Here is a 72089-nt window from a genome sequence, read left to right as displayed (position 1 = left end):
CTCAAAGATGTGAGTCTACATACCAATCACCTGTTTAATAAGAACTGTACTGAAGTCAGCATTTGTCTCATTAGACAGTCACATATAAGCAAGTCTAACTCAATATTGAAGAAGAAGAAAAGCGTGCATGCGAAGTAATCTAGTGGGAATAATGGAGGCATTTTCTATCACTTAGTGCATGAAAGCACCTCTAGTCTTCAATTTCCCTCCGTTCATTGCTGAAGACATGGCTAAGCAAGACAGATATGTCAGGGAGTTTGAGTATATTACATTAACACATCACACCAGAAATATTCCTGAATGCACTCCATTCCTCCCTAGCTGCCATCAAAAATTTATCATGGAAGGTCATGAAAATCACTCTTTTTCTCTCTTTCAGGCTCATCTACAGTAGTTTTTCATTTTCGTCAAAAAGAACATGGCAGCACCCAAGGTGCACCACAGTATGTTGGACTTCTGTAAGCCTGCAGTGATTTCAGCTCGATGACAGAATCATAAATGGGACAGAAATCTGCCTGAGTACACTAATCAATTATACTGGTCTATCATCATAAAGAGAGAGCAGTTTATTACTTTATAAGACTAGGATTTCAGTGTGTGCTCCACAAGAGCTTAGAGTCAAGAAGAAATGGGACAGAATAATAAATTAAGGAAACAAAATTTACGAGCTATAAAAAAAACATGAATCTGTGGTTGTTGAATATCTGATTTTTTTGTGAGAAATTCCAAATTGAGCATTACCCAATTTTGCAACGGCTTTCCTGGTTTAAACATAATTTGAATCTATTTGGTTTCGGAATGACCTGATGAATAAAGTGCACTTTCCTCATTGATGCATATGGTAAGTCCAGCCTTTAGTTTTTACTTTCTATCCAAATTTGATTTACAGTAACAGTGCACATTAATAAACATTTCTGTGAATGTGCCAGATTGGCTATTACAACCAATTCACAACAACTGCGGTTATAGCGAGACTGTAGTCCTTGGGCAGGTTTTACAAACACTTACATTTATTCATTTAGCAGCTGCTTTTATTCAGAGCATTTCACAAATTAACAAAATCATAAGCAAAAGCACACAAAAGTGGAAAAATTGGTGTGAAACTCTTTTGAAGGTAATTGAAACAAGGCGTATCATACTGATGTGCACATTAATTGCAACATAAAGCATGTTCATTCAAGACTCAAGGAACTAAAAGAGCAGAACCACACAGTTTCTTTTATTTTTTGCTATGTGAAGAGAAAAATTGGACTGTCTGAAGTCTGCTAACAACCTGTCTGCTGTCAAAAAAGAGCATTTAGATAGGGAAACCCTCATCATGGAAGATTCCTGACAAGAATCAGTGAATTTGATTGAGATGTCCCAGAATAGTATATTTTGATTTTTAATGGAGTGACATTGATGGTATCTATTTGCCCTTGTCAAGCACTTTGACAGTTTGGTGGTACACTGACAGTAGGTGTAAATGTTGCACATGAGGACTGAAAACTGCTTAAACAACCTGTATGATCATAACAAACAAAGTGTTGCTGCCTTTGTAGTCAAATTGTTTCTGATATAACGGAAGGTTGGGAGTTTCAATTTCACAATGTGTATAGTGAAGGGTGGAATCCACCATAATACAAAGATATCTGACATCAGAAAAAAAAACCAAAAAAAAACATGCACACTTCTACCTATGAACCACCTATAAGTTTTTTTTTATTATTTTTTTATTTATGGCAAATTTGAACTTTCAGCAGCTATTACTCCAGTCTTTAATGTTGCATGATCCTTCAGAAATCATTCTAATATGATAATCTGGTGCTAAACAAAAACAAACATATTATTTAGGGCTGTCAATCATGAGTAATCGGTCGATTAATCTGACGAGTAAAATAGATAGATAATAGCAATACTGATGAGCAATGAGGCAATACTGATTAGCTCAAATAAAGTATCAAAAGCAAGTTATCATATAATTTTATTGAACAAAACTGTTAAAATACATAATGTATTACAAACAATAGAGCTAATGTACATTACGCACTATAACAAATGACTGCAGGGGGCCTGACGATTGTTTTTACAGTTTACTGCATGATCTAATCAAGTCAAATGTCCACTCAATCTTTAATATTTGGCCATTTCTTTACAACAGAAATGCTACAGCCACTGTAATTGCTTGAATATGTGGACATCAAAACGTGTAAACTTTTATTTGAAATTGAGATTAACAGTTAGCATATTGCGAAAGATATTGAGGTATTCTCTTGCATTTGCGTAGGTTTATAAATGATTTATCTTACAAATCTGATGAAATGGCAACAATATGCAGAGATAGAGTTTGAGACGCTCCACACGTGTTAATGACAACAGTTCATGTGGAGCAGTATTTACTGTGAGTGGAGCTGCTCTGAAACAGACATATTTAACCTACAGGCATGCAATAATTAAAAAGCATACGTGATGCAATCTGGGAAAACACATCGGATGTCATGCTGGGACGTTTTCAGGAAATTCGAAAAATAGGTTGAATATCTTTTTTTTTTTTCCTCAAAATTAGGTTTCAATTAAATTATTCTATAACACTTCGTCTATCATCTCTGAAAATATCTTGGAAAAATTATCTTGTTTAGTGCAGAAAAATAGCGATTTATTGCAGCAAGCAGAAATTACTGTGTCTTTCTCTTATGTAAAGAAAGCAATGTGGAGATGCGTACCACAAAAACAGTTAAACTATCAAAATAAAACATGTAACTTATTTAATAAAGGTCTATCAATGCACATACCCCGCCAGTCCTGTGTCAACTACGGCATGCCAGTTTTTTTTTTTTTTTTTTTAGTTTTTGTTTATTGGAGATGGCGGAGAGCAAGAGATTAACACAGTCTAAAGTAGCTGCTCATTTAAACGATTTTACTCATCCCAATCTGCTCAGTCTTGGTGATGTCAATGCCCTAAAATGGACTATTTCACATCCAGAAAGTGTAAGTGTAACCCGTCTCACTTTAAACCCGTTTTTCTCAAAATTCCATTCCTGAAAATCATAGCTATCAGCCAATTTAAGATAGCCATTTTTTGTTACGTTCAAGCTATGGACAAAATTGGAAAGGGCTTGAACCCAGCTTTCATATATGGTATCAAAACCTAAAAAAGGTCAAATTTCACCATGTGCTGGGTTTTCCTAGATCGCATCACATATATAAATCTGCATTGCGTATATTAAATTAAATCATACCGTTTATGAACTTACAATAGCATTATGCTTTATTATGATTTTTTCAAATGGATTTAATATATCATGCAGCCTTCGAAAACAATCTAATAATGGGTTTTTACAGATTCTTGTCTGTAGAATACGTCACGTCCGGTATTTTGCCAACACAGTATGTTTTTTTTTAAATGTAATACTTAAATTGAATCGAGGAGTCATGACAGCCCTAATATTATTATCATGGTTAAAAACAGCAGTGCTGCTTAATAAATAAATGTTTTTAATATCACTTTTGGTCAGATTAATGAGTCCATGCCGAATAAAAGTGGAAAAAAATAGACTTACAGACCCTTACAGAAACTTTTGAATGCTATAGTGTATGAACAGATTACCAAGTATCAAATTTCATTGGACTATGAATATTGTACTAACAGAGTTAACATGGATTCAGGATTGAACACAATTACATCAAATTCACACAGCTACAATTTCAGCCTCAAGATATGACATCTCTCAATATTGAAAAATCTGAGCAGAAATGAATGTAGCCATTCAATTGAAACTCAGTCAGAATGATAAAAGCAGTCAGAATGTGTAGAGGACGTGTTCAGATTAGGTTTCTAATTAGTTGTATAATTGACCATAACATATTAAAATTGAACATCAGCAAAATAATTGGATTTCCACTTCAACAATTACTGTTCCATGTTTAGAGCAGAGATCCCTTTTTCTGGGATATAATTTAACAGGACTGTGTAGAAACATGAGTTCACATTTCCACCAATACTTTTGTTATCCAGTAAAAGAGTTTTATCTGTAATACTACCAGTTCAGCAATAAATTACAGTACTTAAAAATTTCAATACGATAAATGTTATGAATACTGCTGAAACTCACTATAAACATTTGCATTTACTGGCAATCAAAAATTCAATCAGACTGCTTTCTAAAAGTACCAGATGAGACAGATTTGATATATCTGATAGTCATACCATGAATGCAAAAGGCTTGGCATCTATTTCCATTACACCATTCAATCCATTGATTTAGCGCATTTCACTGCAATTATAATTAAGATGGTATCATACATTTCCAGTCTGACTAATTTCATTGCATGTCTCCGCAGTGCTTCAAATCTTCAGATTTGATCCCCCTTATTATCCCGCAACACTATGGGTTTTGTCAGGCCTTTTCAACAACATAAGCCCTTTTTGTGTCTGGTCAAAGATAAAAAAAGACTGTTTAAATCAAATTGCCTTGCAGTTCTCTCTCTCTCTTTCTCTTCCATACATCAAATGGATGTGGCAAGCTTGACACCCCCTTCTTTGAGGTGTTAATAGTAAGCAGCCTCTGGTGAAAAGGAGAGAAATGAGCATTCACAGATGATGTGCAGAACGAAAACACTCTAGGTCACGCCAAAACACGCTGATTCGAACAGCATCGACAAGCAAATAGTGAACAGGATGTTGTACTGACAGAGTCTCATGCAGACGGTTTGCCTTTCAGGGAGTTATATGACATATGACAAAAAGCTTCAAGGAAGTGATTACACACGATTACAGCACAGCACTGTCTGGATGCTCCTGATGTTTTATTACATCTGTCTGTAGTAGCATACTTGAGAAAGTGAGTCTGGATTCAAATTTAAAACATGTCAATTTTAAAATTAGCCTTGTATATAACCATATACCTGCCAAAATATTATATCTATTATCTGTTGTATAAATTTGGTGTTAGTCACCAGTATTAAAATAGCAACATGACTAATTTAAAGAAATAGTTCACCCAAAAATGAAAGGAATTATTAATATGCATGCTAAAGATATTGCACTGAAAGTCACTTTGCATAATAGCATGTCTCGCAATGATGCTTATATCTCTGCTAACTTAAGTCCCCAGTGACTAGTAGTCTGTAGTACGCTGCTAATGCAAACTAATAATTCATGCTCAGACAGTGCATGTTTTCTGATAATATGCACAGTTGCATTATTAAGAACAATGGGTGTTTTCTTCCTCACTGACCAAGACAAATTTGCATGATTTTACCCTAGAGGGCAAACTGCCAAATGAATCTAAACATAAGCTTGCAGAATGCTTGTTAGGTATGTATTAGGGATATTTAAAATTGCATATTTAGGCGGTGAAATTCATTGTTTTACAACCATGAACAATGATGGTTTACAACGGTGTTCACTCAGCCGATTTATTAAAAAAATGCTGATTCGTTCAGGAACAAAAAACACCTACTATGTGTTGCTTGGAGATGGAATATTAGAGAACTGATCATTTTCCCTTCCACCATGTTTAAAGTTTAAAAGTTCGGAAACTCGAACATCTAAATAATCTCAGAGTTTCCCAGTAGTAAATATGACTTGAGATGTTGTTCATGTCCATTTTTCGATTAGGAAGCTTGTATTTACGATAATTCCGATAGCATATAAAGGCAGCATTTTTTTAAGGAACGCATGGCAAAAGTGGTTCCAGGCAGGTTCTGACTGCATTACACGTCCATATCACCAAATGATTTTGGTTATTTCAAAGATCCTTAAAGCCTAAAACAGCATAAGAACCAAAACCCACAAAGATACTGACCAAGCAAATAAATGAAGTAAAAAGATAAAAACAACAAATTATTTCCATGTTTTTGTCACAAAATTACGTTTTATTGTGTACATACTTGGGAAGCACATACTCTCTTTCTCCCCCTCTCTCTCCCTAACGCACACATATACATTATTACAGACACACACCCACAAAGAAACATGTTGTCAGCACTGCTCTGGTGATTTTTAGCAGTAAATTAATTTTACAACTTAAAAGCAACACAACATTCCTCACAAGTGAAGTAATAATGGCGCTGTTCTTGAAGAAGATAATCTTACAGAGATGCTGCTAAAATGGAGGTCTAAAATGACGTTTTAGAATTAGACAAAAACCTGAGGAATGTTTTGAAAAACAACATCTGAACAATATTTGAAGTGTGGTAACCATAGTATAAGTGGAATAATTGACTCCAGTCTGTTGAATTACTAGAAAATAATGCAAACCCAACACAAAATTGCTTTTTATGTACGGAAAGCACATACTCTCTTTCTCCCGCTTTCTCTCCATTACAAACGCAAACACATACAGCAAAAACACACACTTGCACAGAAACGTGTTATTAGTGCTGCTCTGGCTTTTTTAATTAGTAAAATAGTTTAGCAACTTAAAAGCTACATGTCATTTCCTACCCGATCTCATGAAATTGCGTATTAATACCACAAGTTTCTGTTTCTGTTTGGCGTATCATTTATACACAGAAATTGACTTTGGAATGCATATGATACACAATGGTTAGGATTAGGTGTATGAATGCATATTATTTGCACACCAAGAAATTGTGTATCACATGCTTGCCAAAACTGCATATTATATGCATGCCAAACACATGCGTATCATATGCACACCCATTTCTGCGTATAAACATCACGCCAAATAGAAACCTGTCATTTCTTACTAGTGATATAATACAGCACTGTTATTGAAGCAGATAAACTAGTTATTCGCTATTAGTAGAGATGTACTTCATGGCTGCATCAGCACCTAGGGTGTGCATTATTTTCTAATAACTCAACGGCCCGTTGTAACTTATTCCTTACTTAGCTTTAGCTTTCTATTTCGGCAAAGCATAAACGGTTAAAGTAACTGAGAATTAGTTCAGGAACAAAACACCAACTACTGAGTGTTGCTCAGAGATGCAGTAATAATACTGGTGATGTATTTATGTTGTAACTTTTATTTTTGTTGGTGGTGCAAAAACTAAACAAAAACTAAACAAAAGTAACTCAGAATATGGTGTCAAAAGGTGTTGTATAAAAGCAATATTGCAACTGTTTTTTTTGGGATATCAGCATGGCTGATTACTTAACTTTGATTAAAGTCCTACATAGATGATCAAATGAAAAGAATCCATAGCTGTTTATCCTCCACTATTACAGTGCAGTGCACCATGCATTTTTCCACAGCAACACCTTGACATCTTTATTAGATTTATAAGTAAAACATTCTTTTATTTCAAATCAAGCAGGTCTGTGAGCATAACTTCAGTCATATTTCTATAAATTCCTTCCTTTAAAAACATTAACATTTAAGGATCACAATCTGATTTAATCACATTGCCCTGAGGATCAAGGTTCCCGTTGGATATGGTTAAATCTGTATCAACATTTTCTCCAAAACTAACAAATATACAATATTTAAAAAACATCGAGCCTCCACACCGCCGGCTATTTACTCCTATTTCCATAATGCTGGAAATATAATGAAATCTGCTTTTGCAACATAGCCTATTTCATTCGTTGCATCAGGCTCTCTCATCTGCTGAGATGCTTCAAGGTCATTTCAAAACTGAATGAAGGAGCATTCGAAAAAGACAAACGGTTACCCATTACGTTAATCAGTTTGAGGAGATGTGGCGTGAGGCTCTGCCAGTTCTCTATTCATTTTCTCTGGTGTCCACTCAGAACATATGCTCATGCTCAGCACATCGAACAAACACTGTGTGTCAATAAAGGGGTAAGAGACCCCCTTAAGCAATGAATTAAGCTGTAAATTACTCCGGCCGAGGAAGCGGCCGATTCTGTTACACTTTAATGTGCACTGTCAGATGTACTTAAATACTGCTCAGCGTTGATGACCTCTCTCACACACACACAGACACACCGCTTTGAATGATTTTTGTCACTTTTTTCACTTGGGTTGATAAGAGACAGACTTGCACTATAAGCTTTGCTAGACCCTATTTTATTTATCTCTTCTAAAAATGTGCAATTAAACTGTCAACCCCTTTAAAAAATATGTAATTATGTGGTTTCTCTTCAAATCTGCTGAAAATAGCAGCTGATATATAATGAAGAGTTGTGTGATTATCATTATCGAAAAATAAAATGAAAACTGAATGATTAGTTTTTTTTTTTAATCAAGTAAAATAAAATGTAAATAAAATAAAATGCAACATTTACTAGGAGAAACTGAAATGGAACAAAGATACATTTTCATGATTTCCAGACTATCTTTACCAAAAAGAATGACTGTGAATTAATTACAGTTTTTGATACATTGTACTCTATATTATAAATATTCATATATGTGAATTATTATTATTTATTATTATTATTATTATTATTATTATTAGGTTGAAAATATTTTTTGCAGGTTTCTTTGATGAATAGCAAGTTTAGCTGTTAAAATACTGTTTTAAATATCATTAATAATAATAATAATAATAATACAAAATGTTTCCTGAACAGCAAATCAGCATATTATAATGTGACACTGAAGACTGTAATGATTGAATGTGACACTGTAAGTAATGATGCTGAAAATTTAGCTTTGAAATCACAGGAATGAATTAGATTTTAAAATATATTCAAATAGAAAACAGTTATTTTAAAAAATATTTAAAAAATTGTACTGTTTTGCTGTATTTTGGATCAAATAAACAAGCTTTGTTAAGCAGAAGAGAATTCTTCATTAAAAAAAAATAACATCAAACATCTTACTGTTCAAAAACTTTTTACTGGTAGTGTATATATAATATGAAATAGAAATAAAAAGCCTCAGTGTCACATGATCCTTCATAAATCTAAATATCATTAATATGCTAATTTGATGCAAGAAACATTTCTCATTATTATCAATGTTGAAAACCGTAGTGCTGCTTAATAAAAACTCTTTCTATTATATTGTCTATTATATTCTTATATTTTTACTAAAATATCATGAGCTTAGATATAATTTTTGTTATAATGCAAGTCTTTCCTGTCCCTTTTTATTATTGTAGGGCAACATTGCTGAACAATAGCATTTCTGTATTTTTTTAATAAAATCTTACTGACCTTAAACTTTTGAATGGTATTTTAATACAACAACAACAAAAAACAGAGCATAAAGAAGTTATTCAAAACCAATCCGAAATAAAAAAGAAAAAACACTTATCCGAATGCTTTCTATTCTAGTGAAATCACAAAATAAACTGCAACCACATACACAGTCACTGATGCAGTTTAAATTGGTTTAGTCTAAAAATGGTCAGTTTAAGCAGCATCCAAACTCCTGTTCTCACTCTTATTCCTCAGAGACACAGCAGCTTTTATTTAGCCCTGTTATGGCTTCTCATCACTTCAGCTACAGTGACATGTAAATGATGAACATGTCACTTCTCACACGTAAAAACTGGGTTCTAATTGGTTATACAAAGAAGATAGAGAGATAACTACAGACAGGTCACAGGGCAGACGGCACAGAGCAAAGCCCCAGAGAGAGCACAGCTTGTTGGGGGCAGGTGGCCGTTTGCAGACAGATGGAACATATGAAGATGCTGCGTTTCCGCAGGATGCTCAAAACATGTAAACAAACACCAGATCCAAGAGAACTCCTATACGCACGTCATCTGGGTTTTTTGTTACAGATGAATTTACACAATTTTTTTTAGATGTCATCGTTCAAGATGTATGTATCAATTACAGGATTTGTGGGTGTTGTATTTGGCAAGAAAGAGAACAGAGAGACCGTCTGACATGGACCATAGAACTCGGGTTCCCTGTTTCTCTCTTTTACTGTCTCTGACTGTCATTTCCTCTGGCTTGGAGGCAGCCAATTTCAGAAGCTGAAGTCAGCCATGCAATACAGTAAATATCAGAATCACAGTGTATACGGATTCAAGCATAATTTCATATCTGAAATCCATTAGCCACTCTCTCTGGTAAAATTAATCTTTCCCTCAAGCATGAAAAAAAAGAAAAACAGAGGAGGAAAAAAGTAAGCTCGGGCTGCAAAGTCTCATTCATAACAGGACTGACTGGCTGATAAAGAAAGTCAGCCTGATTTGGAGAATATAGACTGTTTTTGCTAGCGGATATTTTTGTGGAACGTTATTCCATTAGAGATTCCTGTCGAAGGGGATGGATGGAATTCCAGGGCCACATATCCACACGGTAATAACCGGACTCGGGAAACATTAGTCTTGAATCAGTCGGCTCTGATTCTCTGTGCACAGGAATGCAGGGTTGGGTGACGGAGTGTAACGTGACAGAGCAAAGAATGATAGACTGTCAAAGTCACGCTGAGCCCGTCTGCAGTAAAGCAACGGAGAAAAGTGTAGATTGATTAGACCAGCTGAGAAAAAAAACAGAGCTGACGGACGGGTTTGTTGAGCATTGTTCAGACGATCCACAGACATGCTAAATTAAACTTGTCATAGCTGACAGAAAGAAATTGTATTGAACTTAAAGGGACAGTTCACATATCATTATTTACTCGCCATCATATCATTCCAAATCTGTATGACTTTATTTATTTATTTTTTTATACAAAGAAGGTCACTGAGGTCCAGTGTTGTTCATTAAATGCAGATTTTATTTTTTTGGAGTCAGCTATGTCTTTAAATAAGTTTTACTAACTTACTAACGAAACTAAATAATGGTATGCATCAAACAAAAAGTAATGAGAGAATAAATTAATATCTAAAATTACAAATCGAGCTAACCGAGCACAGATCATCCATTAGCAGCCTCTGGCTCAGATATAACCCCGTGTTCAAATAATTTGTCATAAACGAATGTGATTAACAAACAGTGAGTTGTACTGTACTGTACAGTGGATGGAAAACAATATGACAACGAGAGAGCCACTTCTTATCGTTGGCAATTTACAATCAACATTACTGAAATACACATTTCTTATTTCATAAGTATATTTACCTGTGCTTGGCAGAAAATGCAGAGACTGGACCTTCTGGAATGTTAATTGAATATCCCTGTAATAAAGTAAACGTCAGCTCTAAATTAAAAGATAAGCATCGCCGGTTGCATTGGCACCTTTTCGAAAGTGTAGTCACGAACATAAATAATATTTAATTGATATTATACCTTAAATGAGAAGCTACAGACACATAATGATACAGCATTAGGGAGCAGAAACGTGCATTACTAAAGGTCGCCGTGACAATAGCAGTGATTAAACTCATCTGCGTCACCAGATGGCTTACTAAAATAGCCTCCATTATTGCTCACATGATGATAATTACAATTTCATTGAAATTATAACTTCTATATTTTATTACCGGATCCAAGAGCTGGATCATATTTGTGTTTAATTGTAGCATCCAGTGTCACTGAAACTACCTGCTAGATACTGTTGGACGCATTTGATGGCTTACTGAGGATATTATGGTCAAACTAAATTTCAGTTTAATGTGTAGGCTATTTGTATTGCTAAATCAGTTGCATCTCAACGGTGGACAGTGAAAGTAGTGCAAAACTAAACAGAATTAAAATCACAAAGTCACAAAAATACTACTTACAAGGATGCCGTAAGAAATATTGTCAGTGTTAGTTTTTGATATTTAACATTAACTAAATTTATAAAGCCTAATGTATATGGGTCATTCTATAATTAGGGGTACATTTAGAATTTGACAATGTGAAGAAAAAAGTTTTCTTTTTTCCCAAAAACCCAAACATGACCTTACATAGCTGCTTTGAAACAATCTATATTGTATAAAGTGCTATATAAATAAAGGTGATCCGTAGGAATATGTGCGTAAAATACCATCTATATTTGCTACTGCACCATGTTACCTTTACTGGGTAACACAGTTGACAGGTAACTTAGTTGACATTTTTAGTGTTTGGGCCTATACTCAACATGGAAGCCTCGAACTATGGAGCATATAATATGTTTAGAAATATATTTTCATAAACAAAACATACGTTTTAGTTAAATGATCTTGTTAAAATTTGCAGGAATAATACTTGTGTAACACTGTTGACAGTGACCGTCAGTTAATCCACTCTTGACATAGGTTTGCTAGTTTAACCAATATTAGGAGAAAGAGAGAGAACATAACTTTCTAGTGTTTCATCCATCTCATCCATGTTTCATCTAGAGGAAATATCATCATACTGTGTAAATTATGCGAGAATATGGGACAAACCATTCCTTGTTGAGGGGGTTTCTAGTGGGTGACTTAGTTGACTATGGTTTTTCACAAACAAATAAAACAAGTTATATCACAATAAACACTTATTATTTTTGAAGCGCACACCCAAATGTCTTGATAACCTAATCTAACTGAAGGCAAAACTATTAAATTAATTCATAATTTAGGTAATTTTCATGCTTAAATGCAGAGTAGAATGAGCAACTTCACAAAATCGGACAGCTGAATACCAAGGTTGTATGTGATATAAAATACAACACATAATACAACATGATCCATGTTACCTAATAGGCTTTATTCAGCAAAAAATATTTAAACAGAATGAAATAAAGATAGAAAAAATGGATAAATCATGTCACCCTAAATCCCACAAGTGGGAAAATCGTGGGATGGAAGAAGGCGTGAAAAATTAAAAGATTGCACCTTTCTTGTGCAATGAGATGTGACTCATTTTCAAGAGAACAGACACAAACATACATACCACATGCATCACTGAATTGGAGGTGGCAAGTGTTACTGACACGTCACGTCCTCATAATTAATTCCACCTGAATTATGATTCCAGCTATGAGTAATCAGCACTGATCGCAGAGCTCGCTGCACAAACACATTTCAGCCTATTACTACATTAAATAGGCTGTGTGGGTTGGTAACTCAGTTTAATGTAACCTGCCCACTTTGCATGGATGTGATGAGGAGAAAGGATTGAAGCTTGATGTTGTCACACAGGGAAGGTGTCACAAGGGTTATATTTAAGTAACTAGTCCAATTACACAAATGTGTGTATATATGTTGGTTTTAAACACCTTGTTCAAAACTCCAAACTAAAATATCAATTAACGCTATATAAGTGTGATAAAATCATCCCACTATTGGATTAATATGTATGTTTAATGAACTATATCTTTTTTTCCCCAAGGCAGTAAGGATGGGAATTTAGCTTTTTAGAAATTTAACCAAGGATATGAATGTAAGAGTGAGAGTATAGCATTCAAAAGTTCAGGCACTATCTATCTATCTATCTATCTATCTATCTATCTATCTATCTACTGATGATAATAAGAAATATTTCTTGAGCACAATAATTTCTGAAGGATCATGACAATGAAGACTGCAAATAACTGCTAGAAATGTATCTTTGCTCTCACAGGGAAAAAATCACCAATATTTAATATTACTCAATGCTTTAGATGTATTTTTCATTGTTAGTTCAACTAATGCTGTTTACTAGTGTTTACATATAAAATCTTATTGTCTTACAAAATTTCTTTCAAAAATGTATGTAAAACGTGTGACACATAGCCCCAGTCTCCCCTATATATTGCAATGTTAGCGATAACAAATATGCTTTCCCCATGACAGGAGGAATTAATAAACATTGGCTTTTACGGTGTGATCTCAGCTCAGTGTGACTTCAGTGTCTCCCTCTCTGCAGGATGCTTTCCAGCACACCCTCACTACCAGCCAGGGCCCTGTAAGAACTGGGATCCAGCCAGCAATTCAGGGACCCAAAACCAAGGCAAAAAGAAGTAAGGCATCAGTCAGTGTTTTGGACCGTCTCCCGAAAGGACAACATGTGGTGGAAAATCAATATACATTGTATAATTGTGGTTAATATGCCACTGTGTATTTCTAAGAAAATGATGCATAAATATTTCCTACCGGCTGTGAAGGTGTTTCTACATGATTGAACAAATGAGCACTATCACACGAGTAGACATGAGATATGGCTGTATATTGGCACTGCTGTGATTTGGCCATAGGTAATCACAGCGTGCCGATACACAGCCATATCTCACGTTTACAAGTGTAATATTGCATGTATACAACAGTTCGGCAGCACAAGTATGTAAATACATAAGAAACAACAACGGAGAGTCTTTAAAAATCCTCTTTTGTGCAGTACTACTTCCTTTCGCCACAGATTAAAAACTAAGATTGACAGCTGAACAGCTGAGCCCAAGCCTCCATTACTAATTCCAAAACATCACTTTAGAACTAGTAACGAAGGAATGTTGAGTTCCTTAAAGGAGAAGTCCAAGATGTCATCCAAGATGTTAATGTCTTTCTTTCTTCAGTCGTAAAGAAATTATGTATTTTGAGGAAAACATTTCAGCATTTTTCTCCATATAATGGATTGGTATGGTGCCCCGATTTTGAACTTGCAAAATGCAGTTTAAATGCGGCTTCAAATGATCACAAATGTGGTTGTAAACGATCCCAGCCGAGAAAGAAGGGTCTTATCTAGTGAAACGATGGGTTATTTTCATAAAAATAATACAATTTATATACTTTTTAATCTCAAACGCTCGTCTTGTCTTACTCTGCCTGGACTGTTTTTTTCTGGTTCATGACAGTTAGGGTATGTCGAAAACATGTTCTCCATCAACTTCAAAATCGTCCTATATCACTGTTTTACCTTTTTTGTTAAGGGTGTTTGATCTTCTTTGCATGTTCACTTTTTCAAAGACTGTGACGGTACTTCTGCAGTGATGTAGGGTGAAACTATTTTATAGGGAGAAAATACGATTGGAGTTTTTCGACATACCCTGTCTTGAACCAGAATACACAGAGTTCAGGGAGAATAAAACAAGACGAGCATTTGATTTCCTACATCTGATACTGCATATTCATGACAAACATTAGTTAACATTAGAAACATTAGTTTGAATGTCTGAGGAAAGCATTATCTTTGTTGTAACGTTAATATCCTTTTGTCTGTTAGGGGTGATTTCTGAAGACAGCTTTGCTCAGTGCATTTGTTAGCTGCAATTAAGCTGTTGTTAAAACAAAAAATAACTTCTGTTTCTTACCGCGTTTATTTGTCAGTCTAAAAGTGTTTACTGCCGACTTAAAAAAGTCTCTTGTCGCCATGGCAGAACAATGTAACTAAAATCACGATCAGGAACACAAACACCATTTCTCAATACTAAACACTTTTAAATACTACTATTTTTATATAAAATATTATTTATTGAATAATAACATTTAATAAATAACAACAACAGTCTAAGTTGCTAGTTGCTATAGGCAATTCCCAGATTGCACATGTACATCTGCAAGATGTCTGTTAAAGATCTCTTGATCTGGAAAGCATCTGCTGTGTACAAACGTCTGTAAGATGTCAGTTTTACATACATTCTAAATCATAAACATCTTAAAGACATCTAATAGACTTCTATTTGACATCTGATAGGAAACGTCCAATAGACGTATTGCAGATTAGCAAACTACGTAAAAAATAGATGTTGCAGATGTAAATGCAGATGTCAAATAGACATCTCCAAGATGTACGTGTGATATCAGGGTTCAAACGTATAGAGATATGCGCTCTGATTTACAGCATTTAATTTACATAAGGTGAGATTTTGCCAGAACTATTTGCTCTGGAACAAATAATAGTTTAATGAGACCAAAGACTACCCATTAGACTTGCACAAAACGAATTATATCTCATGTTTAAAGGGGTCATCGGAAGCCCATGATTCTTAAGGGTCTTAATGAGAAGTCTATAACATACTTTGATTAAAATTTCTCAGTGGTAGTGTAAAAAACACCTTTTACCTTGCTAAAACATGAACGGTCGCTGATGCCCTAGAGCTCACATGTCCAAAAACGTCAACACAAATTTTAAAATAGACGTCATCTTTACTTACAAACTGTGTATTTTAACTATAAACAAGTACATTCTCACCTAAAAACCTCTTAAAACTACATTCTGTGACACAAAAACTGTATTATTTATAAAATTACAGTGGATTTGGGCGTCTGCCATGACACTCACTGTAAGAAGTATCGCAAACAGAGTGATACAATTACAAATGGTGAAACGGCTGTTGGAGTTCTGTTGGACTCTTTTATCAGCAATCAGATATATATGCTGTATAACTACATTTATTATTATTATTTGGCTGGGTTTTTCTCTTTGTGTATTTGCAACAAGAAGCACGGATCATCTGGCCAACTAGTCAGAAAATCTAAATCAATTTTTTTTTACGTACATTTGGTTCTCGGCAAGGGTTCTCAGCATTTCGAGCCCTGTACACACACACACATCAGCACAAACGATAGCTTTATCACAACTATTAAAACACTTGAGATGGATAGAAAAAAATCACACTTGACCCGCTGTGTAGGCGGGGGGGGCGACATCTTATTAACGGATGATCCGTTATTAAGCATTCAGTCTGCTACGTTGCAAATAAGACTCGAGCCTGTAGAGCTCTTAAAGCCTGGGGTCAATAAACGGACTTTAATAAAGGACGAACCTTCTCCCCAGTATGCAGACCAGCTGGCATGTATATTTCAAGCAGGAGTGCACATCCTAAATTGGCCTAAAAGAAGGAAGGCTTTAATCAATGTCCTAAACTCCGAGCAGTGTGTGTCAAGATCTAAGAGTGAAATCCCGCTCGCACCATCACCCCGGAGCGTGTCAAACATCTTCTTCTCCAAAAGCTCTGAAAACAAGTAATAAGGTCTGTGATTGAGTCATTCATCCCTTTCAAAAAGAAATATTCAAACCCCTAAATAAAAAAAGAGCTCTGTTTCAACTCAGTAGTAAAGAAAGATGGAGAAACGCAATGCCTTTGGGCCATTTCAATTAATCTCTTGATTTAAAGAAGAGGCTGGAGGGAAGGAATAAAACTCTTTAGAGCTTTTTGGCCTGGCCTCTTATCAAAGTGCAGTTTGAATATTCCTACAAAAAAAAAGCAGACATATCAAATATGGACAGCAATACAGTCTCTTCTTAAAGGGTAGTTTTATTATGCTCTTCAGTTAAATACTTTCTAAAACAAAGATAAATAATGTCCTGGGTTGATTCTTCAGATTTCCTCAGCAATCTGAATGAACAGTGGGTCCACTTCATTATTTTAATTTTAGGAGGAAAAAGTTTAGTTTTCAAACCTGTGATAATTGATTTGTGAAAATACTCTTTTAAACTGGTTGTTTAAAACGAATGTGTAATGTTCAGTGCTTTTTTTGGAAGCAAAATTTAGTCATTTCAATATGAATTCATGCAACTGAGCATTTTGTGTTAGTTTTCAAGTTAAAGCATTAAATTCATGTAAAATACAACTATAAAAACCCAATCGAGTTTCATTTTTTTCCCCTTTTGTGCCCTGTGGTGAAGCAAAGATGGCAGATGTGAAACCACATTCTTCTGAGGTGGTCTTGCACCAGCTGAGCAACTGCCATTGAGATGAATAGGAATCAGTCCAGTCTGGGCCGCCCGCCTCTCTGGGGGATTTATAGAGGCTTCGGGGCACTTGACCACGAGCCCCATCTTAACTGCCTTCTGACTCAGGTCATTCTTTTCCTTCTAGTGTGCAGTTCAGTTGATGATTTCCAGTTCACGCGATCATGATCCTTAAATGGATCTGGAGAAGATGAAAAAGTGTATGTCAAATCCTCACTCCCTTCCTCAGGCAATGTCTTTTTTTATTCACTGAGAAACTTGGATGCTCAAAATCGCAGATGGGCTTCTTCACAAAAAAAAAAAAAAAAAAAAAAAAAAAAAAAAAAAGAATTGCATCTCTGATAGTGTAGGACATAAATACGTTTGAAATTGTAATACTTTTGAAATGTCACATTGATCTAGTGAGTTATTATTTAAGGTTTATAAAAAGAATGAAACAATAGAAATATAAGATCAATATAGAAAGAATCAAATGAAAAATACACAACAGGATACAATATGATCTTCCTGTCATCTGCAAAAAAAAACAATGTTTGAAACAAACTGACACATATTGGGGAAAAAGTGCTGGCCTTCAAATTCTTTAGAAGTGTTTTTCTGACAAGAGGAAGTAGCATATGGTGAGTCATTTTTATCCATATGTTGCATTTCAGATCAGCTATTGGTTTTGAGAGCAAGAGGTGTTCACAGTCGGTGGTGATATCATTTGTCCTTTGATCCTGCAACCCACCTCACCTGAATCCTACTGTACCTCAGTCTGGTGTGCCATCAAAGCTCCCTCTCAGTGATCAACATTTCATCAAAGCAAAACTCCTCCAAGTCCTGCCAGAACCAGGTGATACTCCATAAAGTTTATGTGACACTTATGAGGGACATTTATTATGAAATTTCAGACTTAAAATGTCTGTCATACCCAACTAATCAAACTAATGGATTTAAAGACCTTCATAAGGATGTATGAAATCATCAAACTAGATTTCGGCCAATGAGGAACACTATTCATGTAAAGATTTGATAAGTTGTTAAATAAGTTCTTAATTTTATGCAAAAATAGTGCAATTTTAGCATTTAGTAGCTGCTTTAAAGGAAAAGGGAATACTGGTATGAAACCAGAAGAGAAACACTCCTGTTATTGGTTGGGGAAAAAAAAAAAAAACTTGTGCATTTGGATTAGATAATTTACCATTCACAAAGGTCTTGACTGACAGGTGATCTGACGAATCCGCCGTTCTGTCCGATAAACAAATCAGACAAAAGAGTAGATCTGTAGCTGTTTTACAGCCAAGTCAAATTCATCAGTATACTACTGTAATTCATTCATTTTAATATACATTTCAGTAGATTTTATAATTTTATATTGATCATTTAAATTTATTTTATTTTTACTCTACATAGGTACTACTGATATTCAATTAAAACTTTATTTTAAACTTTATTTAAAACAATGCATGTACAACACTTAAAAATACAGTCTTAAACTGCTGGAACAGTGCATCTTCACCATTTCCCGTCTTAGGATGTTTTGCAGTGCATTATGTTGTATCCTCACAAAGAATCTATAGGCAACAGAAACAATGGAGAAAAAGACATGCAGCCAAAGAATACAAAGCCATCTGCAAAACCCAGGTGCTGCTCCAAAACGTGACCACCACCTTTGCTCACCATCCACTTTGTTAGTGACAGAAATGTCTTCTCTAAAAACAAGTAGAAGAAATGGCACACTTTTAAAAGGCAAACCCCACACAGAATACACAAACATCTCAAAACCATAGTTGTTCTCTTACCATGAACTATCAGTCTCAGAGTGGTTGGCATGCTCATGTCTATCTTGATGCTTCATTGCAGTTGCCTTTAAAACACAAACACAAAAAAATGCAGTAAATCTTAAATTCCATTAATAATTATAACAAACTAATTCTAAAACTAGAAAGGCAGCTAACAGTTAGCTAACAGTTACCTTACTTGCTGGTCTTAAAGGGATAGTTCGCCTATTTAAGACATGAAGTTGTATGCAATCCTTACCAGCACTATAGTGTATACACGCTGACCCACTCTGTGATCACCTCCCTGGTCAGAGTTCTGGCCGCTGGAAGTTTTTCAAGAAAGTAGTCCCGGTTAGTTTCCGGGGCCTCAAAACTGTGTGTTTTTATGTGAAAAAAGTATATGCGTTTCAAAGCTTGATTAATTTACATCACAAAAAACACTCCAGACAAAATTCATACCTCAGTTTTAATCGGCACTATGTTCTTTCCATTACCGTCAATCCGCGCTGCTGTCAACGTCAACAGTGCGCACGTTCCGATCAGCTGTTCCATAGTGTTTACACACTCGAATGACAACGACGTAAAAAGTAGAAAATTAACAATGGTGCGAACTTGTAAATTCCCAGGTTGTGACCACAAGAATGTGCCGGGATCACCGTTCAGATTCCATCGTTTTCTGTTTCGGATATGGCTATGAGACAGCTTTGGCTGGTTGCCATCGGCTATTCTGCGGGAGCTAAAATATCCAGCATCAAGGATTTTCGTGTGTGCAGTGCTCACTTCAGCGAAGACGATTACATCCCCAACCAAGGAGGAAAAAGCAAAAACGGATTTTAAAGAGTTCTGTTGTACCAGTACCATGGGTAAGCTCTATTTACTAACTTTATGTCGCATACAACAGGTTTATTTTGAAGCTAACGTCAGTTTTTAGGCTACACTGAGAATATGCTAACCGGGGCAATGATAGCATCGAAAACAATCGACTGTCTATGTGGTGAGAAAATCGGCAAATGTCTTTACTGATGAATTAAGTTGAATCTATATAACACAACAAAATATGATGCTTCGCTATTGCTGTTATTGTCTGTAACTATGCGGAACCTGTGTCGGTATCATCGTGTTTATAAGTGAAAATCTTTAAAATCCATTTTTTGCTTTTTCCTCCTTGGTTGGGGATGTAATCGTCTTCGCTGAAGTGAGCACTGCACACACGAAAATCCTTGATGCTGGATATTTTAGCTCCCGCAGAATAGCCGATGGCAACCAGCCAAAGCTGTCTCATAGCCATATCCGAAACAGAAAAACGATGGAATCTGAACGGTGATCCCGGCACATTCTTGTGGTCACAACCTGGGAATTTACAAGTTCGCACCATTGTTAATTTTCTACTTTTTACGTCGTTGTCATTCGAGTGTGTAAACACTATGGAACAGCTGATCGGAACGTGCGCACTGTTGACGTTGACAGCAGCGCGGATTGACGGTAATGGAAAGAACATAGTGCCGATTAAAACTGAGGTATGAATTTTGTCTGGAGTGTTTTTTGTGATGTAAATTAATCAAGCTTTGAAACGCATATACTTTTTTCACATAAAAACACACAGTTTTGAGGCCCCGGAAACTAACCGGGACTACTTTCTTGAAAAACTTCCAGCGGCCAGAACTCTGACCAGGGAGGTGATCACAGAGTGGGTCAGTGTGTATACACTATAGTGCTGGTAAGGATTGCATACAACTTCATGTCTTAAATAGGCGAACTATCCCTTTAATCTCTCGTAAATTGCATCGATACACAGTGTAGATGTTCTCTGGAACTCTTCCGCTCTTGCGGGTTCATCCCCGGGCAAACGCCGTGACGTTGCCCGCTGCTTCAGCATCTTCCTCGGACACGAGTGGCGCGGCGCAGCACGACTCGACAAAAGAAGACAATATAGAACACATTAAATATACAATCAACAGTGGATGCTTACAGTAAAGTAATGCCCCGGTATATTTCTGACTTACAGATGTACTCGAAGTACGCTGTGTCCGACATGAAGGACAAACGGATTTTCCAGTCATTACAAGCGATGCAACACATCCAGTGTAGTCCGTCCCAAGCTGTTGCGGCGTTGTACACAGTGTAGGGCAAATCGTGTCAATCCAAATATAATAAATGAGGGAAATAAAACGACATCAATAGAATGCCGCCAGTAAGGCCTTTACAGCAAATACAGTAGTATACAGCAATTTTAAAGTCTCTGTATTTGGGGTCTGACGTCACAGAAAATTCCCATAATGCAATGGTTAATACAGTTATTTACTGCAAAGGGAATTTGCAGTATTATGCTGGGTGATATACAGTTAATAACAGTGTATTAAAGAGCCACAAAATGGTATTTATTGGTTGAACTTCTTAAAAAAAGACACGATTTTAAAGGCGAGACCTTATTTTATACCAGCTTTGTCTTGTCTGTCGGCGACACTCAATCGGCATTTACGAATACCATAGGAACGAATAAGAAGTGCTGTAGTTGATTTCCACTGTTTCGCAAAAAGTCTGTGAATTCTCTTATAAAACAGCATTTTTTCAGTGTAAACTTTAAAAATAGTTAAATTCAAAAGTGTTTGTTTACTGTAAAACATGTTGAAGATTAACCGATAGGTTGTCAGTTCATTAAATGATAAGCTGTTTCCTCTAAAAAGCTGTTTATTCAGCATAGTGAAGCCTCTACTCCATTAACATCCATTCAAAGAAAATGGCCTGTGGTCTCCTTTCCCAAACCAATCTATGTTTGCTACTGTTCGCCATGTTACCTTTACTGGGTAACACAGCTGACAGGTAACTTAGTTGACATTTTTAGTGTTTTGGGCCTATACTTAACATAAAAACCTAGAACTACTGAGCATATGGTATGTTTAGAAATATATTTTCATAAAACCCATAAAAACCTAAGTCTTATTTAAACTGTCTTAAAATTTGCAGCAATGATACTTGTGTAACACTGTTGACAGTCAATTAATCCACTCTTGACACAGGTTTGCTAGTTTAAGCAATATTAGGGGAAAGAGATGGAACATAACTTCTAGTGTTTCATCCATGTGCTTCTAGAGGAAATATCATCAAACTGTGCAAATTATGTGAGAATGGAACAAGCCATTTCTTTTTGAGGGGGGGTTTCTAGTGGGTAGCTTAGTTGACACATATAAAACAAGTTATATCACAATAAACACTTATTATTTTTGAAAAGCACATCCAAATGTCTTGATAACCTAATCTAACTGAAGGCAAAACTATGAAATTAATTTATATTTGATGAAATTTTCATGCTTTAATGCAGAGTAGAATGAGCGACTTCACAAAATCGGGCAGCTGAATACCAGGGTTGTATGTGATATGAACATAATTTTTGAACAAAAGATATGGTTTTTTCAACATATAGTACTGTGATTGGGAAAAATATAATTGTCTACTAGAAAATTAAGCATCAGGGCTTTATATTGATGGAAATATATTAAAAATGTACTTCACGGACATGAGATGTACCCACAATTATAGATAAATAGATGTATATAAAACCAGCAGCACACTAGTAGCGCAGAAACTACTTCACGTTTAACCCTACCACTCATGTTATATGAGTGGTAATTTGATATGATGACTTAACTTCTGTGCATATGTGTTTCATTCCTACCTTTCTTGGTTTGGAGGCCTTCAGCTTGCATTATATAGAGTTAAGTGATCTCAAAGGTATATCTCAAAACGCTCTTATGTTGTTTCTGTGTGAGAGTGAGTGCAAATTCAAACTCATTAAAAGTTAAGTATACCAACACACCTCCTCTTTTATCTCCACCAAAGTACTCCCTGGTGGGATTAAGTGTGGATAGTAACATAGCAGGCTTAATAAAGATATAGAGTTTTATAATGAGTTTATCAAATTTTCTAGTAACATAATTTGTAAATTAAACAGAAACTGCTTGAATGCATCAGTGACCTGTCTCCAGTAGTCAAGCTCTGTCAAACACATTCAGAAAGACAGAAAAAAAAAATCTTGACAGATATCAGATTCTGTGAAAGTGACAGACTTCATATCCACCTTAACCTGCTGAAATATTGATTAACAATGGAGAATTATGAGAAAAAAATCTGCTGCAAAAATTCTACACAGACAAGTAATATTATGCATTGCTTTTATGGAGTATTACAATAAAATAAAACAGCTTTTGGAACATAATATCTATTCTGTGTTACCTAAATTGCAGTTTCTTTGTGTATTGTCAAGGTGTTTGGAATGTGGAAATTAACTACAAAATTTCAGGTCAAAATGGTGCAATTTCATGATACGTTGCAATCATACTTTCATTGTTATGGTTACACAAATAAGTATCATTATTTTTTATTGATAGTTTGCTTTTAACTTTGAGGGTTTATGCCTATGCTGGTTTAAAATGGTAATCTTGTTATAGTAACACATAAAAGGTGGCAATAATGTAAACCTACATCTAATAATGGAGAATACCATCTAAACAGCGATTTTCCACTGAGACTATTTGCACAAATTGGAAAATGAATAGATTTTGGTAATGTTATTTGGTGTTTGCTGTTTGGCGGAACAGTGCAATCATTTCAGTGACTGTTAAGAAGTAACTCAAGGTCAGTGTGAACAAAATGAGAAGGACATTCAATATCGCAGGATAACCAGCTTTCACTATGGCTGTCACAGTCTCAGGCTGCATGCTGAGGAAGTAACCAAAGCAATATGAACTTGAAACCTGTGCAAATGCAATATTTGTAAGTTCGGGAGGTACGACAGTCTGACCGTGACACCGGTGTCATATTCTTTATGGGTTTGTAATGTTTAAGAAAAATGTTTCACAAAAGCATTTCGCACAATGTGGGTGAAACCAGAAGAAACACACAGAGTCTAAAATAAAATAAAATAAAATAAACTCCCTAGTGGGATTAGGTGTGGATAGTAAAGTAGCAGACTTAAATTAGCAGCTCAAATGCAACAGTGAACTAATCCAATGGAATCATACCCATTCTAACATGTAAAAATTAAATTAAATTAAATTAAATTAAATTAAAAAAATTACACTAAAAAATTAAATTAAATTAAAAATTAAATTAAAAAATAATTAAATAATTAAATTAAATTTAAAATAAAATAAACTATGGCTAATAAAATAAAATAAAATAAATAATAAAATAAAAAACTCAGCATGTATATACAGTTTGAACGCACACTAATATAAGCAGAAAGGGAGAGGGAGACTAGCAAGAAACCTCTTCAAAGGAGGTAAACAAAAGTAGTTTTTGCAGAAAATTACAGCACTGTCCAGACCCCTTGCAGAGCTGAAGGGATGGAGGTTAATTGACTCCCAGAATAGCCACTGAGAGCTTGTGTATAGGTAGGCTCAGATCCAGGCTCCATCTGGACTCAGCCAGCTTTAGCAACGCTGCCTGTTACCAGGCTTCATTTGCTTCTTAAATAGGCCCTAGATGATGCTTCAGTATAAAAGTGGCCATGTTGGAGTGTAATATTGAAGTATCAGCTGTGCTATCAAACAGAAACAAATAACACCAAAATAGCACTCCCATCAAAAGGAAATCAGGCACTTACAGTACGTATATTACCATTTCCTCACGTCTTCTGTACCCATGAGAAAGAGAACATCTTGATCTCATCAAATTCGAATGAGGAACACAGAATGCAGATCAGGGCTTTCTGGCTGCATGTTTACTTTAGTTGCGAGCATCAAGGGTTTTTAATCCAATCCAATTCAATCCTATTGAAGGACATTCGATCCCTTGTGGAGAATGTGATGACAACTTTATCTCAATATAGTCATGTCACGTCATCCGTCATATAACAGGAACAATGCAAGAAGCTCTTTTGACATGTGAAATCGTTTTTCTCTCTATTAGGATATTTTGCACGGCCAAAAGGCCCATGTGTATCAGCTCTTACATTCAAAGGGATTTTATGATGTCAGGTGGACGACAATCATAAAAACAGGCTGCATTCCAAAGCTAAAACAAAAAATGCAGGTATACTCACGGTACTAGTGGAATGCAGATTAATAGAGTTATTGGTTATTCCACATGCAAATCTGCACATGCTTTACATTCCTGTAGTGATGCCAACAAACAGGATGAACAAAGTTATACAAATGACTCCATGGACACATGTCACTTATCAGAGTTAAATCAGATCTTTCATGCTGTGATCTGCCCTTTAATAGACAGGTTTGGCACAAGCACACTTAGGTTCAGAGAAAACAGAGTGTGAAAATTCATATCGAATCAATACAAATTCCATCAGAGAACTGAATTGAAGCCATTTTCTCAGCTGTTGGTGTAGTTACTGTGATGTTCTAAGGCAGTGTTTTAGCTTTCTTGTGAACTGAGAGAAAACGGGTCATTAATTATATGGAAATTCCCATTTAAAACTAATTCCTATTAGAAAGTAAAAACAACCCAGGACATGCGTTTCTAGACAGATTCACTGATGAAATGAAAAGTACCTGATGAGATTGATCAAACCTACAGTATTTTGATGAATTTTGCAAAGCTCAGATAAGAATGTCTGGTGAGTTATACTGCATGAAATTCCTCTTGGCGAATTAAAGTAAAATGTAATCTTACTCATCTTATTTCTCTTTTATTTTTTTTAATTATACACACACACACAGGTATTCCTATGGGGACATTATCTATCTTTTTCTTTAACGTGGATGGGTGAGACTTTTGGTTCATTATCTGCTATAGGGAAATAACAAGAAGAATAAGCATGTGCAGTAAATGGTAAAACTGTTTGCACTACAAAACCAAATAACATGCAAGACACCAATTTGCAATTTCAAGCAGCAAAACGAGCTGTTTTGTATAGCTAAAAATAGCTGAATGCAGATGAGATAGGAAGTCAGACCCATAAAATTTACAAATGGCCACACCCATTCATATGGGGAGAAAAAGGTGAATAGGCGTCATGTTTTTTCTGCTGTACAAACTGTATTTTCTATCCCTTAACCCTGACCCTACTAGCTCAATTTTCATACTATCCTATGGTCAGCCTGTGAGATCGCCAATACACAATATTATCATGCTAATTTATTTAATTAATTAGTTTATCGCCGGCAAATGAACCAACACCAGCATGAGGCTAAAAGCAGCCTAATGTTTTCAATATGACTTAATTTGTGTTTAACATTATAACAGTTGAATAGAAACATTGTAAGTTAATGCTTACATTTCCTTAGTTATTCAAAAAGCAGCTACAGAAAACTGAGAACATTTACATTATCAAAGAACATTATCACTGACTAGCCTAGCCTAGTCTAGGGCGAGTTTATTCACTTAAAAAAAAAAAAAAAAAACTCCTGGTACCATAAGTAAATACAATAGTATCATCACTGTATGATTAATAAATTTCTTACTCCTTATTTACACTGCACACGTCTGCGGCGCAAAGGGGGCCGTTCCTCCAAAAACGAGTTACTGTTCCCCCCTTTTCCATCCTCTCCCCTCCTTGCTGAAGGGAATCGATTTCAAAAGTAAAAGTAAAACCGCAAAAACAATGCGCGTAAGCGATTGCGCACTTTCGCGAACATTACCAACTACATGCAATTACAGATTGTATGCTTCTCACCCGAAACAACCCCTCCCACTCACGGTAATTTGTACCTTTGAGTTTATACCAGCCACCTCGCGGCAAGTTTCTGAAGTGCCCCAGAAGCAGCTCTGTGCACTTCATCGCTAAAGTTAGGCGCCTAGTCTATTTTTGATGGATAATAATAATAATTGTCTTGCTATCGTCAAAGGCCTCAGCAATAGGCGATATCTCTATCGTCGATACTATCATCTATCGGCACAACCCTAAACCCTACACCTTAATCCCTTCACACAAAACTTTCAGCACTTTTTTAGGTAGGGTTGCCCCCAATAGTTGACGAGAAGAGGCTTGGTCGACCAAAATGTTATTAGTCGCTTAGTTGCCGAAAAAAAGTTAAAAATCCACAGGAAGTGGCGAAGTCACGCAGTCCGTGACGGACAGATCGTTAACGGCTGCTCTATGTGGTAATACAGTACATCGGACGGGACATCCAAACGCTCACCTATCATTCATCGACCTCAATTATGGCTTTTCATCTAAAAGATGTATGTAGTAACAACTTTACATGGCAGCTCAATCTAATGTTTACCTAGAAAAATGTGCCCTATTCAAGTGTCTGTGCTGAGTGTTGAAGCTGAAAAGTTGTGCGCTCACTGCATGACAGATGGAGGTGCCGGTGTGGTCACTTGCTCTTAAAATACTTTTTTTGGTCATACAGATAAGAATAATATATCTTTCGAAACTGTAAAGATGTTTATTTGTGTGCACACAGAATAACAATGAAACATTGCACTTTTGTAAAATTATCAAATCAAACAGGATGCTCTCTCTGCCTCTGTGAACTTGAGCGCCAAACTCCAAAACTCTGTGTACACTTGCCTTACAGACATGAAAAATATATCTATATAGAGTGAAACGTCTACTCTTAAATGAACCAATTCAAATAGAAAACAAATATTCTCAGAATTTGTAATCCGTATGAAACACGCATACAGGCGCATCCACTACTGTGGAGATGACGAGTCAGTGTTGCCGACTTCATTTCTTAACCCGAAAACAAAGGAAGCACTGGTTTATCAATTTTATTAAAATGTTAATGCAGTCTCCTTGCTGTTTTTCCCTGACACATTCATAATTTTTATATCTGCCGGTGCACTGTGGCAAGTTTTGTTTTTGTGTTTGTGTGTGAGAGCTTGAGTGCTTTTAGGGCTATGTAGGCAATTAAAGACTTGTCATTTTAATTTATATGGTTTATTAATAAACATGTGACTAATAGTCGACTAATGCTTAAAATGAACGACTATTAGTCGACCAGAAAAATCTTTAGTAAAGGGCAGCCCTATTATGCAAAATACACTTTTATAAGGTGTTTGAACACTGATGTGTGTCCACCTTGTGTGTAAAAACAACCAGCCTATAATAGTCAAAATCCACCCACTCCTTTTTTCATAATCCCAATAAATCAGAAGCAGCGTTTCATTTCCCCCTACTGTGACATCAATGTCACGATCTGCCCTATTCGCATTGACCCCACCCTAATTGAACCACACATAATGAGCTATGTTTATATTGTCATTATAGCTCCTGTTTGCATACTGCCTGCACTACATAAACATTTTGTTTTTGTATGTACAAGTAATAGTCTCTAAAAGACTCTCGACATTGAGCCATGGAGAAAACTGCGGATAAATTTAATTTATGGAAGGAAATGAGCTGAAGAGTCATATATTTGTGCAAACCGTTTTATGCTGGACTGCTTCGTAAACAAGGGTCTGTTCAACACAGGATTTGCACAGAAGCTGATTCTGAAAGATGGGTCAATACCAGCTGTTCATGCTCAAACATCATATCCAGAACAAGTAAGAATCACTTCATATTTTCTAAATGTTTCCAAATCACGTTTCCAGATATGCTTGCTAGCATGCTGGACAGCAAATGTGGGTAAAATTACTAGACGGTCTGAAGCAAATCTCCGCCCTCTTCTGAAAAGGGGCGGAATCAGCAGCTCATTTGCATTTAAAGGTACATACATAAAAATAACATGAAACGACACTTGACATGCTGTAATAAAAGAACTGTGGGATATTTTGAGCTGAAACTTTCACTGGGGATGCCAGAGATTTACATTACATATTGTACAAAGGGGCATAATAATATATTCATAGTTTCGCCAATTCAGTTATTCAAATTATTCAGTTATGGGTATTCCATCAGCCTAACATCTCATAATGCAGTACAATCTGGCTTTTTATTTATTTTTACAGGAATATTTTACATCACACCACATCAGCACCTGCAGAGAAAAGCCCTCAGATTTGCAGACTGTCGACTAATGGCACTGTTTGATTAATTTGCATCTCATTTAAATTCTGCTTCTTGCCATTAAAGCTCCTCAAGAGCTTGCCTGTGTTAGATTGTCCTTGAATGACTTGTAATGATGTCAGGTCTTTTCTTAGGATCTAAACAGAAGAAGTAGGAAGTAATTAATTATAAAGTGTTCTGCTTATCTGTATCCTCAGCACATTTCTTGTTACAAAATAAGCTAGATTATCATTTATGCAAATGTTTACTGTATGTGCATGTATGTTTGGGGTCCCAGACGCCCCTACAATGTTTGTGTAAAATCATAATAGTAATTTTAATTAAAAACCCACTAGGCAGATATAATTAAAGATTTAAGTCTGTTTTATGTATTTCTGAGCTATTAAAGCAGTCTTGGAGTCTCTCAGTCTTCAAACAAAACATGGGGCTCTTAACACCAGACAGCTGAATTTATTCATATACATTGCAGTGAAGATCAGTGAGGATCGTATGAAATTTTCATATATACAGGAAAGACCCCTGCAGTCAAAGCTAACATGAGTGAGCTCAGGACTTTCAAAAAACTTTTTGCTGAATCTAAGCACTAAATCCTGTCAGAATGAATTGCTTCTGAATATACTGATGGCACTCTTTGTGTTTGGAGATTGTTCGAGAGTGAAGCAGTAATGAACTGAAGTTATGACTGGAGAATATTTCCTGCAACATCCTGAAGTGCCTCTCAAACTGTCTTGATATGCTGCAAGTTCTCAAAGTCTTTCTCCACATCATAAGTGTGCTTTCACTGCAGACAGTAGATTTCATCATCTGCTCTATCTTGCTTTTCATGAAACCGCTGCACTCATCAAATCTGAATGATGCTAACATAGTTTGAAGAGCCCAAACATCACTATATAAGGTCTGTTTACCACCAAAATATAATAAATGAAATGAAATGGTGACTATAGAGGAGTTGAACTCTATTCTCCCACTTGACATCTTGTTTTGCTGTCAGAAACACTCCATATGACAACAGAAGCAGGCAAGGCTAATCTTGTTAAAAGCAAAAGGTGTTGAGTAGCCATACTATCAAACAGTAAATTCACAAACATAGCCTTGAGTTTGAACTAGATACGCAAGCAATGCTTATATAATTTTAAACAGACATTTTAACAACATCTGTTTGTGATAGCTGAGATCTTCTTAAAGGGGTCATCGGATGCCCATTTTCCACAAGTTGATATGATTCTTTAGGGTCTTAATGAAAAGTCTCTAATATACTTTGATTAAAAATTCTCAATGGTTTTGTAAAACAACACCCCTTTTACCTTGTCAAAATGAGCTCTGCAAAAATCATCTCATTCTAAGGGGTTGTTCCTTTAAATGCAAATGAGCTCTGCTCACCCCGCCCCTCTCCACTCTCTGTGGAATGACGTTCGTTTACTTTTACTCGCGCCACGCCGCATCCAGTGTAGACAGCATCAATAATTATAATGGGTTCTACTGTATTTTGACGCGCCGCGCCGCTCGCGTCGGGTGTAGACACGATGTAAGTTCACACACACACTTACGCTACAGTAAGTCATTTTAGTTTGAAAATGTGCATTCCGTGTTGGAATATCTGCTCTTGTTTTTGTCTGTGTGATTCTGCCCACTCACAGTTTACCCAATAATATATCGACAGCTTGGGTTGCCAGTTTGCAGAAAACAAAACATACTGCAGTCATGGAAGCGAGCAAACAAACTAATAAGCTCTATGCTCAGAGTCATATTAAAGCGCAGATAAATCAACTTATCAGTTTACAGTGCAAGGCTTGTTGCCTTCCACTGTCAGTTGTGCGTGTTGCATGTCCTCAATCTGACAACCTGTGTGAGCGTCGTGTCTGAGGAGGAGGGTGGAAGGAGAAACATTATTTCGAATTTAGACTGTAGTACCGATTTCAAACATTAATTGTCATTATTACATTAAAATGATAGTAAACAACAAACGTGTGTTTTCACAGAGGCAACATGAAGTCCAATAATCAGCAACAGTATGGAAAAAAAAAACATTATAAATATATATATATATATAGGATAGTTCACCCAAATATGAAAATCTAAATTTTGTTTTCTTTGCACACAAAAAGTATTCTCATAACTTCATAAAATTAATGTTGAACCACTAATCTATGTCTATGTAGGCCGACCCTCTCAGAATACGTCAAAAATATATTAATTTGTGTTCTGAAGATGAACAAATGTCTTATGGGTTAGGAAAGACATAGGGGATGAGTAATTAATTTTTGGTTGAACTGTCCCTTTAATGACCATTGTGTTCAAAATTGTCCTCAGAAAATATTTCCTCAGTGCAACAACAACTAAGAACCACAAGAAAAATGTCAAAGAAAGCCAGGTGGAATGTAAAAGTACATCATGATCAAAATTAACTCAACCGATTATTTTTGTTTGCTTGCCATCATTATACACATAAATGCAGCTCACCGCTATCGAACATGTCACGAACTGACAACATAAAACTAGCCTTCTTGCATATGTCTGTTTTTAATGAGTCTTGATTGCTGTACAGTCTGACATTAATGGCAACTGAGATCCCACAGTGTGACATGGCTTACAGCTGGGATCATGTACAGTCTGACAAGCAGCAATTGTAAAGGACTGTTATGAATCATAAAATTGCATTTTTTTAATGGTTGGATCTGAACTATAGTAAATGAGAAAATACTGCTAATAGCACAAATTAACAGAATGCAAGCTTTTTCCATTTCCAAGAATCTAAGAAGCAAAAATCATGGTTGGATAAACATCTATAATTGTGAACTGGAGACTACAGCAAAAGCTATAAAACAAATGTTAAACTTCTGCATTAACATGGGAGATGGAAGAAAATGGTTCAATTGAACTAACTGACCCTTTGCAAAACCGTAGTTACTGTTGCTATGTCCGACAAACAATGCTGCTGTCACACTACACATCATGTTCTAAAGCACTGAAAAAAACATTGCGGAACAAAGAGGAAACTGACAACATGCCAACAGACAAGACAGAGCAAGTTACTTCTGGTATGAAACAAGGTCTCAGTTTTAAATTGCTGTCATTTTTTTAAGAAATTCAAACAATAAATACCGTTTTGTGGCTCTTTAATGTGTTGTGACAGATCACTGTATTGCCTTATTAGATCAATGGCACGGGAACCGATTGTCTTTTTTTCTTTACTTAAAGGATTAGTTCACTTCCAGAACAACAATTTACAGATGATTTACTCACCCCCTTGTCATACAAGATGTTCATGTCTTTCTGTCTTCAGTCGTGAAGAAATTATGGTTTTTGAGGAAAGCATTTCAGGATTTTTCTCCTTATAATGGACTTCATTGGTGCCCCGATTTTAAACTTTCAAAATGTAGTTTAAATGCAGCTTCAAAGGGCTCTAAATGATCCCAGCCGAGGAAGAAGGGTCCTATCTAGCGAAAAGATCTATCATTTCTTTGTAAAATAAAAAATTGTATACTTTTTAAGCACAAAAGCTCGTGTAGCACAGGCTCTGGGATGTGCGTCCACGACACTACGTACTATTGAATCACATCAAAAGGTCACACGGAATGTAGGCAGAACTACAGACCCAGTGTTTACAAAGCGAACACGCAAAGACTATGGAAGTGCAAGTAAATCAAACACTGTTTACAACCAAAAAGGTACAAGGATTTTGGACGATTCTGAAGTTGTAGGAGAAAATAGAGTTTTTCACCATACTCTACCTTTTTGAGCCAGAGTACACAGACGAAGAACTTTGACGTGATTTGTAGTGTCGTGGATGTGCATCCCAGAGCCTGTGCTAAATAAGCTTTTGTGCTTAAAAAGTATAACTTTTTTTTTTTTTCTTACCGAAAAAAATGACCGATCGTTTCGCTAGATAAGACCCTTCTTCCTCGGCTGGATCGTTTAGAGTCCTTTGAAGCTGCATTTAAACTACATTTTGGAAGTTCAAAATCGGGGCACCATATCAGTCCATTATATGGAGAAAAATCCTGAAATGCTTTCCTCAAAAACCATAATTTCTTCACGACTGAAGAAAGAGAGACATGAACATCTTGGATGACAAGGGGGTGAGTAAATTATTTGTAAATTGTTGTACTGGAAGTGGACTTCTAATTTAACTACAGTTTTTTTTTTTTTTTTTTTTTTTTTTTTTTTTTTTATCTGTTGGTTTGTTTGTATATATAATTTAATGCTAAGATAATACAGCACAAATTAATTTTAAAAAGTCATTACAGTCTATGAAATACCAGAGGGTCCTTAACTTTTTAGTCTTTTTAATCAACTTTCTTAACTTTTTACAGGCTGTAATTATTTATTTCGAATTAACGAGACACGTCAGGTTACGAGCTCAATCTGTTTGTACAGTATCCCTCGGGAACATCAGGTTCTATTGAGATGTCGAGCTAACGCACGAGTTTGACAGCTTCGTTCCTGCATGCAAATTTAGTACAGGGCACCCTGAGACCTGTGATCTTGTTGTTCGTGTAATAGTGGTGGTGATTTCAGTAGAAGCAATCATTACTACAAAAGGTGCTTCAGCTTGCATGTCAAGTGAAGAGCTTCTTGTGTTCCTGTATCATTATTATTGAAAGGTTTTCATTGACATTTCAGGTGTCGAGGCTGCAAGAATTGCCATCTTGTCAGTCCATCACAGAATGCAAACTGTTTCTGACAGACTCACACTGCACCACTAGATCGACAGCAAGCCAAGGCCAAACGCTAGCGCACAGCATGGACGCTCACACAGCACAGGCACACAGATTCAAGAAAACCAAAGCCGGAAAATAGATTCGAAAACAGCTTGGTCCCTCTTTCTAGGGCAGATGGTTTCTCTTTTAAGTGTCGTAATCACATTAGACCGCTTGTGGACTGCATCGTCTGTCATTCTGCATGTAAAAACAACACACTTTCATAAGAAAACGTCACTTGAGCTACTTTGACAGTATACTGCAGTAACTGCAACACCAAATCATCACTCTAGTGCTGTAATGTGTAGTTTCAGAGGATTCCGTTACTTTCCAAAGATCAAACATTTACAGTTAAAATGAATATTGTCTCATGATTTCCATGATTTCGCTATTAATGTTTGTTTTATAGACAACCCTGTTGGAAAAAAATACAATAATTGCACATAAAATTGCTTTGTATGGGGAAAGAAGAGAACTACACATGTTCCTGCAATACATTACTCTTTTTATTTGGATAAAATATGTGGCTGAGCATGCTGGATCCCTAACTTAACTCACGTGGAAACAAATCAGGTTTCATTAAAGTACGTCACAGAGAGCAGATGTTATTTAAGGAAGATAAACAAAATGCAAGCTGGTAATTACACCAAGATGAAAGATTATGCTGTTTTAAATTATTTATTATATATCGCCTTTCCAACCCCTTCATTCCTTCATCATATCACAGCTCGTGTAATTATAACTCATAAATGAGACATGGGGATGTTTTTACCCTACACAGGATAGACCACAAATCACCACTGATGCATCTGCTTAGCTTGTGAAATCATGAGTTCTCTCTCCGTCAGGAATCTTTGAGCTCAGACTGCAGGAAAAGATAAGTCACTATCAATGCATGCATGGCTGACTCCTTCTTTTAAGGAAAGAAAACATCAGTCTACTGTGGAGAATGAAATACTTCCAGACTTAGATAGTGAGAATGATGTGTGATCCTGACAGAAGTTGCATAGTGAGCTCTGATCCTGCCGTTTGATTCTGTAAGGCACAGCTTTCCATGTATGAGAAACAGTTAGAAAAATACACTATTTGTCTTTTCTTTTAAGTCATGTATGCATGACTGAACAGCACAGAAAGAAACATTCATAGTGTGGCAAGAACAAAAGATACAAGCTATTATTGTCAAGCCAAATGACTCAGCAGGAAGCTGTACATACAGTAACCTCTTATTCTAACAGGTCCATTAAGTTCTGAATGCATACATTAAAACAATTACGGGTCATGTTATTATGCTTTCTATAGCACTTAATGATCAGAGGCTCAATGAAACTTTCTAATGTTATGAACAAGGTTGTCAAGAATGTTAGCTTTGTGAAAGGATATAGGGTAATCAACTCTCCTACCTGAACATTGTACACTAAAAAACGCTGGGTTGTTTTTTGTAAGCCAGATGCAGGGTTCAGCCTGTTGGGTAGTTTTATTGGGTTGTTTTTAATATTGTTACCCAGGTGCTGGGTAGTTTTTCTGCACTCTAAAAATCCTGTTTTTTTTTTGTTTGTTTTTTAACCCAAATGCTGGGTTCAGCTTGTCGGGTCATTTTATTGGGTTATTTCTAATTTTTTTTTTACCCAGGTTCTGGGTAGTTTTTCTGTAACTAAGCTGCTGCACTCTAAAAAATGCTGGGTTAAAAAAAACCCAACCCAGTGCTGGGTAAATATTGGGTGCTGCATATACACATGCTGGGTTATTTTAACCCAGCTAGTTGAGTTAAATGTTTTTACCAAAAAAGCTGGGTTATTTTAAGTCAACTATTGTTTAAAAAATATTATATTGCTGGCTTAAAATGGACTGGACCTTATAAAAAAAAAACCACAGAATTACTAGAGGCAACAGCAATAATCAAAAGATTTATTATTAAGCAAGAACACATGGACAAAATACAATACAGAATACAGCATAGTTTACAATATTACATACATTTAAACTCGTTTAACAAACATTTAGTACATGAAAATGTAACATTTAAAAGTAGCATTTTAATTTTAGTGTACTCACCCATTCTCTGTAATTGGTTTTTACCGAAATAGTGCTAATTCTTCAGTCCGGGGCCTCGCGTTTCACTTGTAATGTTAGCTGAAAGATGCCATGACTCCAAAAGCTGCCTGTAAACAAACAGTACTGAGATTAGAGAAAATATTTTGATATCAAATTAAATAAAACTCAGTACAATAACAAATAAAATCAATTTATTTTATGCAAGACAAAAGGTGTTTCCATCACGCAATCCTATGTTGCGTTACGTAAAATAATATAATTTACAGCACAGTAAAGACTTTATAAATTAAATAAAATATATTACTTCAGTGAAGAAGTGCAAATCGGCAACGCTGAGAAGATGATGACTCAAAAAGCCTGCGCTCTGACTGACTGTAACTTAGCAGCTGGATTGTTTCGTCAGAGTGAAACCACCCAAATCCACCCCAGTGGTTAGGTAGAAAAAATAACCCATCGTTAAAAATGACCCAGCAACTTGGTTACAGAAAAACTATCCAGCACCTGGGTTAAAATAACCCAATAAAATGACCCATCTGGCTGAACCCAGCATTTGGGTTAAAAAAAAATGACCCAGCATACACTGAAATTAAAATGCTACTTTTAAATGTTACGTTTTTTTTTTATTTTTAAAATGATGTTTAACGAGTTATTACAATATGTAATATTGTAAACTATGCTATATTCACCCAAATAAATTCAATTTGTCTTATATTTTTGTCTATGGGTGTTCTTGCTCAATAATAAACGTGAGGTTTTTCATTTCCAGCCCATTTTAAGCCAGCAATGTTATAATTTTTAAACAATAGTTAAATGAAATAAAACAACCCAGCATGTTGGGTAAAAACATTTAACCCAGCATGTGTTCTGTACAATGTTTACCCAGCGATGGGTTGCCAAATCATCCAGGTTGGGTTGTTTTCACCTAGCAATTTATAGAGTGTAAAAAAGGTAATTCCCATTAGCACAGATATTGATCATGGCCAACGTACTTCATAGATATTATACCTAAACCATCAGTGTTGAATCCAACTGTAATGTTAACCGTTTCATCAAATGTAATCAGTTACATTACATTAATAATGTCATTGAAATACACTACTTATTACATTTCAAACAGGGTAACTTATTTCGGTTACACTTTATTTTGATAGTCCACTTTAGACATTTTACTAACTATAAGTAACTTTGCAACATGTCAACTAATTCTCATTAATTTGCAACTGCATGTCTACTAACTCTCAGAGCAGACTGTTAGGTTAGGTTTAGGGTTAGTAGAATAAGTTGACATATATTTGCAAAGTTTAGAAGAGTGTTAGAAGATATTAAGCAGACAGTCTACTAATACTCTAATGACTAGTTGACATGCAGTTCCAAAGTTACTTACTGTTAGTAGAATGTCTAGTGGACTTTCAAAATAAAGTGTTACCCTTATTTCATTTCCAAAGTAACCTTCCCAACACCAATCCATATGGAGTTGATCACCCTCTACTCTTTTATGAAGGCTTTTTCTCAAGCATTTGAAGTATTTCTTTGGGAATTTTTGTCATTCATCCAGTAGAACATTTGTGAGGTCAGGCGCTGATGTTGGACAAGAAGCCCTGGCTCACAATCTCAATGGAGTGTTCGATGGAGTTAAGGTCAGGGCTCTGTGCCGGCCAGTCAAGTTCTCATCCAACCATGTCTTTATGGGGTTTTCTTTGTGCCCTGGATTGCTTTTCCTTTCTTTATACCTTTATTTTTTGTATTATTATTTGATTCTTTTCCGATTAAAGGTTTACATATATTTATTTTAATGTTTGGTCTCCCTTTTTGGTAATGTTGCTTCACCTAGAGCCAGGTGGTTGTAACACTCCCCCACCAAACATTATAGCTGATGTAATGCAGTTAGACTGGTGACTTTCCTCTGGCATCCACCAAACCCAGACTCGCCTATCAGACTGCCAAACAGAGAAGCGTGATTCGTCACTCCACAGAACCGGTTTCCACTGCTCCAGAGTCCAGTGGTGCTTTATACCCCTCCATCTGATGCTTGGCATCATGCTTGGTGATTTGAAGCTTGCATGTAGCTGCTTGGCCATGGAAACCCATTCCATAAATCTCCCAAAGAACAGTTTCCGTGCTGATATTAATGCCAGTGGAAGTTTGGAACTCTTCAGCTATAGAATCAGCAGAGCGTTGGCAACTTTTACGCACGACGCGCTTAGCTCTTGGTGACCCCGCTCTGTGACTTTACATGGTCTTCCGCTTCATGAGTTGCTGCTGTTTCACTTTTCAGTAATAACATTTGCACTTGACCATGGAATATCTAGCAGGGATGAAATTGCAAGGTGGCATCCTATCTATCACAGTACCACAGCGGAATTCACTGAGCTCTTTAGAATAACCCATTTTTTTCATAAATGTTTCACAATCTGAATTTAATACCAGGGGTGTGCCCGAATCTGAATACCGTGTTTGGAAAGGAAATTATGTGTATTACAGAACCCCTAAAAGGTACAAACACAAGATGGGAGGAAAAAAATATATTTCAGTGCTTTCTCTCGCAATTATAATGTTGAGTAATTATATTGTATAAACATTTGCAGCATCAGGGAGCCGCTTTTAATATGCAGGGCATTGAAATCGCTTTTAAATGCATGCTCGCTTTTTACTTTCACTTTCAAGATTCGTGATCAAAAGTACTAGTGTATATGGAGAGGCAGTACTTAGCACACATTTTTAAAAGTTTAAATGTTTGTCAGTGGTGCTCAGGATCTACAAATCATTCACCATTGTCATATCAGTCATCTCTCCTTACTCTGTTTATGTGGTAAGTGAAATTTTATGTGCTTTAACGTAACAGGCTGCCGCCAGAAAGCGGCTAACCAACGACACTTTATTCCCCCAGACAATTTGCTTTGATGAGTTGTTTCAAACTGCCGAAACCAAATGTTCAAATAAAGTCATTTCAGTTCGTTCTTTGATTTAGTTTGAAGTATATCGTGCCATTTAGTGGCTTCGCAGAACACGTTATTCTTTTTCTGTGTCTTTCCAATTACATATTCCCTATTTGGCCACATTCCTACTTTTTTCTCCATATTATAAATCTAATTGGACAAGATTTGACATGAACAGTTTCATTCCATTCTGCAGGATTTTCTTTTTGCACATTATACATTAACATTAACAGTGTTTCACATGTATGTCATACCTTGTTGAGATTTAATGATTTGATTCAGGTTTGCAAAAAGTGCAAATTACTTTTATTAGCACCATCTGGGTTTCATTTATGTCTTATCTAAATAAATTTGCAGTTCAAACAGGTCTTTCTCAATCAAAGTTTCAAGATAAATTAAACTCCTGTCTTATCCATAGCATATGGGAGCCCGTTTCTGCCACTAAACAATAAATAAAAACGGTAATTACGAATTTATATCTGACAATTCTGTCTTTTTTTCTCTCAATTGCAAGTTTACATCTCACAGTTCTGACTTTTTTCTTGGAATTGAGTTATACATACCTGCAGTTGCGAGTTATTAAGTCAGTAAACTCACACCTGCAAGAAAAAAGTTGTATTGCGAGTTTGCATTATGCAATTGTGAGACAATGTAAGAAATGCAAGATGTAAACTTGAAAAAAAGTCAGAATTGAAGTCACAATAAAAGGTTTTTATTTTTTTTTTATTCAGTGGCAGAAAGCAGCATACATATTCACTATTGTTTAAAAAAATAATAATTTTATATTTTTTTATTCAGCAAGGATGCATTTAACTGATCACATTTAAATTGTAAAAAAAATAAAATAAAATAATAATTCAAATAAATGCTGTTTTTCTCTCTATTCTTTAAGAATTCTTAAATGTATCACAGCTTTCAAAAAGATATTGAACAGCTTAACTGTTTTCAACATTGATAATAATAGGAAAAGTTCCTTGAACACCAAATTTCTGGGAAATTCTTGGCTGAGTGCTACACTAACTTCTGACATGAAAAACCATAAATATATTTATATCTCTATATTCACATTTTTATATCAATTTCACACCCTCATAAAAGCAAACTACAAATCCCTGACTGAGCAACGGCTTAACTTAAATGCTTTATTTCCACCCTGGTAATTTTCCTGTCATTGTGTAAATAGTCTAGTTAAAGTGCATACATCTGAAAATCTGGTAAATCCTTTTATTGAAATATTTCTTTGAATTACACAAGAATTTTCCTCTTTTAAGGGTATAGCATTTAAAAGGTACGGCAGGAATGACCCATATGCAGGCTTCTGCTAAATTACATCTAGCAGCTTGAATTAATTAAGCCACCAATTTTCCAAAGAAGTTTTGCTAAAGAATCCATCCAGTGGATCTTCAGGACTGTAGTGGCTTGTTAGAGTATTCGCGGCTTGCCAGCACGACTGGCTCAGATATAAAGGAGGCCGTGTGGAAAGGGTCCATCAGTGGTCTCCTGTCTCTGTAGGTTGGCTTTCCTGCTGAGGAGACAGCACAGCATGAGGCATCACGGGCCTGGGAAGGATCGATGGAGCAACGTGAGAAAAGCTTTAAATAAAAGTTTCTTCAGGCGGCTGGAACGTCAAGCCAGCTGCTTGATCTTCGACCCAGTGGAAACTGCAGTGCTGGATACAACTATTTCTCCATATGGCCATGAGGGTGTATGTTGCATCAGGGAGAAAACAAATATCTTGTTTGTTTGCTATTGTTCTGACAGCTGACTGCTGGTACAGTAGTTTACAGTATTTATCATCTGTAGGCTTGTGCGCATATGCCTCTGCAATTCTATACTTCTGCAAAATGTATATAAACCTAATTTATAATTTAGCAGTTGCTGATATGCAAATAAAAACGAATACATAACATTTATCATAATATTTTTAAAATATTAATATATTTATTATAGAAAGCTTTTATTATTCTTTCTATTATTATTTTAAATAGTTTATATATGTATTATTATTATTATTAAAATGTTTAGCACATTAAAATATTTTCTTCACACGTAATGATACACAGTGCATAGTGCCCATCAGTCTCTGATATACATTAAAAAAAATAATAATTAATAATAATAAATATTTAAACTTTTTAAAAATGTAATTTCATAGAAAGATAAAATTTCAATATTTTTTTACATATTTTTAAAAAAAAGAATAGTATACAATATTACATTTCACATATAAAGATAAACAATTTATAACACCTACCAGTTTCTGATATATATTGAAAAATTAATAATAATAACAATGGTAATAAATATTTAAGACTTTTTAAATATTTATTTTTAATATAAAGATCAAATAAAAATATTTGTAAATATTTTAAAAGGAAAGTAATAGAATATTATAGAATAAAGCTAACTATTTATAACACCCCAGTTTCTGATATATATTGAATAATAATAATAATAATTAAATGTTTAAATTTTGTTAAGAATTGAATATTATAGAATATTACATTTCACACAATGCTAAATAATTTAACTCTCATCAGTCTGATATATATTGAACAACAAATAACAATGCTAATACTACTACTACTACTAATAATAAATATTTAAACATTTTTTAATTATATTTTTCATAGGAAAATAAAAAAATGATCTGTAAATACTTTTAAAAGAAATGCAGTAGAATATTTTAGAATATTACATTTCACACATAATGATAAATATATAAAAATGCAAAAATACATATTTTAATAAAAATGTAAGGTATTTATAGATATTCATTTTATTATAATATTTAAAAATTGTTTTATTAATATATGCATTATTACTACAATTACTACTACTACTACTACTACTACATATGCATTTTATTATTATTATTTTTTTTAATGCTATTTTCCCCTTTTTGGCAAGAGAAATGGCTCAAAACCATTATTAGTCTTTTACCTTAATCCCTCACAATCCTCTAAAATGGCCTCTTTCCCTTTGTTTCAGCTTACTGTTTGTTTATTTGTTTTTATCAGTGTCTCCACACTCTTGCTGGCCCGGGGCGTGATGGCGTTTGACTTGAATGGCCGGCTGATGGTATACCAGAACCCTCTGCTCCTCCGGATGACCAGCCCTCTGTCCTGGCTGAGCGCTGCGCTGCTCACAAATGTCACTCGTACACACAGTCTGCCAACTCTTTCATTAGCAAACATGACCTGGCTTCCATCACATGACAAACAACCCTGCGGGTCAGCGACCCCTTGCTAAAGATCTCCCACCTGCTCTGTCGTAAACAGACCTGCTGTGTGCACAAGTAATGATTATATGAATCAAGCTGTTGTTTACATCTACAGCATCTTTATACTCTCATTGTTGTGCTCTGTGAACAACTAATAAGAAATTACACGAAACCAAAAGTTGTATTACAGTGTCCAGAATTAAAAATGTTAAATAATAAAATACAGTCATTTGAGTGTTTAGTGTGTGTGCGTTAATCGACAGATTTTTTTCACATTTAAAAAAAGAAAATTATTTCTGATGCAACTGGATGTGTCAATATGCTCTTTGTTTATTGGCCTGCACGAACAGTTAACATTTTTTAACTTACGCAGAAAACACGACTGAGGCGTATATCGCACATTTGTGGCAATCACTACGCCAAATGTACGTTATGTTGTGTGCACACCAAATGCGAAGCAAATATTCTCATCACGCTATCACTCTAGATTTCTCACGGGATGTTTATCGCATCATTGGTGCAAATAAAATCATCACGTAATGTTTTCCTCTATTTTCTGATACAACCGGATGTATCAAACTGGACGTGTCAATAAAATCTTCACTAATTGGCTTCCGAGGCAACGCATCATGCAAATTTTCCACTCAAAATGAAAATTTTCAACTTGCGCGGAAGACGCAATTTTCGCGAACTCGTGATATTCGCGTTACGTTGTGTGCACGCTAAACATAAAGCAAATATTCTCATCACTCTAAAGGTGCAGTGTGTAATATTTAGGAGAATTTATTGGCAGAAATGCAATATAACATACAAAACTATGTTTTCAGAGGTGTGTAAAGACCTTACATAATAAGCCGTTATGATTTTATAACCTTAGAACGAGCAATTTATATCTACATACACCGCGGGTCCCCTTACATGGAAGTCGCCATTAGACGGCAGAAATCCCGGATAAACATCGGTGTGGCTTTTCCCAGATGGAAGGCGCTTATGCGGTTGGGCTGACAGACATAACGATGTTGAGCCAGCATCGTGATCCCATTGCACCCCCTCCTCCCTTTCCCCTCCCGCAAGCCACCGCATCCCAATGCCGGGTTCGGAAAGAAAGTTGTGTTTTAAAGGCAATAAACATTAGATGGAAAAATATATATTTTCATTACTTTCCTTCGCAGTTATATCGTTAAGTAATTATACTGTATATAAATTGCGGGCATCAGGGGGCCGCTGGTAATGTGCATGGCATTGAAACTGATTTCGTATGCACGATCGCATTTCACTTTCACTTTTCATCATGATGTTTCACTGTACACTTCTTCCGATGCCAATTTGGTAGACGTCGCCCAACCCTACTAACTGTCATACAAAAAATCTAACTAAAGTCAGCGAATAAACCTGAGATCAATGAGTAACAATAATATTCGCAATAAAATATTGGTTTACTGAATAATTAAGTAAATATAATTATTTGACTTATCTTTGTACAGAAACCTCATCGCTTGATTGGCTACTGTCAGGTGTAACAGACGACGACATTTTTGTCCTGTGTCAGCTTCCGTAGCTTCTGTATGTGTTTTGAAAGGGCAGGGTGAGCGGGGGACTTAGCCGCTGGTTGAAATATGAATCCTCACCGCTAGATGCCGCTAAAAATTACACACTGCACCTTTAACACACTAGATTACTCGCGGGACGTTTTTCGTGTCACTCGTGTGAATAAAATTATCGTGTAATGTTTTTGTCAATTTTCGGATACATCTGGACGTGTCAAATTCTTTGCTAACTGGCTTGCCCGAAAATGCATCATGCAAATTTTCTGCTTGAGTTGAAATTTTTCAGCTTGCGTGGAAGACGTGGAAATCGCGTCGCCCAATTTGCGTTATGTTGTTGCACACCAAACACAAAGCGAATATTCTCATTGCATTATCGCTCTAGATTACTTGCGGGATGTTTTTCATGTCACTTGCATGAATAGAATAAATGGCATGATGTTTTCCTCCATTTACTGATACAAATGGATGTCTCAAACTGAACATGTCAATATATTCTTCACTAACTGGATCGTGCAGCAACGCATCATGCGAATTTTCCACTCAAGTTGAAATTTTTCGACTTGTGTGGAAGACGCAATATCGTGCATCCCTCAGCAATCGTGTCACCCAATTTGTGTTATGCTGTGTGAACACCAAACGTGAAGTAAATATTCTCATTGCGTTATTGATCTAGATTATTCGCGGGGCATTTTTCCATGTCATTCGCATTAATAAAATCATTGCGTAATATTCTCCTCCATTTTCTGATACAACCGGACTTTAGATGTGTCAAACTGGACGTCAATAAATCCTTCGCTAATTGACTTACACCGAAACGCGTCATGCAAATTTTCCACTCGAGTTGAAATTTTTCAGCAGAAAACGCAATCACGTGTTCGCGGAAATCGCGAACAAATATTCTCATTGCGTTATCGCTCTAGATTACTCTTGGGATGTTTTTTGTGTCACTTGCATGAATTAAATCACAGCAAAATATATTCTTCACTAACTGGATTGCGCAGCAACGTGTCATGCGAATTTTCTGCTCAAGTTGAATTTTTTTTTTTTTTTTTTTTTTGTGTTAACTCATGTGAATAAAATTATCGCGTAATGTTTTCCTCTATTTTCCGACAACTGGACGCGTTAATAAATCCTTCGTTAACTGGCCTGTGCAGCAACACATCATGCAAATTTTCCACTCGAGCTGAAATTTTTTTTAACTTGCACGGGACACGATATTGTGCATTTGCAGCAGTCACGTTGCCCACTTAGCATTATGGTGTGCGCACACCAAATGCGAATCAAATATTCTTATGGCATTATCGCTCTAGATTTCTCACGGGATGTTTTTCGTGTCAATCACACTAATAAAACCATTGCATAATGTTTTGCTCAATTTTCTGATACAACCAGACGTGTCAATAAATTCTTCGCTAAGGCTTGCGTGGCAAAGCGTCATGCCAATTTTTTTCAACTTGTGCACAAGATGCGATATTGCGCACTTCAAGCAATCGTGTCTCCAAATTTGAGTTTCCAATTTCACTAACATTTGTAAGCGATTTAAGGACATACAATCATCCACAAAATATTATAATTTCAAATATATTATTTTCAATAGAAAATTTACCATCAGAGATATTTATCTAAGCTGAGGTTTTTGGTATTTTTCCTCTAAAATTTTATACTGTTTGGCACAAAATGAAACACATATAGTAAATTATAAGCTATATATATTCATATAAGTATTTCATATATTCTGTATGCCAAAGATTTAAATCATTTTAAATCAATAGCAAAACACTTTCTATACACGCTTATACTTTTCACCAATTACAAACATCTGCTAAGATCGCTGTGAATTTATAACTGTTTTTGCCTTCGCTCTCATAATAAACAGTGAAAGTGCGAACGGATCATTCATTTTAATTAGCGAAAGTTTACACGCAGCATGATTTATGCTTCGAAGTTTAACATCACCATCAACTGCTCTCTTGACTGTTTGCTGTTTCAAATTACCAGAGCTGGCATGCAGTTCAGAGCAGCTGTGTGTGTGTCTATGACTAATACCACAGACACAAACAGCGGTGCAGCGGAATTATTTTTCTTCCGCGCTCCCCGCATTATGAGGCCTCTTCACCAATTCAAGAGTCTAATCTAATTTCCCTCAGACTTGTAGAGCGTGAACAAGCCGCTGTGAAGCTTGGCATCTAAAGACGGTCTGCGACAAAGGCTCTGAGAATAAACATGAACGAGCGCGTCTGCATGGCTTGTGATCAGTGGCCATTGATCTGTGTGTTCCTGGTATGAAAGCGGCTGAAAGTTTCCTTGAAAAGTTTGCACCTGGTGGAGATCAATACACCGGAGGAGTCTAGCGGTCTCTAGAGGTCAAGCAACTCACTACAAGCTTCAGCAGAAATTTACCCCACCGTATAAACCAGATATGGACATTTTGATTCCATATCTCAATCTGTTTACCTCGCAATTCGCTTCCAACATGGATTCTATACAGATGCGGCGAAGCCGTATAAATATAGTGGCGGGATGAAAGAATACTCTGATCAATTTCTCAGATGCCCACAAGCTATTTTCCTTGTGTTTTACCATGATAGGTCCATGTGCAAGCACACCTGAGACCGTGGCAGATGATATTCCATGCCACAGCATCCAATATTCCCTTTTAAGTTAAAAAAAAGGAATATAGGTTTGCTCATATGACACGTTTTGATATTTGCTCGGAACATGTAACTTCGCCCTGAACTTCTTGTGCCTGGTCTCCACAGACTGGAGATTAAAAGAGATCCCTTTTGCACCCATTGCCATAGTAACAAAATCTACCCCAATTACAGCTCAAACACTCCCCCGCTTAGAAAAGGTTTACACTTAGATATCCTCTAATAAGGTCGGATGTGGAGAACACGAATATTTGCTCTCATATTTCTCATATTTCTCCAAGGCAGAGCCCCCGTTTTGTACGTGCGAGCGGGAGGCCTCTGATTGGGGACGGAATCAGTTCGGTAAAAGATGAAGTGTAGCTAGAAAAAAAGATCCTTTAGGGCCCGGTATGTTACATCACTGCTAATGGCTTCTGCCCTGATGGCAAACGAAATTAAGAGTACATTAATTAGGTGCATTCATTAAATGAACTAGGCAACTCAAGAGTCTGCTCATAGAAGTACAATTCGGACATTCATTAATTCAAGTTACTTTATAATGTCTAAATCATGTCTTTAATCATTGGTCCTGAACACACATAAATGTCTTTATAATAAAATCAAAATCAAATTTGCGTGGACACAAACAGCAGGTACTTGAGTCCCAAAAGAACACATTTTAATAACTTATTAAATGCAGTGTTTGTGGCTCAGAAACACTGAGGATTCAATATTATTGCAACCAAAAATAAGTAAATAAAGCTATACAACTCATATTGCTTCAAACAATGGCTCTGTATGCAAAGCAAATCTTCTTCCAATAAAATATTTATATATTTAATAACAAAAGAAAAACATACATCAGTGGAAGCGATTAAAGATTATGCAACATATCAAAGAGCTTTGTTTTTAACTCATTTTACATGAGGCTATTATGCAAAACAACACAGAGCTGCAAATCTTTCGACGTCTCTAGGGGCTGACAACACCAGGCAAGTTTCCCAAGTTCAGTTTTAACTCCCAAAGTATTATAAAGCATTTCAAAATGTATGCAGAGAGTACATGTGAGGGCTTTCCTGGACAGCTGGGAAGCAGTTGAGTATCTGGATAAAAAAGCAGGGATTCAGAACTAAGGATAAATCCTAGAACTATGTGATTGTGAAGATAGCATGAAAAAAAGATGAGGAAGCTCTGGGACTTTTCACTGTTCACTGCATTAGTGGTGGGGATTTTTCACAGGCTTTTTCTGCAGGTTACATCCAGCGACTGTTTCCACTCTTTCCGGTCATGCGTACATGAGGTAAAGCAGCGCTGTTTTATCATACTAGATACATTTGTGTAGTGTGTGAAGTGAGTGTGTTGAAAGTTCTATTATAATGCTATAATGCTATTCTGTGCATTCGTCGCCTGTCTAATGAAGCCATTAAAGTGTCTTTTGTGTTCCATGGTTTTATTGCCAGGCGACGCAATGACACAGTCTGTTGCACTACACTAGTTAAATTGCTTATTTGTCTAGATTTAAACATTTTTGAAAACATCTGGGATAATGCAAGTACACAAGTCAAAATACACTACCTGTTAGGGCTGTCAAATGATTAGTCGCATACAAAAAAAAGTTGTGAATTTTAGTACGAAATGACATAATTCTGACAAAACATTACAAAGCCATACAGTATGCAGACAGTAACTGAACTTACCCCGTATTTCTAACCTATGCCTGTTTTCATGAAGCGTTAAAAAAGGGACTTGTGTACTGTATATAAATAAAACTGCACGTGCACACACACAACTTTTATTTAACAATAAAGCAATTGTTGAGGCAAAAAAAGTACCTCATTATAGGTTGCTACTTAACGTTCATTAATCATTCACAGAATAAACGCTAACCCCGCACAGCGACATACCAAATATTGCATTAAACAGTGAAATCACGCTCAGCAGAGATATAGCAAGCGTGCTAACTACAAAACAACCTAACATTAACGCCAAGGACTGCTTTCGTGCAAATGTGTGCGAGCACAGAAATAGTCATATTGAAGATTTAAGCCACTACTGACACAGCAAAATAGCTTCCAGTATTAAAAAGCATTAAGAAACAACTTAAAGGATAAAAGAGATGCACTTACTTCTGAAAAATGAAGATGCCGATGACAATCGCCACATATTAAATCTGAGGTGATCCATATTAGGCCATATTCTTCCACACTCTACAAAACATGTCAAAGCAGCATTTAGCCATTAGATACCACTATAAAAAAAGCTAATTAGGAGAAAGAACAAGCAGAATCCTAATTAAAAAAAAAAAAAAAAAAAAAAAAAAAAAAAAAAAAAATTCGCAATATATATAAAACTGTACACTACTAGTCATAAGTTTTTGAACCGTAAGATTTTGAAATGTTGTTTTACAGAAGTGTCTTCTATTCACCAAGCCTGCATTTATTTGATCCAAAGTACAGCAAAATCAGTAAAATTATGAAATATTTTTACTATTTAAAATAACGGTTTTCTATTTGAATATATTTTAAAATGTAATTCATTCTTGTGATTTCAAAGCTACATTTTTAGCATCATTACTCCAGTCACATGATCCTTCAGAAAGCAATGTAATATTCTGATTTGCTGCTCAAAAACATTTATTATTATTATTATCATTATTATTATTATTATTATTATGTTAAAAACAGCTGAGTATAATTTTTTTCAGGTTGCTTTGAATAGAAAGTTCATAAGAACAGCATTTATCTGAAATAGAAATCTTTTGTAACATTACAAATGTCTTTATCATCACTTTTAAAAAAAATATAAAAGCTTTTTATTTCAGATAAATGCTGATCGTTGGATCTTTCTATTCCTCAAAGAATCCTGGAGAAAAAAAAAAAAAAAAGAGTCAACTCAACTTTTTAAAATATTGATAATAATAATAAATGTTTCTTGAACAGCAAATCAACATATTAGAATGATTTCTAAAGGATCATGTGACACTGAAGACTGGAGTAATGCTGAAAATTTAGCTTTGATCAAAGGAATAATCAGATTTTTAAAATATACAAATCGAAAACAGTTATTTCAAATATTACAAATATTTCAAAATGTAACTTTTGCTGTAATTTGGATAAAATAAATGCTTTGTAAGCAGAAGAGACTTCTTTAAAAACATTAAAAATCTTACTGTTCAAAAACTTTTGATTGGTTGTGTATATCTCATAAGTCTAAATGTGTCTAAAAGCACTATTTCCAGGGAATTTTTGAAGTATTTCGAAGCTTTTGGAGCCCACAATTTTTCTGATGCAAATGTATGCAACTATTTGCAAAATTAGTTAGTGATCTTGCACCATATATAAAGCATGCCAATTTAAAATCTACAGTATTCTGTGGAATGGGTGGTAAAATGTGTAAATGTGGGCCAAGATTCTCTACATCCTTCTTGGAAGCTGACAGCATAATTGAATTAGCCATTCAATGAACATCCGGCCAACGTGTAGGACTTCATGAATGACAGGCGTTCCAAATCTGGCCTGTGTATTTGAATGTGATTATAACCGACTCATATAAAAAACTGAAAATTTACTCACCTTGAAAGCTGTCCAGATTGTAGATGAGCTTGTCTCTTCAACACAACAGATTTGTAGAAATGTAGCATTATATCACTTGCCCTCCAATGGATCCTCTGCAGTGAATGGGTGCCACCAGATTGAGAGTTCAAACAGCTAATAAAAACATCAAAATAATCCGTAAGTAATTTACACGACTCCACTCTATCATTTAGCATCTTGTAAAGTGAAAAGTTGCATGTTTGTGGAGTGGGCCCTTACACTTATAGGGCATTGCAAGCCCTCTGAGGCGTAAGCCAGGGCTATTTTTGTAGTCAACAAAGCAGCGTCAATTGCAGCGCTCATTATCTCCTAAACAGCATAATTTAAACTAATTTTTTTATTTTGCATTTTACTAGTTTCTTTACTTGAAAATTGTCAAACGACATTATTTATGGTGTTTTTAACTGCAGAAAACGCTGTCAGTTGCTGCACTCATTATCCCCTAAACCAGACCTGGGCAAACTCGGCCCTGGAGGGCCGGTGTCCCTGCAGAGTTTAGCTCCAACCCTGATAAAACTCACCTGTTTGTAACTTTCTAGTAAACCTGAAGACACTGATTAGCTTGTTCAGGTGTGTTTAATCAGGGTTGAAGCTAAACTCTGCAGGGACACTGGCCCTCCAGGACCGAGTCTGCCCAGGCCTGCCCTAAACGGTGTAACTTAAATTTATTTTTTTTTTTTTGCATTTTACTATTTTTTTTTTTTTTTTTTTTTTTAACTGTCAAACGGCGTTATTTACGGCATTTTAAACAACAGAAAGTGATGCCAGTTGCAGCGCTCACTTAAATAATTTTTTTGCATTTAACTAGTTTCTTTATTTGAAAATTGTCAATTGGTGTCATTTACGGTGTTTTAAACTGCAGAAAACGCCATCAGTTGCAGCGCTCATTATCCCTTAAACTACAAAATTATTTTTGTAGTCAACAATCTCACGAGAAGCTGTCTTTGACACCATCCGTCACCCACCGAGCGATGCCTCACTACTGATCTCTCACTGACAGTGCGAGAATTTAGAGCAGCGTCTCGCTATGGTAAGAGTGCTTCAGGTGAACGTTGGGCGAGTGAGACAGTCACACCACCTGATGCCTTGGCTCATTCCCATAGATATGGTGTGATGGGACAGCACTCACCACCCAACGTTATCCACCACCACCATCCAAGACAGCAATCCCATGAGAAATTGACTACAGATGCAAATCCATCAAAAAATTTTTTTAATTTGTTTATTTTCCATATGACTAGATTTTTTATTTTCAAAATTGTCAAAATGGCGTAATTTAATTTAAATTTATTTATTCATTTTGCATATTACTAGTTTTCTGTTTTGAAAATTGTCAAATGGCATTATTTACAGTGCTTTAAACGGCAGAAAACGGCATTAGTTGTGGCACTCATTATCCCCTAAACGGCGTAAATTAACTATTTATTTTTTTTTTTTTTTTTTGCATTTTACTAGTTTTATTATTTGAAAATTGTCAAACAGCGTTATTTAATGTCAATTTATTGTCAAACGTAAGAAAGCGCTGTCAGTTGCTGCACTCATTATCCCCTAAACCAGACCTGGGCAAACTCGGTCCTGGAGGGCCGGTGTCCCTGCAGAGTTTAGCTCCAACCCTGATAAAACTCACCTGTTTGTAACTTTCTAGTAAACCTGAAGACACTGATTAGCTTGTTCAGGTGTGTTTAATCAGGGTTGAAGCTAAACTCTACAGGACACTGGCCCTCCAAGACCAAGTCTGCCCAGGCCTGCCCTAAATGGCGTAACTTAAATTTTTTTTTTTTTTTTTTTGCATTTTACTAGTTTTTTTTTTTTTTTTTTGTCAAACGGCGTTATTTACGGCATTTTAGACAACAGAAAGTGACATCAGTTGTGGCACTCATTACCCCCTAAACGGCGTAAATTAATTTTATTTGTTTTTTTTGCATTTTACTTTTATTATTTGAAAATTGTCAAACGGCATTATTTCATGTCAATTTATTGTCAAACATCAGAAAGCGCCGTCAGTTGCTGCACTCATTATCCCCTAAACCAGACCTGGGCAAACTCGGTCCTGGAGGGCCGGTGTCCCTGCAGAGTTTAGCGCCAACCCTGATAAAACTCACCTGTTTGTAACTTTCTAGTAAACCTGAAGACACTGATTAGCTTGTTCAGGTGTGTTTAATCAGGGTTGAAGCTAAACTCTGCAGGGACACCGGCCCTCCAGGACCAAGTCTGCCCAGGCCTGCCCTAAATGGTGTATCCTAAATATATTTATTTTTTTCCTTTGCATTTTACTATTTTTTTTTTTTTTTGTCAAATGACGTTATTTACGGCATTTTAAATGACAGAAAGCGACGTCAGTTGTGGCGCTCATTATCCCCTAAACAGCGTAACTTTTTTTTTTTTTTTGCATTTTATTAGTTTCTTTATTTAAAAATTGTCAAACTGCGTTATTTACAGCATTTTAAATGACAGAAAGCGAAGTCAGTTGCGACACACATTATCCCCTAAATGGCATAACTTACATTTATTTTTTTTATTTTGCATTTTACTAGATTCCTTATTTGAAAATTGTCAAACGGCGTTATTTTTTTTAAATGCATTTTAAATGACAGAAAGCGACGTCAGTTGCGGCACTCATTATCGAAAATTCATTTAAGTTTTACGCCATTTCAGGGGATTATTAGGAGTGCGCGTTTACACAGAGAGCACTGTCATTTTAACTGACAGTCTTGCATTTTACTAGTTTTTATTTAAAAATTGTCAAACATGTTACACCGTTTAGGCCAGAACTGGGCAAGCTCTATCCCCTGGAACCAGTTGGTGTCTCTGCAGAGTTTAGCTCCAACCCTGATAAAACTCACCTGAACAAGCTAATCAGTGTCTTCAGGTTTACTAGAAAGCTACAAACTGGTGAGTTTTATCAGGGTTGGAGTTAAACTCTGCAGGAACACCATCCCTCCAGGATAGAGCTTGCCCAGGTTAGCGTTAGGGTATTTATGAGGGTTAACCCTGATAAAACTCACCAGTTTGTAGCTTTCTAGTAAACCTGAAGAAACTGATTAGCTTGTTCAGGTGAGTTTTATCAGGGTTTGAGCTAAACTCTGCAGAGACACCGACCCTCCAGGATAGAGTTTGCCCAGTTCTGCCCTAAACGGTGTTATATGACAGAAAGCGCAGTCAGTTGCGGCACTTATTATCCCCTGAATGGCGCAACTTAATTTTTTTTTTTTTTTATTATTTTGCATTTTACTAGTTTCTTTATTTGAAAATTGTCAAAGGGCGTTATTTGCAGCATTTTAAATGACAGAAAGCGACGTCAGTTGTGGCACTCATTATCCCCTAAACAGCGTAACTTACATTTATTTTTTTATTTTGCATTTTACTAGTTTCTTTATTTGAAAATTGTCAAACTGTTATTTGCGGCATTTTAAACGACAGAAAACGACGTCAGTTGCGGCACTCATTATCCCCTTAACCCCTAGGCAAACAGGGTTTTTATTTTTTTTTTTTATTTTGCATTTTACTAGTTTCTTTATTTGAAAATTGTCAAATGGCGCTATTTACGGCATTTTAAACGATAGAAAGTGCCGCCAATAGCGGCACTCTCACTATCCCATAAAGGGTAATTTTTTTTTTTTTTTTTTTTTTTTTTTTTTTTTACTAGATTTTTTTTTGAAAATTGTCAAACAGCCTTATTTACGGTGTTTCAAACAGAAAGCTAATCAGTTGCCTGCAGGTTACGTAAACGGTATTTGGTCATGCAGCAATTTTAATTTTAGGTTGCCACTTGAAAATAACAAACGTTACTACTTTTGTTGCGGTTTTGTTTAACGTTACATTTTCTCACTCACCACAAGACAGAGCTTGACTCTTCTTCTTCCATCAAATCCGCGAATCTGTGAGTTGCTGGCCTCTTTTAGACACTCATTGCACATGGCAATGTTACTCATGGTTAGTATCCGCAACTTAAACTCGCTTTTTTGCAGCGTTGATTTGGACGTATTTTTCTCTTCATTTAATCATCATTAAAAATCGGTGGAGAGGAGATTCTCCCAGTCGATACCACTTTTCGTCCCATTGACTTCCATTCAGAAAAGCAAACGCTTGCAAAAAGCATTATCCCCTAAACTGCATTGCAGTTTTTTTTTATTTTGCATTTTACAAGTTTTTTTTTGAAAATTGTCAAATCTGACACTTATTTACGGCATTTTAAATTGACAGAAAGCGACAGTTTTGCGGCACTCATTATCCCCTAAACAGCGTAACTTAAATTTATTTTTTTTTTTTACATTTTACTAGATTTTTTTTTTGAAAATTGTCAAACGGCATTTTATTTGCGGCATTTTAAATGACAGAATAGCGAAAATTAAGTTTATTTATTTTTTTATTTTGCATTTTACTTTATTTATTTGAAAATTGTCAAACAGCGTTATTTAATGTCAATTTATTGTCAAACCTTCAGAAAGCGCTGTCAGTTGCTGCACTCATTTTCCCGGGAGGGCAGACCTGGGCAAACTCACAACACCTGGGCAGAACTGGGGCTCTCCCTGGAGGGTCGGTGTCCCTGCAGAGTTTTTAGCTCCAACCCTGATAAAACTCACCTGAACAAGCTAATCAGTGTCTTCAGGTTTACTGAAAGCTTGTTCAGGTGAGTTTTATCAGGGTTGAGTTAAACTCTGCAGGGACACCGGCCCTCCAGGATAGAGCCCCAGTTCTGCCCTAAACGCCTGTACTAAATGGTCAGTTGCAGCACTCATTATCCCCTTAATGGCGCAACTTTTTGCATTTTTTTTTTACTAGTTTTTTTTTTTTTTTTTTATTTAAAAATTGTCAAACTGCGTTATTTACGGCATTTTAAATGACAGAAAGCGACATCAGTTGCGGCACTCATTATCCCCTAAACAGCGTAACTTAAATTTATTTTTGTTTTATTTTGCATTTTACTAGATTCCTTATTTGAAAATTGTCAAACTGCATTTATTTAATGGCATTTTAAATGACAGAAAGCGAAGTCAGTTGCGGCACTCATTATCGAAAATTGCTGCACTTATTATCCCCTTATCTAATGAGTGCCGAAACTGGGCAAACTCTGTCGTACAACACCGTTTAGGGCAGCAACTTAGCTCCAACCCTGATAAAACTCACCTGTTTGTAACTTTCTAGTAAACCTGAAACACTGATTAAACTCACCTGAACAGGGCTGAATCAGTGTCTTCAGGTTTACTAGAAAGCTACAAACTGGTGAGTTTTATCAGGGTTGGAGTTAAACTCTGCAGGAACACCGGCCCTCCAGGATAGAACTTGCCCAGTTCTGCCCTAAACGGTGTTGTACGACAGAGCGCAGTCAGTTGCAGCACTCATTATCCCCTAAACGGCGCAACTTAAATTAATTTTTTTTTTTTTTTTTTTTGCATTTTACTAGTTTTTTATTTAAAAATTGTCAAACTGCGTTATTTACAGCATTTTAAATGACAGAAAGCGACGTCAGTTGCGGCACTCATTATCCCCTAAATGGCGTAACTTACATTTATTTTTTTTTTTTTGCATTTTACTAGATTCCTTATTTGAAAATTGTCAAACGGCGTTATTTGCGGCATTTTAAATGACAGAAAGCGACGTCAGTTGCGGCACTCATTATCGAAAATTCATTTAAGTTACGCCGTTTAGGGGATAATGAGTGCCGCAACTGACAGCGCTCTCTGTCGTACAACACCGTTTAGGGCAGAACTGGGCAAGCTCTATCCTGGAGGGTCAGTGTCTCTGCAGAGTTTAGCTCCAACCCTGATAAAACTCACCTGAACAAGCTAATCAGTGTCTTCAGGTTTACTAGAAAGCTACAAACTGGTGAGTTTTATCAGGGTTGGAGTTAAACTCTGCAGGAACACCGGCCCTCCAGGATAGAGCTTGCCCAGTTCTGCCCTAAAAACTCACCAGTTTGTAGCTTTCTAGTAAACCTGAAGAAACTGATGTTGTTCAGTTTTATCAGGGTTTGAGCTAGCTGCAGTCAGTTGCAGGCACACAGTTCTGCCCTTAACCCTTAAACAGAAAGCGCAGTCAGTTGCAACTTGAATGGCGCAACTTTATTTTTTTTTTTTTTTATTATTTTGCATTTTACTAGTTTCTTTATTTAAAAATTGTCAAACTGCGTTATTTACAGCATTTTAAACGACAGAAAGCGACGTCAGTTGCGGCACTCATTATCCCCTAAACAGGCGTAACTTACATTTATTTTTTTTTATTTTGCATTTTACTAGTTTCTTTATTTGAAAATTGTCAAACGGCGTTATTTACGGCATTTTAAACGACAGAAAGCGACGTCAGTTGCGGCACTCATTATCCCCTGTATAGGCAACTTAATTTTTATTTTTTTTTTTATTTTGCATTTTACTAGTTTCTTTATTTGAAAATTGTCAAATGGCGTTATTTACATTTTAAACGATAGAAAGTGCCGCCAGTAGCGGCGCTCATTATCCCATAAACGGTGTTATTCAAAATTTTTTTTTTTTTTTTTTTTTTGCATCATACTAGTTTTTTTTTTTTTTTTGAAAATTGTCAAACAGCGTTATTTACGGTGTTTTAAAACCTAATTTAGGCCTTCAGGTTACGTCGGTATTTGGTCATGCAGCAATTTAATTGAGGTTACCACTACTAACGTTACTACTTTTGTTGCGGTTGTTGTTTAACGTTACATTTTCTCACTCACCACAAGACAGGAGCGGCTGACTCTTCTTCTTCCATCAAATCCGCGAATCCGTGAGTTGCTGGCCTCTAGTAGACACTCATCGCACATGGCTTTGTGTACTCATGGTAGTAGCCGCATCGCTTAATCGCTCGTTTGCAGCGTTGATTCGGGCGTATTTCTTCTCTTCTCTATAATCATCGTGTAGCGTGCGGTGGAGAGGAGATTCTCCCAGTCGATACCACTTTTCGTCCCATTGACTTCCATTCAGAAAAGCAAACGCGTGCAAAAGTTTGGCGTTTCGCTGCATTGCACATTTAAAGCTTCGTGAACTCTGACCTGCCAATTCGTATCACGTGAAACCGTGTGACCAATAGCAGATCGATACGTCACCGCGTGACCTCTTGCTACTGGGCATGCGCACATAAATCTAACGTTATTTTTGTCACACTGTACAACAATAATACTTTTTTTTTTTTTTTATTATAGTAAGGGTTATTTATGGTAGTAAGGGCTACGTTTATGGTTGGGGTAGGTGTAGACGTTATAAAACACAGTCTAATAGCTAGAACAATTCATTTCATTGTTATGGCAAACTCAAACATTTATTTTGTATGCGATTAATCACGATTAATCGTTTGACAGCCCTACTACCAGTCAAAAGTTTTTGAACTATAAGATTTTTAATGCCTTTTTAAAGACGTCTCTCATCAAACCTGTATTTGTTTGATTCAAAGTACAGCATAAACAGGAAAATTGTGAAATATTTTTACTATTTAAAATACCCGTTTTCTATTTGAATATATTTTAATGTAATTTATTTCAAAACTGAATTTTTAGCAGCATTACTTCAGTCACACAATCCTTCAGAAATCATTCTGATTTGCTGCTCAAAAAAACATTTTGTATTATTATGATGATGATGATGTTGAAAACAGCCGAGTAGATTTTTTTTCAGGTTTCTTTGATGAATAGAAAGTTCAGAAGAACAGCATTTATCAGAATTTTTTTTTTTTTGTATCATAAATGTCTTTATTATCCCTTCTGATCAATTTAAAGCATGCTTGCTAAATAACAGTATTCATTTCTTAATTACTTCAAAATGAAAAAATAAATAAATAAAATACTGACAGCAAGCGTTTGAATGGTATGATGATGATGATGATGATGATGATATAATAATAAATGTTTCTTATACAGCAAATCAGCATATTAGAATGATTTCTGAAGGATCATGTGACACTGGAGTAGTGAGACCGGAATAATGATGTTAAAAATGTAGCTTTGATCACAGGAATAAATTACATTTTAAAATATATTCAAATACAAAGCAGTTATTTTAAATAGTAAAAATATTTCAAAATTTTACTGTAATTTGGAATTAATAACTGCAGGCTTGCTGAGCAGAAGAGACTTCTTCAAAAAACATTAAAAATCTTGTTCACATTAAAAAACATTAAAAAACTGTTCAAAAACTTTTGACTGGTAGTGTATACAACACTGTTCTAGTGGTTTTTGGATATTTTAATCCAAAAATCTTACATTTATAACTTTGACTTTTATTTTATTTCAAGTAATTTTTCACAGCCATAAACTGTCTTCATTTTTACTATATAAACCATATTAAAAATATTTTTCCTCACAAGGGTACTTGTGCTTTGTTTCTTTATAATAAATGGCACTTAATTTGACATTCTATTATACAATAATATATTCATATGTTTTTAAGTGTGGCTTAAGGCTGCAAACACTTCAAAATGCTTCATTATGAACAGTATTCATGATTCATGCTCTTTACTTAAAAAGGGGGCTTTTCCTTTCAAATACAAATGGCATTTGTTTTGGTATTTCTACAATAGTATATTCATATATTTGTAAGTGTGGATGGCTTAAGTCTTGCTGGCTTCACTGTATATGAAATACACGTATAGAAAATGTAAATGATAGATTAATAACAGCACTACAGAACATCATAATTTGTGAGGTTAGAAAGGTTGAAAGAAGGTACAGAGACGGCATCTGTTTTGTTAAATGATTTGTCCTCCCAATCACGCTCATCTTAAGCGATGAGCACAGGAATATTCATGGCAGGGAGGCAATGAAGGGCCCTTCTGTCTTTCATTACATGCACAACAATGAATTCATTGGAATTATCACGGAAGCATGACCTTCACATTCACCCCTGTGTTCATTACTGGCAGCGGCAGGGCCCATGCTCTGAGATTATTTCACACTGTATAAGAGAGTAAGCCAGAGTGGAGCGCACAGACCCCATCAAGAGGTGGCGGGCTGCGGAAAATGAATATGAAATGCAAAGGCAATTTCCTTTTGGCCAGATGGGTGACTTGGTATTCCTGACGAACGTTAGGAGATCAAGAAGTCCTATTAGCGCACTCTGATAACAGCTCGGTGCGTGAGAGGGAGGGGCTGACATTCTGCCGGAGTTGCTTTTAAAGAGAAAAGCATTGCAACAGTATACATTTGCTCTAAATGTTTGTTCATCTGTTCCCTGAAAGGTACAGCCTTTACAGCATTTCTGCGAAAAAGGGAGCTTTTGCCAGGATATTGACAATAAAATTCTTGTCTGACTTAAGAGTCGATATTCATTTAATACGGCATTGGTTGCTTGCTTGAGTTGGGCTTCTTTGAGCCAAGGTGATATCTATCAAATGCCAAAAAGAGTATAAACAGTAGATGAGGAGGAAGAAAACAAAACAGAATGAGGGACACAAGCAACAGAGGACCTTTCATGGACAGACGGAAGCTATTCCCCATCTCTTTAGAAAGTGTAATGAAGGGAGACTGAATCAAAGAGGTCCAATATTATGCCTGACCAAATGGATTGCCTTTGCAATGAACAAACGGGGGACGAAGATAGGGCGTGCTTAGAAATGCTATGCTTTCTCTTTTTTCTCCTCAAGATTTTGGCCCTGACAGCACTGCTGCTCAGGTTTTGGCCCTGGGCCCCTCAGTGAAGTCATAATCATTGTCTGTCAACCTAATCGTTGTTGAAGCTTAATTTAACATTGTCTTGTTCTTACTGCTGAGATAAGGAGTTTAATGTAAGACGTGCTACAACGGAAGCGGAAAAATAAGACCAAGTGCACACTACAAGGCAAAAACGCTGTTGAAATTTATGCGACCAGTCATAGCATGTCTCACAAGTAAGTAACATGTAAGCTAGCTGTGATCTGGGTTTTTTATGTGCAGATAATTGCAGACGTAAAGTAGGGCGACTATATGTGTCTTTTGTCCTGGACATGTCCTGGTCAGGATTACTATATTGGTTGAGCAGACCGATCGGAGTATGACATCTAAGTACAGTGAGAGCTACAGTGAGCAGACAACTTTTTATGCTTTCGCTCTTGCTGTACTTTGATGTCAAACACCGATCGGTCTGTGCAGTGCTGCTTCAAGTCGAACACACTTAATATGTACGAATATTTGCATCGCTTTGACCATTCTCTGTAGATCCCACCTTCTCGCATGCCACGATTGGTCGATTATGTACAATGCCTGCATGTTATTGGTCAAACTACTTTTTGCTCATTACCTTCCGCAGGTATGAAAACAGAATAACAAAGCCAAAACCTGGATATTTTAGGCAATATAAAAATCCTGACCAGGACGTGTCTGGGGAAAATGGCACGTATGATCACCCTACATAAAGTGCAGAATAAAAAAGCATTGCTATTTGCTAAAAATTGCTGCTTTTATTAAACTTTTATATAACTTTTTACTTCACAGTTCAGACAAAATATATACATTGTAAGATATAAATGGAGAATTCTGTTTTTAAGGTTTTAATAATTTAATAATTTTATCATTCTTTTTTTCTGCCACAAAATTAAAAAAAACGTCATTTTGACTTTTTTTTTCTTACAATTTTGACTAGTTGCAAGGTTTTATCTCACAGTTATGATTTTTACAGATTTTCACAGATTTTTAATGTTTATCCTCACAAGGGTACATATGCTGTTTCTTTATAAGAAATGGCACTTAATTTTACATTCTATTATGCCATAATATATTCATATGTTTTGAAGTGTGGCTTAAGTGTGTAAACACTTCATAATGCTTCATTCATTCAGTATTCATGATTCATAATCTTTACTTGAAAAGGGTGCTTTTTTTCAACTACAAATGGCATTTGTTTTGGTATTTCTAATACAATAATATATTCATATATTTTTAAGTGGCTTAAGTGTTCAAATACTTGCTGGTGTGAAATACCAGTGTGTATGAAATACACATAAAAAAAAATGTGAATGAATAGATTAAAAAGCAGTATTAAAGAACAGCTTAATTTGTGAGGTTAGAAAGGTTTAAAGAAGAGACAAGCAATTATTTAATTTTTAAGTAATTAAATACAAATAATTAAATAATTATATTATTTAATTATTTTACATTTCTTTTTTTTTTTTTTTTTTTTGCCACATAATAAAAAAGGTCATTTTTCTTTGCAGTTGCAAGTTTTTATCTCACAACTCTGACTTTCCTCTCTTGCAGTTCTGTTTTTTTTTAAACAGATTTTTTTTAAAGGTCATTTTTTATTTTCACCACAGATTTTTTTTTTTTTTTTTTTCATTTCTACTTATTTCTGAGAATTTCGAGTTCATATCTGACAATTCTGGGTTTATATCTCAGTATTAGAGGGAAAAAAGGCAAAATTGTGAGATAAAAAGCACCTTTATTTTTTAATCTCATTGCAGAAACCATTTCCATTTTAAAGCGGTAATTTCATTTGTGATTTACTCACCCTCATTTCATCATTTCTTTCCAAAACCTGTATGACTTTCCTTTGTGGAAAACAAAATTATATACTGTAGTTTGACAAATGTCCCAGTGGACACCACCGACAGTCTGTTGTTTTGGACCCTACTGACTGTCATTGTATTGACAAAAACAGATGAAGCATTCTTTGAAATATCTTCTTTTGTGTTTTACAATGACTTGAAAGCGAGTAAATAATGACAGGATTACGTCCTACTTTACCTGCTGGAACACCACTCTAGTGAACACATGTAGGTATTGTGGTTTACATAGTTTTAAATATGGATATTTTTCTTACACAAACACATTGGTTCACTTCAGATGGTCTATATTTATCCCTGGAGCTGTGTGGAGCACTTTTTATGATGGATGGATGCACTTCAGTTTGCTTCAAAATCTTAACACCCATTCACTGCCATTATAAAGTTTGGAAGAGCCAGAACATTTTTTTGATATAACTCCAATTGTATTTGTCTGAAAGAATAAAGTCCTACACCTGGGATGGCTTGAGGGTGAGTAAACCATGGGGTCATTTTTCATTTTTCATTTTTTTCAAGACCAAAAAGCTTTAGTTTTTTTTGTAGTGTGTGTTGTGGTTTGGTCACCTTAGTGGACCTACTAATAAACTAGAATCCATAATGACATTAATTGGTAATATATTTTGCTCTACAGGCTGAGAGCAGCAATATATACTTCTCTTATGTAGACAGTTATTGATTCTCACAGGGGGAGAGGCTGCGTCACTGCAGGAGAAGACGAGGCTGATGAAGTTGTCCTGGATTATCCCGGCCTGCCCCTGTCGTCTGGAGAAGACAAAGTGCACAGACATACTGGCAAGTGATTAACAGCACGGATGTTTGCAAAAGTCTCAAGTAGCGTGATCATCTGCATTACCAGATAAACTAAGGCAGCAAGCTGTGAATGCCTCCGGGCAAACAGTGGCAGTGCTAGACTGAGAGACAACTCAGATTTGTTTTGTGCACAGAATCAATGCTTTTATGCAGTTGACTGATATGGGCCATTCTATGCAACAGGTGCCTCTGCAAAATGATTTTTAAAGCACATTTTAACAGTTTTACCACAGAATTGTCCTTGAGTTCAAGATTGTTTTAATGCATGCTAAAGTAGCAACTTTTAAGTCACAAAGTGACTTTTTTACATTTAATTACATTTTTTATTTCATATGTGATGCTGGACCACCAAACCAGTCGTAAGTAGCATGGGTATATTTGTAGCAATAGCCAAAAACACATTTTATGGGTCAAAATGATTGATTTTTCTTTTATGCCAAAAAACATTTGGATATTAAGTAAATATCATGTTCTATGAAGGTATTTTGTAATTTTCATACCGTAAAAATATCAAAATGTAATTTTTGATTAGTAATATGCATTGCTAAGAACTTAATTTGGACAACTTTAAAGGTGATTTTCTCAATATTTTGATTTTTTTTTTATTATTTTGGCTAAATATTGTCCTTTTCTAACAAACCATACATCAATGGAAAGCTTATTTGAAAGCTTAATAAAAGCATTAATGAAAGCCAGCTTGAAAGCATATTAGTAGTGTAAAGGTACAGAATTTTTTTCAGTATGGATCTTTTGCTTTGGTTCACTTGTGCACCAAACAAATACAGTGTTGTTCTAACTGAAGCATGACTTTTAAAACTGAGGAACCATCTTTTTTTGCACACTGTTACACCCCGAAACCATATCTCTTAATTTCCCGGAAGTATTACGGCAACCTGGGTTCAAGACTGAGACTGTACATGTAATTGATTTACTCCCGCTAACAGTCTCTGTGTGAAAAACATACACTTCCCTTGTTGGAGGTGGTAATCAAAGTGCTAACGACAAACTTTCATAACATGACATGTCAGGAGAACACGTTATCGTCAGTATTTTTAGGTGTTTTTCATTTCCTAGTGCTAATTGCAATTTTTGCAACTCTGTGTGAAGTAAAATTTCCCTTAAGACTCACAGAGTTACCACTTTAAAGATACAGTAAATGGCATCCAATTAAAACTCTGCCACAATAAGGCAGTCATTACAGAACCGTTTGAAAGGGAAATCATTAAATTAAATCTGGTAAATGTCACCTTATGTATGCTAAAGCACAAATCTCTGAATATTCTAATGGCATTGTGGTGAAGTGCTCTGAGGCAAAACGAGATTTTAAAGACATGTAAATCAGGATTATGAAATAACCATGGTTTTCTTTTTTTCCTGTGTAAAAGAATTAGAGTTACAGTCAACAGTGTCATATCACATGGCGATTCGATGATAAATCTGCCGTGAAGTGTCGAAGCGATACCAATCACATTATCTCCCTCATATTACATTCATGACATACAAAAGCGGTGAACCCAGGGGCAGTCATTAACCATTATACGGCCATTCATCATCCTGATTTTGCATTGACCAAATGGGTAACAAATGTTCTCTCTGTGTGCATGCAAAGCGTTAACCTTCTCCTTGGCTCCTTCCTCATCCTCAACGGCCTTAGTAAAATGGCAACTTCACATGCCGTAATGATGTCACTGAAGTATCACTTGTCATTTGTAAGTGATGGCAAGCAGAGTCTCCACACAGTTCAAAGAAGATTGATGATTTCAGCGCTACTGCAGTAATGCTAAAGGTCACACCAAACTGTCTGCACCATGAGACTGGCACCGCAATAGCTTTGTGTGCCACTTTCCATGAATAAGGTACTATAACACAAACAGGTTCATTTTAGGCAAAATTGTTCTCCACACAATGAGTGCTTCAAATGCTGCTGACTTTTTAAAAAATGCTGTGTTTATATACGACACTTATTTACACATACTTACAAGTAAAATTAATTTTAAAAATATTTTTAGGAAAACAACATATAACCAATTAGTCCTATATTAGTTGGTTTTATATATTTTATAATAATAAAATATTGTTTTTTAAGGACATCTTTCCTCACCAAGGCTTTTTGATAATACAGTAAAAACAGTAAAATAGTGAATTTTTTTTTTTTTTTTAATATCACTAATCACTAAAATTTTCATGTTTTTAATGGAGTCTCTTATGGTCATCAAGGCTGTATTTATCTGATAAAAATACAGGGGAAAAACAGTAATATTGTGAAATATTATTGCAATTTCTAATATTGGTTTCCTATTTTAACATACTTTAAAATACAAATTATTTCTGTGACGCAGCGCTGAATTTTCACCAGTCGTTACTCTAGTTTTCAGTGTCACACGATCTTTCAGAGATCATTTGAATATGCTGATTTATTATTAGTGTTGAAACTGTTGTGCTGCTTATTTATTTATTTATTTATTTATTTATTTTTGATACCTGTGATACTTTTTCTTTGATTATCTGATGAATAAAAATTTTAAAAGAACAGCGTTTATTCGAAATAGAAATCTTTTCTAACAATATAAGTCTTTACTGTCACTTTTCATCCATTTAACACATCCTTGCTGAATAAAAGTATTAATTTTTTAAAAAAGAAAAAAAAGAAAAAAATTACTGACCCCAAACTTTTGAAAAGTATATACTGTCACACAAAATTTCAAATTGAATAAACATTTGTCTTTTTAACTTTTTATTTATCAAAAAATCCTAAAAAAAAGTATCACAGGTTCCAAAAGTATTAAGCAGCACAAATGTTTCAAATGTTCACAAATTCAGCTTTGCCTCACAGAAATAAATTATATTTTGAAGAATATTAAAATAGAAAACTGTATTTTTTCTGTATTTTTGATTAAATAAATGCAGCCTTGATGAGCATAAGAAACTAATTTTAAAAACTTAAACAATTTCACTGATCCCAAACCTTTGAACAGCACTGTATTTTAAAAAGCATTTCAAAATTTGATGGCAAAGCTGAAGCACCATATCAGTTTAATCCATAAAATGTGTGAAATGCATAAAGAATGAGTTTTGAAAGCCTAAACTGATATAGATTAATATTCTGTTTCTAACATTTCAAACACTTACAAGAGGTCAACAGATTCACGTATTTGCATTTTTTAAAAATCATTTAATGCAGCTAGAACTGAATTTGAAAAAGCACTTAAGGCACTTAAAGTCATAGTGAGCAGCTCATGATTTCTTCTTGTCTTTGTAAAAATCTCTTCACCCTTTCCAGAGGTTTAAAGCAGTAACTGTCTGTGACTCAGTTCTGTTTCATAATGGTTAAAGCACATATCTTCCAGCCATTGGTTCATCTGTCCTTGCTTCATTACCTCTGTCTAAGCCACATTCCATCTCAGATATCTCCATTTTGACACTGCATAGCAAATAAAGCCAGGGTTTGGAGACTTGGGAAACTTACAGCACTAATCAGAAGTAAGACACCAAACGCAAGCCAAGGCAGATGGCAATGTCACGTTAACCATCTGGCTAACACTTGCTTTCATGATTTTCATTATATGATATGTACATATGTTGCATACTCTAGTTCAGCTTGTTAACCTAATGTAAGCAATGTTGCAGAAAAACTTAATATACAGTGGTGTTAAAAGAAAACCAACCTGCGAGACGCGAAATATGTACCAATATATCACTGCAGCTTCTAACAGAAATAAACACTGAGTGGTGCTAAAAGAGTGTTAGTTTTTTTTTTTCCCTGGAACCAGATGAACGTACATAAGGATTCCGCATCCTAAGTCCAGTTCTGTGCTGGCTGAGCTATCGAACAAGCTTGTTATGTCCGCTGTTGTGTCCATTTTCGACCCTCTGCTAAATTATTACCCCCTCTCGTTGTTCTGGAAGTGAAGTCCACTTCCAGAACAACAATTCACAGATAATGTACTCACCCCCTTGTCATCCAAGATGTTCATGTCTTTCTGTCTTCAGTCGTGAAGAAATTATGTTTTTTGAGAAAAGCATTTTATCCATATAATGGACATCATTGGTGCCCCGATTCTGAACTTCCAAAATGTAGTATAAATGCAGCTTCAAAGGGCTCTAAACGATCCCAGCCGAGGAAGAAGGGTCTTATCTAGCGAAACGATTGGTCATTTTTTCCGGTAAAGCACAAAAGCTCGTGTAGCACAGGCTCTGGGATGCGCGTTCACGTACTAATGAATCATGTCAAAAGGTCACGCGGAACGTAGGCGGAACCACAGACCCAGTGTTTACAAAGCGAACGCGCAAAGACTAAGAAAGTGCAAGTAAGTCAAACGCTGTTTACAAACAAAAAGGTACAACGATGTTGGACGATTCTGAAGTTGGAACAAACATGGAGTTTTTTTCAACATACTCTACCTTACACAGTACACAGACGATGAACTTCGTAGTAACGTTAGTGATGGGAAGTTTGTATCATTTTACCGACTCGGACCTTTGAGTCTCATACATCTTACATACATCTTCAAAAGTTTACAATCTGCAAAAATGTTAATTATTTTACCAAAATAAGAAGGATCATATAAAATGCATGTTATTTTTTATTTAGCACTGACCTGAATAAGATATTTCACATAAAAGTGAAACTTTTTTTTTTTCAAACTTTTACATATAGTCTACAAGAGAAAATAATAGTTGAATTTATAAAAATGACCCTGTGCAAACGTTTACACACACTTGATTCTTAATACCGTGTTGTTATCTGAATGATCCACAGCTGTGTTTTTTTGTTTATTGATAGTTGGTTACGAGTCCCTTGTTTGTCCTGAACAGTTAAACTGCCCGCTGCTCTTCAGAAAAATCCAGGATTTTCCTCCATACATTGGACTTCAAAGGGAACCAACGGGTTGAAGATCCAAATTACAGTTTCAGTGCAGCTTCAAAGGGCTTTACACGATTCCAGCTGAGGAATAAGGGTCTTATCTTATCTTATCTGATTCTAAAATAAAAAGATAAAAATTTATATACTTTTCAACCACAACAGCTCATCTTGCAGTAGCTCTGCAATGCATGTCTACAACTTCACACATTACATGATCACGTTGGAAAGGTCACACACGGTTAGTTCTTCGTCTGTGTACTTGTAAGGTAATGTAGGGCGAAAAACTCCAACTCATTTTTCCTCTAACTTTAAAATCGTCCTTCGTAAAGGGCGTTTGACTTTCTTTACACATTCGCTTTGTAAAGACTTTCGTCTACGTCATGTGTGACCTTTCCAATGTGACTATGTAATGCATGAAGTCCAGTTAGTGCAAGTCGAGCATTTGTGGTTAAAAAGTATATAAATGTTTAATTTTTTTAGAAAATGAATGATCATTTCACTAGATAAGACCCTTATTCTTATCTAAGTCCACTATATAGAGAAAAATCCTGTAATGTTTTGAACATTACTTTTATTTTTCACAGAAGAAAGAAAAACATGAACATTTTGGATGACATAGGGGTGACTAAATTATCAGGAAATGTTTATTATATAAGTAAACTAGTTCTTCAAGAAAAATAAATAAATTATCTGAAATTAAGAAAATAATTGGAATTCTATAGTATTTTTTTTTAGGTTACTATGTCCAGTATAAGCAATTATATGGTGTTGAGAAATTCTAAAATTCATGCTTTTTATGTTGTTATTATCTATTTATTTTTATATTATGCATATTTAAAATTTGTGATTAATTGTTTAATATATGAAAAAACAATGCAAGTGTTTTCTTCTACTTATGATGAAAACGTAAATGTGGGAACTTTTTCGCAAGACGCAAAATATGTAGTTGAAGTCAAAAGTTTACACACACCTTACAGAATCTGCAAAATGTTAATTATTTTACCAAAATAAAAAGGATCATACAAAATGCATGTTCATTTTTATTTAGTATAACATAACATATTTACATAACATATTTATAATATCATATTTTTAAATAAAAGATGTTTAGTCCACAGAAGAAAATAATAGCTGAATTTATAAAATGACCCTGTTCAAAATTTTACATACACTTGATTCTCAATACCGTGTTGTACCTGAATGATCATCAACTGTGCTTTTTTTGTTTAGTGATAGTTGTTCTCGAGTCCCTTGTTTGTCTCCCCACCTGGCTCTTATTGTGTTTCCCTCTGGAGCATAATTGAGCGTTTGAATATTCTGTAATAGTTGCATATGAGTCCCTCAGTTGTCCTCAGTGTGAAAAGATGGATCTTATAATCATACAGTCATTGTTGGAAAAGGTCCAAATACACAAAAATACTGAAAAAAACAAAGAATTTGTGGGATCTTAAGGATTTTTTTCCATTAAAAACCTTAATTTCTTTTCAACTGAAGAATGGGGGATGACATGGGGGTAGGGTAAGTAAATTACCAGGAAATTTTTATTCTCGAAGTGAACTAATTTTACAAGTAATGTTATTCTAACGATCACACTGATAAACATAAAACGTAATAAAAATTAATTAAATTAAAATGTTTAATTTATTAATTTGCCAGTGAACCACAAAGGCTGCAGGTATCTTAAGTTCCAACTATGAGCATGTGAGTAACTGTACTAGTGTCAGGGGAACTATTTCTATCAGCTTCAAATACATTCTATCAGCTGCAATAAATGAGAAGGTGCAGTCAATCAATGGAGGGAATCTCATCAGATATAAAAAGCAATTAAAAAGTACCTGGGTCGTTTTGAGTGAGTGAATGTTCCTGAATTTTAATGCCTCTTCTTTATCATCATGGATACCCCTAATAATAACTGTACAATGCAACAAAAGCTGTGTGCAATCAGCTTCTTTCCCCCCCAATACAATTTAGCTTTGTCATCCTTTCGCTGACACAGATTGTGTCATTTGTGTTTACTCAGTGGCTTTCATTCTAAAACTTAATCTGCGTGAACTCTATCCAAATGTACAGTTCATATTATGAAATTTATCTTTTGCCTTTGTTGTTGGTCCCAACGCTCCTTGGCTTTTCAATTCAAAATTAATTGTGTGGGCTCAGAGGAATTACATGTCTCTAAAACGGTTTCATCCTTCCAGAGGAATGTGTTAACACCGTTCGCAAACACAGCAATAAACTTTCTCATTGCAATAATATTGAATCCACAAAGCATAGTAAAGACGGATTACACCAGGATAAAGCCGCCCTGAAGTTTTTCGAAGACTGCTGTTATGTTTTTCTTCAAATCAGTACATAAAACAGAAATTGAGCACTCAAATCATCCAACAACTACCACGCTTGCCTGATTGGAATGCGGTTGAATAGAGCAAATAAAAGCGACCTGATGCACATTATTTGAGGTAGAATGAAAAAGAGCGTCACGCAGAGTGCGTGAGTTTATGTATACACTCAAGGGTTTTATGAGGTTAAAAAACAATTACACCCTTCGTGATCCTGATGATAGTCTGCACCTGAGACAAATATATTTGGATGTCATTTTAAACTAAAAGAGTCATCATACATAGCACCTACCACAAAGCTGTTCTTCCCTGCACAATATGCAAAACGCTGCATGTCGATTGAGTATGATAAATAATATAAATTTTCCCAGGTTATTCAGACTTACTGGACTGATTCACAACTGCGGTGTTTTAATCGCACACGTTAATGTGTTAATTTAGAAATATAAATATTTTATAAATATAAATTTTATTAAAAGAAAACGCTGAAATAGTTTCTTTTCGTATTACAGGAAAATTTAAATATATAATTTGAGAGGTTTGAGCATTAAAGAATATCAACAAGACCTGTAGGCAGTCTGTAATTATTTTTCTGTATGTATTTAATGAGCAGGATTTTGGACCACACTGGACAAGGACAGGACTGGGGGATATAGGCAAAAATATTATCATAATGATTTTCTGTCTGCAGAAATACATTAAATGATTTTCAATTTATTTCAATTTATAACTGAATTTGTATTACGAGAAAACAAAAACAAAAAAACATGTGAGGTGTTAATGAGCATTAAATAATATCAACAAGGCCTATAGTTAGTCTGTATTTCTTTATACTGACAAAACAAATAAATCTAGAACTTTCTCTGCCCTCATTATTTAGCTCAGCACGAAAATCCAGCTTTGCTGGAGGCTGTTCTCATGAAGCACAGCCATGGTGAAGAAACATTTTAGCATTTCTTTGCTGTAGTTCTTGTCTGAGTGATGTAACTTTCTTATCAACCCAAGTTTTCCCTACTTTTATATTTTTTTGATTACTTTCTACAGGCATTGAGGTAAAAATCTACCAACAAGCTTGAGAATGTGCCAACTTTAGGCAAAAACTGATTCTAGATATTGCATTTAAAGATATGTTGATGCCACACTTTGGAGCACTTTTTCTGTTTACCATAGCTGTTGATGTGTAGATAAGCATGAAAAATGTATCTTCCCTTTACTAAAAGTAGTTTGAAAGATAAATGAAGAGTTCAGATGCAAAACCAGCTAAAAGTCATCTTGGTCAAAAATGAGATAATGATACTGAGTAAATGCTCCTGACACATAATATACGTCCATCAAATACTTTTACTTCAAACTCGGTAAATTCCGGCCTCAGCCCAATCAGAAGTACCAGCACTTACATAGAAACCTATACAAAGTAGCCAGAAAGAAATGCTAATTTGAAAAAAATATGTCAGATGGATTTAGAGGCTTTTGCATCTGAACTCTTCAAATATTCAATGCAAAAGTATTTTTCCTCCTAATTATTTAAACACATGCTTTTAAATAAAGACTCATTATTCACATATCACAGCACTCAAGAATACTTGATTTTGATTTGTCAGCCTCTCTTAATACTGAATAATGACGCTAAACTTTTCAGGTCTACCATTTCACATCTTACATCAGTAACTCCTGCACTGATTTTCATCAATGACGCTGTAGAATCTTCAGTGGCATGGCAAAAGAAATCTAGCTAGAAATGTAGGACAGTACACTGTGTACCACAAATTTATGGTAAAAAACATCTTTCTGTTGAATTATCTGCATGGGCTGCTCGCAAAAACAACATAGAACATGACCAGTGTAGTCCAATTGATGAACAAATGTTTTTTTTTTTTTTTTTTTAAGTGAATCATGCAATAACAAGCTGGTTCTTTTAATACTTGTGGTGTGTTTAAGTATATATGTACATAAATTTCGGGGTGTGGTGCATCCTTGCAATAATCACTTTGGATCTAAAATGAACAGCTTTCAAAACATGGATTTCCAAAAAAAAAAAAAAAAAAAAAAAGTCTCTTGGCTCAACTTGCCCCCAGTGAGGGGTAAGTTGAGCCACGTGGAGTTAAACTGTGCCACTGATTATTCTATAGTAAAACTGAATATTTTCGCCTCATGCTATATTAAAGGAAGAGAATTTCATTAAAAATGACTTCTTAAAACCTACGTGTGAGCCTTGTGATGGACTTGCAGGGAATTTCCTTACCTGTGGCTCAAGACGCTGAGTTAGGCTACAGCTCCTCCTGACCATAATTAATTTAAATACATAAATTAATTTTTTTTTTAAAAAAAAACCTTAAAGAACTGTGCTAATCATACTCAACATTCCACTTATAAATGTTGTAGGGAAATACAATTTCATAAAAACTTCAAAAACTAAAATGAATGAAATATGATGTAGAATTACAGTAAAACAATACTTTATAATCATAAGAAGGGGTGAGCCACTGGCTCAACTTACCCCAGGGCTTTTTGGCTCAAATTACCCCACTCCTATCATTTTAACAATCTTGTATCATCCAGCAGTTTAAGCCTAACAACATGCTAACAGCCTCATATTATAACTTCCTAAGTACAAGCGCATGTGCGACACTTTTTCATGTTTGTCTGTAATTGCTCAGTCACAAAAAGCAAAAAGTCCTTGAACATAAAAATATCACTTTAAACAGAAAAAAAAAAAGTTTTTTTTAACTTAAATTTAGTCATGAATTATTCCATGGGTCATGAATCAGGGTGAGTAAAATGGATAACTCTTCATACATTTGTGGTCACGTCGCTAATTTTGTTTAAGGCTGCCTAACAAGGGGTGGCTCAACTTCCTCACAGGCTCAAAT

The 72089-nt window shown here is 35.5% G+C and overlaps 1 long non-coding RNA gene across 1 annotated transcript; it reads right to left on the bottom strand.

Annotated features, from left to right (window-relative positions):
* Positions 1–48274: 48274 nt before the first annotated feature.
* Positions 48275–56727, bottom strand: LOC127151973 (uncharacterized). The gene is made up of 3 exons (XR_007825014.1): positions 56420–56727; positions 49714–49848; positions 48275–48348 (listed from the first exon to the last, which is right to left on the bottom strand). It is a non-coding gene; the product is annotated as an uncharacterized LOC127151973 (long non-coding RNA).
* Positions 56728–72089: the final 15362 nt, after the last annotated feature.

Source organism: Labeo rohita, chromosome 2 (assembly GCF_022985175.1).
Source record: "Labeo rohita strain BAU-BD-2019 chromosome 2, IGBB_LRoh.1.0, whole genome shotgun sequence".
NCBI lineage: Eukaryota > Metazoa > Chordata > Actinopteri > Cypriniformes > Cyprinidae > Labeo > Labeo rohita.
Note: the sequence above shows the minus strand (reverse complement) of the source record. Positions and strands in the feature narration are given on the sequence as shown.